The sequence below is a fragment of the Natator depressus genome, chromosome 5 (assembly GCF_965152275.1).
Source record: "Natator depressus isolate rNatDep1 chromosome 5, rNatDep2.hap1, whole genome shotgun sequence".
Lineage (NCBI taxonomy): Eukaryota > Metazoa > Chordata > Testudines > Cheloniidae > Natator > Natator depressus.
Genome location: NC_134238.1, coordinates 31,588,302 through 31,660,390, shown reverse-complemented (window position 1 = coordinate 31,660,390; position 72,089 = coordinate 31,588,302). Strand labels below are relative to the sequence as shown.

Genomic DNA, 72,089 nt, shown 5'->3' with positions numbered 1-72,089 from the left:
AATGATGGCTTGTATTTTTTTTAATCTTTCAAGTTTTTTGGATGATCTTTTGAAGATGAATAGATTGACATTAAATCACCAGATACATTTTGTTTGCATGGGAAATGCCACCAGACGGTTACATAATACACCATTTTCATAACTGAGTTTTCTTTCCTTATGACAAACTTTTGATGCCACTGAATATTTACTACTTAGACTTAAAGTTACTAATATTAAACATGCAACTTTTATGTGGGATATAATAGATTTCTTTTTCCATCTTGGTTGTTGAAAAGAATTGTAGAGGATGTCTCCAGCCAGTCCTTATCAAAAGCAGTTCCAGAATGTTTCAACTTATCTGTGAAGCCTGGATGCCATTTTCCATCACCTTTATGAATACACTCAAAGGAAAAAAGGTGGTGTCCTAGGGACTTGACAGACAAGTGCATTAGTCAATCAAACCTTTTGCACTGGAGTGGGTTGGGATGAAATTTGGCGTCAGAGGTTGGGTATATTTGTATTTATTGATTCTAGAGGCAAGTTTCCAAATATTGGAAGCTAGTAAGAGTCTCTCTCACTTTCTCTCTATGTACATATATACAAGCACACACACTTATGTGTGTATGATAGAATTATAACAACACGGTAGTTTGGGGGTATTCAATGAAATCTAAGCTATGCCAAAATAACAATGTATTTATTTTTCTGTCAAGAGAATTAAATATATGCATCCAACTAGCATTAGTGGGAAGTATCTGTATATATGATCCACATATTACGGGGAGAATGTATGGGCAATAATATGCCCTACATGCAAAACTTTCAATACATTAATGCGGTTATGCAGATAACAAAAAGGAGAATACCAGTCCTGCTCTCATTTACATGGGGGATACATGAATGTAACAGTGGGAAAAATAGGGCTCCCAAGTGCTAAATGCTGACTTCAGTAATGTCCATGCAACTACAGGCTCTAAGTGGGGTTGCATGGATGTAAAACTGAGCCAAATTTGGACTTTAGGATATAAAATAAACTAACAAACATGACTCTGGCAGATTCTCTGCACTGCCAGTGATGTGCTCCATATGGGAAGGGGAGGAAGACACCCTTGAACTAACACGGTGGAGCCTTGATTTTACAAACACCAATCTTACAAACAATCAGTTATATAAACCATTTTTCCTGAGGGGGGGAAAATCACGTAACCAGAAGTAAGGTAGATGAAGAACAATTAAACATCCCTTCAGATTCTGATGCCTTCAGTACATTGGAAATTGCTTTGCAGTGATTTGAAGGACAAGAAGAAAGCAATCCAGTTCAGCATAGTGCTATTTATGCACTGTATGTATTGTAACTGAGATGTTCAATTTTATGAACTTTTGAATTTTATGAACTCCTCAATTAGTTTGTAAAATAGAGGTTCTACTGTATTCCAGGCCACTGTCTTCCACACTTCAAATCCCTCCTCCAGACCTATTTCTGCTGAGAAGCCTGAAAGAAATTAGCTAGGTAGACCACCAGCTGGTGATAGTTTATATAAGACACAATAACAAAAAATGTGGAAGTACCATTGTATGGTACCATATATAGCAATCATCCCCTTGCTTGCTCAGGTGGTACACTTTCTCTTACTCTTCATCCATTTTTATTGTTCCAGTTGTGAGCTCTTTGACACAGGAACTGTGTTTTCTTATGTGCTTGGAAAATCCCTAGCACTTTTAGAGTCTAAATAAATTATTAATAATACCAATATAATATCAGACATGTAATATTTGATGACATGTAAATTAAGCTACTTTTTTCAAGCTTCACTTGACTTTTAGCAATGTTTTAAGAAATCATTCCTTTCTTAAATGATTCCCTTCTGTAACTTTTAACATGTGGTCCATTATTAGTTCTGCAGGAAGAACATTAGTATTGTCCACCCTGGTATACATGTTCATTTAAGAAAATGTTTACAGACTATGCAGAATCACAGAGCACAAGAGATGACATATTTATTGATGAACATGCTGTTTTGTCAATACCATTGAGGTAAAGCTGTGTCATATTGAACCTTTTGTCAGGAAGATATAGTGTGGTGAGAAGGATGAAGACTTATGGAGTGTATGTTTTGGGAGGGGGTGTTATATATTTCTGATGGGGTTTGGGATGCAATCCAGTCCAGTGTGGAGTTGTGTCACCACCTGCCCCATAACCCTGGGGTGCCTGGCAATGCTTTGCTGCTGTAGCTCCCAACCTGAGGTGCTCACAAACAGCCTACCAGCACGCAGGTCACACCCCGAATGTCTGTGTATAGCTGCAGCTGTGGTTCAGCAACTCTGACCCCAGCAGCCTGCCAGCCACACTCCAGTCACACTCTGGCTTCCACTATCCTTGGTTACAATCAGCAAGATGACCCCAAAATTATGTGTCCTAAAGTGTCCAGCCCTCTTCTGGACAGCTCAGAGAAATAATAAGGTTTGTTGCTCCTGTAAAGAGACAAAACTGCATCCCAGCTTATTAACTTTACTGGGGGGTAACTATACCCTCCCCTTTTAACACATCACTGAGTTGATTTATGGTACAAATGAAATACATTTAATAATAAAATATACATAGGTTTGAGAGAGTTCAAATATAAAGAATGAAGATAGAAAGAGTTACAAGTAAAAAAAACAAAATACACTTCCAAAAGTCTAAAACTTAATCTAGCAAGATGCAGGCTTTGCTCAAGATGGTTTCTCTCTCATTCTTCTCCCATGGCTGACTTTCCCTAAGTCAGGACCTTCCACAAAAGTACAAGCTGCTGGCTTCCCTGGCCTTCTTAGTTGAAAAAATCTTTACCTAATCAGAAAAGGAGTACTTGTGGCACCTTAGAGACTAACAAATTTATTTGAGCATAAGCTTTTGTGAGCTAAAGCTCACTTCATCAGATGTAGCTCACAAAAGCTTATGCTCAAATAAATTTGTTAGTCTCTAAGGTGCCACTAGTACTCCTTTTCTTTTTGCGAATACAGACTAACACAGCTGCTACTCTGAAACTTTACCTAATCAGATTTCTCACCTATTTCATCTCCAGATACTTCAGCCTCCCTTCCACCCCAACCTTGGTTGAAGGATCCATCTTTCTCAGCTTGCAAGAGCTCTGACCTCTTGTGTCTGTCTAGTAATGGATGCCAAAGATGGCTTTTGTGTTTGCTTACATCTTCCAAAGTTCAATGGCTTTGTTTCAAGAGGCAGGATGACCTCATGCTGTTCTCCCTTTCCTATGGACTTCCCTTCCCCCTGAATGATTTCAGAGTAAATGAGGCTTCCATTGTTTCTGATTCCACCATGCTTAATTTACATAGGAGTCAGGTAGATAGCTGTGAGGTTCCCTCCTGTCTCGGCAAATTGTACAGCCTAATGTCAATGAGTATCCATAATTTCTTCTATAATGCTAATGCATACATTTCACAATGAAGTAACTCCCAAGTGGGAAAAATACCTTCCTTTGTCTGGGGGCCTGACCTGTTTACCAACCCCCTGGCGTGCCTGGTTTAAACACACTTTAGTAATCATTCCAGCATATGTCATAATTCTTAATATCCATTTCACACATACATCAGGCAGGAATATTAAAGATCAGTGAGTTTTTAGTTTTCAAATGGTACCTCACAACGCATATTTTTACAAAGATTTTTACCATAGTGCTCAGAGTATAAACACAGAAGTGTTTAGTGTCACAATATGTTAAAATTAACTCTCATTGAAGGTGCCTGATCAACAGCAATGCCAATTTCTGGTGACTGCGGTCCTCAAACTTTTTGGCTAATATCAGTTAGCCAGACTGAGAACATGACTCAGTATTTACTGTCTACCATATAATTGTACATACTGTAAACCACAATGGACTTTGTGTTGCTCCTGGTTCATTTTCACATTGCGGGGAAGCAGTGAATGGGAGATGGCAAGGGGTGCTACGCTGCGTTCCAGTAGAGAGGCTTATCGTAAAAAAACAGCCTCTGCCACCCTTATTCATGCTGAGTAATAACTTAATCGATGAGTGGCCTTGGTGTCCTCAGCACTGTGTGGGATCCAGGAGACTACTCATGGTGTAAGGTACTACTCAGCTTGAATATTACCCCCAGAATGCTAAAGAGAGAGTAATGTGTATATCATGAGGCACACCACAGCATAATGATACACATCTGGCAGCAAAATAATGTTTCCAATGTCAGAAGAAACCTTTACTGAATGAGGGGTGAAGTGTTAAACAGGTTTATATGTGACACCAAGAATTGAAAACCTCCTGTGACAAAGTACAATGTCCATATGGGGGGCGGGGGGGGGGAGACACATTTTTCTGTTGGTGAATTGAGTGTAAATTGTCAATATTCACTAAGGTGATAGTCTTATTATTCCTTACTTTGAATTTACAGGTAACAGAAAATGACTACATCACAGAGCTGTGGATCTTTCACTCAGATTACACTCAATCAACTTTCAGGTCATCATAAGTTCAGGCCAGACTTCAAATAATGCTCTCAAAGCAACAAACTCTCTATTCAACCCCTAGACATATCTTTCCCCTAATTATTTATAACTTGAATCACTTGACTTTGCAATGATTTATGGAAATGTGTGGGCCAGAGCCTTAATTTAGCCAAAACGAAGAGAGCACAAGTCAGAATATGATGTGCTCAGGTAGCTTCAAGTTCTCCTTTGCACTGTCCTGACACTGGTGCTTTTCTGTGTATGTCAGGACAGTCAAAACAGCCCAAGATAGATAGGATGTAGAAATGTCCTCCTGACCACTCCCCCTTTTTTCTAGTGTTCCAGCAACAGGTTGGGACTGTGATGTTATGCCAGCTCTGTGCCAGCTCTGTGCCATGATAGGATCATTCTTGCAGTGGATTAAATCTCCTGGGGCTGAGCAGGCAACCAAACTATCCGGGCAGCATAGCAAAAAGCAGCCAAACCACGGCAGAAAATTTGTCATTGCAACGTAAAAAGCTGAACATTTATGATACCAATGTAATACAATGACATCAAAGACTCTTATTTTGGTGCATAGCTTTCTCAAAATCCTCTAAATGATAAATGTCCACCTATTTGAAGTACTATATCATGGTGGAGCCACTAAAATCTCCATGGATCTTCCATTTAGAGAAAAATTTGCAAAGCAATTATAGACAAAATCATAGGGGAAGCAAATAATACTTTTTTCATAATGCAAAAGACAGGATTTCATTGAAACTGGCCATTCATTGCATCTTAGTTGAAGGTTATTATCCGCTTATCCCATTAGAACCTGAAACTCTCTCCACTAAAATCAATTCCAAAACTGCAATTCACTTTACTGGAATCAGGATCAGCCCCTAAATTCGGTGGTAAATGCTAAATGCAAAATAGAAAGAGGCCTTTGTTTTCTTGGATCTTGTTTGTAATTTACTACTGTTCTCTACACTGAGGCCTCATTCAGCTCCCTTTGAAGTCAGTGGGAACACTCCCATTTCTTTCAGTGGGAAAAGAATCACACCCTTAGATTTATAAACTTATGTTTCTGAGACTGTTGTCCTTGTATTGCCCTGTCTCCCCTTTTCCTCCATTGTTTCCTACATGCATCTGTTGTGTCTTGTCCCTGTTTAAAATTCAAGCTTTTTAAGGGAATGTACTGTCTTTTATTTTGTTTGTACAGTTTCCGTGACACTCCAGTCTGGATTGTGGCCTCTGGGCTCTACTGCAATACAAATAATAAGTGATGAAACAATGTACAGTAGAACCAGCCTGTAAGGTCTGATCCTGAAATCCCTACTCTTGACAATAATCCCACTGAAGCCAAAGACTGCTCTCACCAACAACCACATACCACACAACAGAACCACTAACCCAGGAACCTATCCTTGCAACAAAGCCCGTTGCCAACTGTGCCCACATATCTATTCAGGGAACACCATCACAGGGCCTAACAACATCAGCCACACTATCAGAGGCTCGTTCACCTGCACATCCACCAATGTGATATATGCCATCATGTGCCAGCAATGCCCCTCTGCCATGTACATTGGTCAAACTGGACAGTCTCTACGTAAAAGAATAAATGGACACAAATCAGATGTTAAGAATTATAACATTCATAAGCCAGTCGGAGAACACTTCAATCTCTCTGGTCACGCAATCACAGACATGAGGGTCACTATCTTAAAGCAAAAAAACTTCAAATCCAGACTCCAGCGAGAAACTGCTGAATTGGAATTCATTTGCAAATTGGATACTATTAATTTGGGCTTGAATAGAGACTGGGAGTGGCTAAGTCATTATGCAAGGTAGCCTATCTCCCCTTGTTTTTTTCCTACAAACCCCCCCCCAAGACGTTCTGGTTAAACTTGGATTATTGCTGTGCACATTGTAAGATGAGCTATTGCCAGCAGGAGAGTGAGTTTGTGTGTGTGGTTTTTGGAGGGGGGTGTGTGTGTGGGGGGGGGGGGGGTGGTGGTGAGAAAACCTGGATTAGTGCTGGAAATGACCCACCTTGATTATCATGCGCATTATAAAGAGAGGTTTCAAAGAGGGATGGGCTATTACCAGCAGGAGAGTGAGTTTGTATGTGTGTCTGTGGGGGGGGGGGGGGAAGGGTGAGAAAACCTGGATTTGTGCTGGAAATGGCCCTCCTTGATGATCACTTTAGATAAGCTGTTACGAGCAGGACAGTGGGGTGGGAGGAAGTTTTGTTTCATGGTCTCTGTGTGTATATAATGTCTTCTGCAGTTTCCACGATATGCTATGCATCCGATGAAGTGAGCTGTAGCTCACGAAAGCTCATGCTCAAATAAACTGGTTAGTCTCTAAGGTGCCACGAGTACTCCTTTTCTTTTTTCTTTTTTCAGAGAAATTAAGATTGTGGAATTGGGCCCAGGCAGTACTTAACTAAAATATGAATAAAATGTAAGTCCTTAATACTCCAGTAGATTGGAACATATGCATTGCAACTCTGTATACAGTTCAGTTGTACAGTAGACGTGCTGTGAAGTTGTTCTGTGAAAAAAAGACAGCTTCACTTAAGGAGTATTCATAGTACAGGGAAAGTTTTTACCTTTGTGTGAAAGTTACTGTATCAAACAAATATGGCAAAATCACTATTCATACAGAACTTGAGAAAAAACAGCACTTCATGAGGGATCTTTTTGGACGTACACTAAAATGTATAACTTGAACTATACATTCTTGGTAATGATAAAAGTATCGTATCAATGGGATGGCCTAATATTATGACTAATGCAGTAGTGACAGTCATATTTTAACATGAATATTCTCAGAAATCCTGCTTCTCAAAGTTATCCGACAAATTAATAAATCCCGTTTCTTTGGGGCTGCATTTTTTAATGTTCTCCTCCCCTCCCACAGTTTTGAAGTGATGTTCTTGTGAAGAGTGTGGTTGTTCTAAGACCATCACGTGCCATCAGTGATCATTTCTGACAATTAATTACTGTAAATCCCAAGAGAGAAAAATCCTTTTTGGGCAGAAGTGGGGGGAGGAGGGGGCAGGAAATTCTAAGATCCATAGTGGATGATAAAACTTTCAAATGAGAAACTCTTCTTTAGGGAAAAAAAAGCCCACTGTGTTTGCAGATATAATGAGTGCTCAAGGAACTCACAATATATTTTTGTAGTTGGCAGAATATTTAATAAAAAAGATATGAGAGGAAAAAAGGCTTTCAGTTTTGCTCTTCTCTGCTTTTTGCAATTACGTAGTGCACAATGTGCTTTTAAGAGCAGCATCTTGAAAACAAAGTGCATTATGTAGACATTGTGTAGAAATCTACAACCACAATATCCTAAAAGGAAGCACTCATAATCCTTCTGTTTGACTTCTAAAACTGACAATGTATTTTTATGAGCTAGTATATTTTTGCATTTCAATGGACATTTTTGAAGAGGGCCAGGTGGGAAGGAGGGCATTGAGACATCTGAAAATAGATATTAGATCAAAAAAAGGATATCCTCCTTAATAGAAGTTATTTCTATGGAAATGCACAACATAGTTTCTTTTAAATACAAGTGAACTAGTATTTAAGGGGCCATTGAAATAGCTGACAAAATCTGATTGCGCAGTAGAGATGGTCTTCTAATGAAGGTGAGGCAGGAAAAGACTATTAAATACATTTGGGTATACTTTGGGTGATCTGTTGTACAAGTTCCACCGCATTTAAGTGAAGGATGTAACCAAAGAAGGTGCAAATGGTTCCGCTTAACCTATTTAGACACACACAGGGCTTACCTGTATCTTACTGCAAATCCATTAGAAGGCAATCCTAGAAAAGATCTATTAGATTATCTAGTCCATCTCCCTGCCAGTGCAATACATTTTCACATCAGTACATTTTCTAATGCTCCGTGCAGCCTGGGTTTAAAAGTGCCAAATGAAGAGGGAGGAAATTATCATGTGTTTAAACAGGGGAACTAAGTTCTACTCCCGACTTCGGTGCGGATTTCCTTTGTCAATTTAAGCAAATCAATTAGCCTACCCATAACACAGCTTCCCTGTCTGTGAAGCAGGATAATAATCCTGTCCTATGTCACAATGTTTTGTGAGGCTTAATTTATTAATGTCTTGTAAAGTGCATTGAAATGTTCAGAGCTCGTATAGAAAGCATGAGGGGCTGATCCTGCAAGGTACTGAGTACCCACAGCTCCCATTGAGAATAGCAGGCATCACCCATGCAAAATTAGACTATATAAAAATGCAAAGTATTATATCCTGGCTCTTTCTTTTACACCTGGAGACACTTTCTCCTTCTGCCAACCATCTTTCCACATCTTCTCTCATGCATTCTTCATCCTGCATTTGAAACCACGGAGAATAGGATAGTGTCCTACCATGTAATGGAGAGGGGGGGGGACTGCCATTCTATTTCATTCAGGTTACTAGTATTTCTCCAACCACATCCTCCAGAAAACTGATTAGACCCATATAATTGTAGATTAAAAGCATACTGATCTCACATGAATGTAAAGTCCAACACATTTGTGCACACCCTGCTTGTCTGTGCATATACCTATCTGTATATACAAATCAGGGTTTGCATTTGAGAACAAGGGAGGAATGCTTTACATGAACAATTTTTGATAATCTGACCCTAAATACTACCATCCAGGAGTTTGTATAGATTTATGGATGTGCATAGTACAGCAGTAAACAAGATTTTTTAGATAAATGACATCTGTATAGTAATTCAGATCTATTTACGATAACCATCAGGTCATGCCTTCTCTTTAAACCTCTGCTGATCAGATATGATTGCTACTATAGTGCTATACAATTGTGAAGATAAGAGGATATTATTCTCTGGCATTCTATGCTTCTCTAAAAAAGAATCTCTTATTTATTTATTCCTCATACTGTATCTTCCATATGCCAATGTCTACTAACTTGTCAATCATTCCCTAAAATGAAGCAATATTCCAAATTATATTGGGAAGAAATGGCTAAACAGGTTACCCACTTATTCTGTAATCAAATATCTCCCTAGGTCTAATCAGTAAGAAGACAAGCTGACTGAAATGCTTGTGCACATCTTTACATGATATTCTCAGTGTCAGCTGAACCAAGCGAGAGATAGTGTGGAGGTTGACTCCTCTGAGGCCAGCTGCAATATTGATTCTTTATTAAGCTACTCAGTAGCAAAAAGGAATTCTGCATGATTATTCAAACATGCCACTGAAAATGCTATGAAATATCCCTCGCTTAGAAAAAACTTCTCACACAAATTTTAATTCACATGTCTGGAAATAGACCAATAATAATTTTGAATTAGACAATTGATTTAAGAAGGAAAAAAGTCATATTTCTGTTGAAGAGCTGAGCAAATTATTGAAGATTTCTGATCCTGCTTCTACTTGGATATTGATTCATTTCTATCTAACAGGAAAGAAAGAAAATTGTAATTATAGCATTGCTGTTCATGCTACTATACTTAAAGGTCTATCAGATTTTCCATTATTAACCCCTATTGTCACAGGTTTCTAAACTCAGCAGTAGTTTGGCACTCAAGATCTCAGCTGTTTGTCTGTTTCTGAATTCTAAAGAGGGATACATATTTAAAACACTTGGGCCCAAATTCTATTCTCGGGTACCCTGATGTAAATCTGGATTTATACAGGGTAAGTGAGAGCAGAAGTTGATCCATTTTTGTTGCCTTTTAACAATAAATATATTAAAATGTTCTGTGTTAAAATGAAAGTGCTGGTGTTTATGGATTTATAATATGGATTTTAATCATTTTAGCTATTTGGGGAGAAATATTTCACTGTTAGTTATTTGCATAACTCACTAATTATATATTAACCTGATCTGATGAACATTTAACATTTTGAAAACTTCTTACATTTTGTAATAATTATCTGATAGTCTGCAAATACACTAAAGGGAGTTTTAGAAACTCTTTAAAAATTACTAGTTATTTTTATGCTTTATTATCATCTAAAAATAAATAAAATCATCCTTACAAATGTTATCTCTAGATAAGCATTTCTTAATATACCTGCTGGTGGGATGCAAAGGATTAGTTGGGATGGGAGGTGGGCACAGACGATGCATAAAATTTGTTGGGTAGGGCTTAACCAATAAGTTGGGTAGGGCTTTACCAACATATGGTATGGTTGCAGAGGCATGGGAAGGAGTGTGGTTGATTTCATTTTCTTAACTGGGAGCTCATCTTTCAAAAATCTAGGAAACACTAGGTTACTTTTATGTTGCATTTCTAGTTTACCTAGTCCAAAGCAAGGATTTGCAATATTTAGGTTGATAAATGTGGGCTGACAATCTGGCCCCAGTTTCAGTTTTGGTGCATTTTTTCATCAACTTTTTATTTTATTTGATGTTAGCATGACATGAAATAAGGGTCTTTTTGAAAGCCCATTAGAGTCAATGGAAAGACTTCCATTTATTTCATTGGGTTTTGGATCATACCTTAGAATTGCAGGATGGGATTTTCAAAAGCACTTACCATTTTCAAAAGCACTAACTCCGCTTCCAAATCAGTGGTAAAATACAGGCATCCTAGTTAACAGCCAAACTCTGCCCTCAACTACACATACACATAACTGTACTATTTCAATGGGAACATGTGCATCTCCTCTCAGAGCACAATTTAGTCCTTTGATGGGACAAATAGTAGAAAAACTGAAATACTACAATATACAAAGTTTCTATTGATGGTATTTCTGACCCAGCTAAACTAAGAAGTACTGACAGTCTTGAAAGAGAGCCTCATAATAGATTCATTTTTAGAGGTTTGAAAAAATGTGGATCCATTTCTGATTTTTGGATTCTTATCTTGACTCAAAATTGCAAACCTTATGAGGTTCAGCTCTGACCACAGGAAAATTAGAGATGGGCCTGTGGCAAAACACCAGATATGAGAATCCCTGAAATTTGGAAATAGCTTGTTGTGAGCTTTGGAATTCGGGCACCTCTATGGAAAACTAGTTCACATTATATCACAGCATGATGAATTAGAAAAGAAAAGCTAAAATTATTGCCCTGTGCTAATTCAGCATCTATTTAGATAAAATTTTGCTGAAATAAGAAAAGAAAAAGCACATATAATCACAATTGTTAAAAACTATTGCTATAGAAATGATTCTCATATGCAATGTGAATCATCACTGATGTGACTTTGCAAATTGTGTGTGTATTTTACAAAGCTTTTAAAGAGAATTAAGTGATCAATAAAAGGCTATTTTCCCCTCTGTTCTTCACTGTGGCTTCTCACATAGGACTCAGAGATTGGCATGTAGTTGGTTTAACTTAATAAACATGATTAGCTTGTTAACGTTGTCCTTGTTTAGGAAATGATTCAGCTGAGAATGGGTTAACATCAGTCAGTGGGTTAAAGTGAGTGGGTTACCGAGTACTGAACCAAGTTTATAGGGAGAGACATGACAGCGTGGTGTCTTGTGGAGCACTGTGTTGTGAAGGGATGTTACTGTCTGTCTAGGTGATAGAAGAGACTGTGACAAAATGAGGTAGTGACCCACTCAGAGATGTCTAACATATGCTGGCACAGATGCTACCAGACATCCCCTGCTGGGAGGGATACTGGGAGTGATTATTGAATATTAGGGAAATGTGTACCAGTGAGGATTAAGGCTTTTGGAGGAAACCGTGTCATTGCCCTGTCACAGAGAAGAACAAAAGATAAATGAATGCAATTCAACTTTATAAGTTGCCCTCTCTTGATATATGTAAAGTTACGTGTGTGAGCAATAGTGGATTAATGAGGAGATCTTTCATCTCCGGAGACAAGAGTTTAAATCTAGGTCAGATCCCTATGGTAGCATTTTGAGCTGAAGTATAAAAATGATGAACTTCATGCTCTTTTTGTTTTTAGAACATAGCGCTACCACTTTACTGTTTGTTTTTTTATTTTATTCCAGTAATTTTAAAATTCAGTTTATACAGGTAAATTGATTTTAATAAGTTGTAAGAAAGGCAGCTTTAAAATATTATTTCTCTTCTGAACCAGTAATGAAGAGTATGATGCAAATGACCGTAGATGGACAAATCCAGGAATAGAAATATGTACAAAGGGCCCAAACATGCAAATTTCTTACTTGCATAAATAGTCCCAACTCAATGGGATTACTCACATGAGAAAGAGTCTTAGCCATCAGCCTATCAAATATGTACAATTGATTTAAAAGAAACATAATGAATACAAAATAGCATGTGCATTCATTTTGTAATGTTGTATATTGCATACATCACACTGCAGTTTCATCATAGCATGTGATTCGTTGTGGTTTGGTAGGATATAATGCATTTGTCGATATCATAGGTTTAAATTGATTCTAATTATTGAGCTGTAAGAAGAAACTGCTGGTAATAAAAACGCTGTTTGACCTGCCCAAGTATGAGTATTCACATTACAGTAAGAAATTTGGGACAATTTCAAATTATTACAATGATGTAACTATGCATATAAATGAAGACATTAGAAATACAAATGTAAGTAGTCATTTGTAGGCAGGAAAAAGAGATTTGTGAAAACAACCGATTGAGTCTGATATGCTGACAAACTGCAGAGAACTTGTCTGCTGGACTATTAGTCAGGACTGAAACCTTCTATTCCCTTTGCAACTTCTGGCCTTTCAGTGTTATGGTTAAATTGTACTGAGAGGCTAGTGAAGATAAATCTGATTTGCTCCATACAACTGACACATCCAGAAAATACACTTCTCTGACAGCACCAGACATGCTGTGTGCATGATTTGGGGGAAGAAATAGCCTATTAAGCACGTTTCTTGTTAAAATTTTGGAGCTGTCTTTTCCATTGAGAGGAAAAGGTTCACATATAACTTGTACATGAAAATCACATGTCCAAAACCCTGAAAATCCAGTTTAAAGCAGAGAACATTTTGTCTTTAACAGTTCAGTTTTATGGCTGAGAGAGACAGAAAATCAAACAGAGCTTTGATATGAAATATGGACAAAAAAAGGAAAACAAGAAGACAAATTAAAATAAAATATATACATATGAAGTTCTGAAATGTATGAACAATTTTTTCTCTGAACAAATCATTTGAAGAAATTGCAAATTAAGTCTGTTTTTTCTAATTTTTAATCACCATATTGGTTACTACCTTGTAACAAGTTAGCTTGATGTATTGATACCAGCAAAAGTTCAGAGAACTACTTGGCAGTCAAACAATGCTTGCAAAGAAAACAATTTTAAAAAGAATGAGGAGTCCTTGTGGCACCTTAGAGACCAGTAATTTCCTCATTGCTTTTGCTGATACAGACTAACACAGCTACCATTCTGAAATTTTAAAAAGGTAAATTGTTACCAGAGGATACAACTGATTCACAAGATCAACTCCTATTGTGCATAATCTAGTTCTAGACTCCTTTCTCAGGTACTGATAGCCACGAGGAGAAGAGATTGCTGGACTGAGACCAATGGATGTATTTTCTTTATCCAATCCACAATCTATGATTTACGGTTCACATATGTTCCCAGGAGTTAGGCTGGATTTTATACTGTTTATATTTTCTGGAAAATAAATTTGATTCCTAAAATGGAGAAAGTCATGATGCTACTATTTATACTAAATAATCTTTTTCTTTTATGCAGTGTTTAAAATATGGAAGGAAAAAAAGGATAAATATCTCAGAATAAATTCTGGTCTCAGATTCGTGCATACCACACAGATTGAAGTCAATGGGCAAAAGTTTCGGATTCTTATTTTGGTCCTGGTGGTATTCTCCCAGAGGAAACCCTATGATGGGGTGTGCGGGTGTATGTCTGTCTGTCAGAGGGTGAAAAGAGAGATAAGAAATTCCATGTGGTGAGCTTAGTAAAAAAATTCTTTTTACAGGGCAGGGGGTTCAGCCTTCCAGCGCTGTGGCTCCCTCAGCATCCACCTCAGGCATAGGAGTATCCCTGGTAAGGCCCTCTGCCTCTTCACTGTTTTCTCCCCCACCCCCACCCAACAACACAGTCTTAGCTCCCTGAGTTCATGGCTGCAATGGAACTACACTCTGAGACTCCTCAGCAGTGACTGAATCCCCAGAGCAGAGAAAGTTCTGAAATACATAGAGCTTCTGGCCATATTAACTTTCATATGCCTTTTTTTGCAAGATGCTGAGGGAAGTTGCCATGCCTTCTAAACAAAGATATGCAATGTGTTTTTAGGACATATGCATGGAGTTACTATTATTATTATTACTAATTATTTATATCACACCTCAGTTGTTCATGGTACTTTACAGATAAACCCCTGACCTCAGAAGCTTACAACTTAAGGGCTAGATCTTGCACACCATACTTAGAGTGTAATTTCTTTGAGGCAGGGACTGTCTTTTTGTTGTTTGTACAAAACCTTGCACCATGGGGTCCTAGCCTATAACTGGGGCTTCTAGGCACTATGGTAATAATAATAATTAATTAATAATTGATAGTGCTTTCAGGAATGAAGAGGCTGAGATTTTATGGGCCCTGCAAATTGTCACAGACCAAATGGTGCAGGCAAACAGGCTGGGCATGCCTGTTGTAGAAAAGAACACCAATAAGATCATGCTAATTGATATTGCCATACCGGCAGACAGAAACATAAAAAAGAAATGAGAAAAAAAGGTAACAAAGTATGAAGAGCTCTGCCACGAAGTGGAACAATTATGGGAAACCAGAACAAACATGATCCTGCTGATTATTGGAGCACTTGGAGTGATCTCCAAGGGTATGAACGAGCAGCTTAAGAATACATGAGGAATGCAAGACACCATGATCAGCGACCTCCAGAAGACAGCGCTCTTAGGCACTGTGAGAATTTTAAGAAAACTAAAAGAAGACATTAAAATGAAGGAATTTTGTGGAGGATTACAAAACTCCTGACTACTCAAACCTACAGAGTCGATTTGTGGTCAGGATTTATTGGTGACTCATGGGGATAACTTTTAGACAGTAGCTTTCCTCTTTTTATGCTAAAAGATCATGTCTGTATGAAGGCTATTTGTGTGTGCGTGTGTGTGTAAACTATTTCTCCATGAAGTAACACTGAGGGATAACAACTACGTTACACAAGCAGTCTAACTGAATGCAGTGACCACATTGTCGTTAGTAAAGCATGCAGGATTTGGTATTTAAAGTATACTGCAAGGAATGACAATAAACAAAAGTAAGGGGAAGGTGAACAAGAAGACAGAGCAAAGATTGTAAGCGTATTGGTCATGCTCATTATTGGTCATGCTCATCTTGTTACTTCCCTTTTCCCCTGGTTTTCATATTTTAATCTTTGGTAGTTTAATAAAAATTAGGGCGAGAGCTGGCAGAGAAGGAGGGGATGGAGTTTGGGAAGCCGAATAAGAAGGATGTGTTCTGAGGGGAGTTTTGAAGGGGGTAGTGAGATGGCATTCCACACGGGGTCAGGGAAGAGATAGATACAAGAAAGAAAATATCTTGCTGTTAAATCAGTGCCAAAAGATGATACTATCCAAAGAGTGAAAGTAACCTAGTCAGCTCCATAACAGTCTGATTTTGAAATAACCCTAGAGGCAGTAGTAACTCCTTCCCTTCGCCCTGGAACCTGCACACACCCTCAGCAGTCAGTATTGAAAACAACTACATCGCTAGCAGTGAATCCATACAAAGGACCAGCCACAGGCCTTAATGCTACTGCTAGAAGAATATATATTTCAACATTTGACATCTTGCTCTAGCAGCTGCCAAGTTTGGCTATAGCTATTGACCTGATTGCTCAAGGACATAGAGGAGAAAGAAAAAGGGCAATGTAAGCAAGTGACAGTAAGAGATTCATGCATCAAAAGCATCCCTGTAAACATGAGTCTATAACTGGGAGATAGGCTGTTATTTTGGAAAGTAAAAATTGTATAAATATAAAAATGGATATGCTTGAGTTTTAAAGATATTTAATTGAAAATGGCTCTGAGTGAAAAATTATCATTTTGAGTTTTTGCATGCTCACCAAGATTACTCAATATACTTGAGAATTTGCTACATGTTTTCCCATGGTTCACTGTCAAAAACTTTCAGTCTCTCAACATCTGACAAAATATCATAATTTTCAGAGCACAAAATTATGCCAGACTAACTCATGAAAAATTTCATACAATCTTACACCATTGGTTTGCACCAATTTTGCCCAGCTCTATTTGAAAGCAAAGGAACTTTAACCATTTTTAATTGCCAGTGCATTTCATAAACCTTTAAAACAGAATTGTAGAATCAGCATGATGTTTGCAAAGCATCATTCTGTTAACTTTGCATACATGTTATATCTCTTTCCCCTATTCTTTGTCTGTCATATCTACTTAGATAGTCCCTGCCTCAAGGAGCTTACTATCTCTTTTTCTATGCTTCTACATCACCTAGTTCAAAGGGCCCCATTCTTGGTTGGCCTGTAGGTGCAACTATAATAAACAAATACAAATTGTAATAATGTTTATTGCCAGCCTTTTTCCAGTGTTGTGATCCATTTCCATGGCCATTCTGCTAGGAGCCATTGACTACTTCTAAAGCCAATGCAAATCTAATGATCTGTAAAGGCTGTCGGTGTAATGCAAAGTTCCTTCTCTGAGCTGCATGTCTATTGCATCCCTCAAAGAATGTATGGCTGCATCTTGGTAATGCTCCCTTCCTCAACAGATCCAGTAGAATGATTTCTCATCCATAATGGGATTTACGTATATTTCATTCACACTACTATTAATGACACTATCCCACAAAAATGTCTGTCTCTCTCAATGGTAGACAGGAGCTTGAGTACATATGTGAGAGAGAATAACCCCAGTCTATTGCAAAACCTAGGCAATGTGTGTATTAATGCAACACACTGCCATTCTGTCTCTAGATCTGATAACAATGTTCGTATACTTATTATAAATGAGGAGCCTCCCATTAAAAACACTAGGATTTAGGAGATTGATACATGGGCCTGTATCTATAGGATAGGCTGCTTCATGAGTTCAAAATAACATGCTGTGTCCCACCGCCTAGAGCAGGAAGTTGAGGAGTGGGGTAAAGGGACAGGAAAGGAGAGAGAGGTTCCACCTCACCAGCACACAAGTCAGCACAGCTGAGCTGGCGCAGGGGTTGCTGTAATTTACTGCTGGTATAGACCAGAAGAAAACTACTGCCCCTTCTGGAGCAAGTAGGGAGGGAATTGTTACATAGCGTGGCTGTGAGTCAGAGTGCCTCACAGGGCTAGTTCTAGAATCAGGCAGCTTACATGCCACCCTTGGCTCAGGGCAGTGCCTAAAGGCACAACATAGTCTGCTGTAAAGAGGCACTTGTATGTATTTATAGTTTAATTCCTTTCAAGCTGAAACACTGTGTAACCCACTAGTTGGTGTGCTATGTGTCCCCCTCTGTGCCTGATCCACAGAGCATGTGAATTTATGTCCCCGCAGCTGCAGAGCCTGATTCTTTAGCTCAAGTTCAATCCTTAGTGTCAGTCAAAATAGTGGCAAAGAGTTCTGTGGCACCTTATAGACTAACAGATGTATTGGAGTATAAGCTTTTGTGGGTGAATACCCACTTCGTCGAAAGCTCATGCTCCAATACATCTGTTAGTCTATAAGGTGCCACAGGACTTTTTGCCACTTTTACAGATCCAGACTAACACGGCTACCCCCTGATACTAGTCAAAATAGTGGCAATCACAACTATATTACAATGTATGGGAGAATGAATGCTGTAAATTTGTAGTGCCATATAGATGCTGTACATCTGAATATCCTACCAAGCAGAGTTAATAAATGAAGGGAATTAATTACTAGCTTAATATTGCCAAAAAAATAAAACTAAAGGGAAGTGGCTATTTTTAGTATTCTATATTTAAAAGTGCTGTATAAATGCAGGTTTTATCCCAGCGATTGCTGGAAGGTCCTTTCTCTCACCCATTCCTGTCACTAGATTCTACCTTTTGCAATCAAGGGGTGGATTTATCTATTTAGAGGAATTCCTGAAAGTCTGTTTCATGTTGTTTGAACTGGATTTAGTAAAATGGTGGGCAGGCATCTATATTTGTGTGTCCTGGTGCCATCTATAAATCTTACAAATTCTCTGGGTTCTGGCATATTATTTTATGAAATGTAATTACTGACTTGCCAGATGCAGCACACTTTGACAGTTACTTTCAAACTGTGCTCCCTCCAATATGTGTAAAGCAAAGGGACAAACAATGAATAACATGGGAGTTGTACAAATAACTACGGCAATTCAGCATCACAAATCACTTGTGAAATCTATAATGTGTGAAGAGATTAGTAAGAGAATGTAAGTTCAATTCACTACGAAAGGCAGCACAAAGTTTTAAAAGTGACTTTCAAAGAATCCCACCACCACCACCACCCCCAAATTAGGCTTATGCCTTTTTTCCTTCTTTATGATGGTGTATAAAGCACTGAAGGGCTTTTTTCCACTTCTTTCATTTTAATAGTATCAGGATTGTCAAATCTGGTCCTCCCTGATTTTGCTGATGGTCATTTTGGGGGTCACAGGGCATATTTATGTCTAGCAATCAAAATTGTTGAATTTTTAACAAAGACATCCTTTATCCAAAATGTTCACTTGTCATAGTAGTTGAGTTACCATGTAAACAAACTTGTCCAGGACTATCTGTACAATGTTGACAAGCATCATTGAGAAAGTTGAGAGGAAGGTTAAGGGTTTCTCCTTTGCTATTCTTTGAGGGTTTCTCCTTTGCTATTGTTTTCAAAAAGTGCAATGGGACATTTATCACCCACCCTGCTAGCCATCACAGACTGGTAGAAAGGACTGACTGTCTCCTCAAAAAAAGAGTGCAACTCTAACATTATCCTTCCCTCATTAGTGTCAGCGAGGATATATGCTCAAGTCCGATTGTTACATGGGAACCCACAACTGTGATCCAGAAGAAGGCATTCTATCGTCTGGGTCATATTGACTTGTTACAAGCTGTGAGTTAAATCCTTATCCGGTGTAAATTGATGTAGCTATGCTGATTTACACCACCTGAGGAGCTGGCACTGTAAGTACAATGAGCAAAGATACTTTCTCTTGATGTTTGGCTTTTAAATAGTTACTGGATCTTGTTTATGTGTTTAAATGGTTCTCTATGAATAACTTTGAGATCTAGCTTGGTATGCACTATACGAGTGGTCTGAGTGTTTCTGATAAGAATAAAATATATATTGTGCTACAGTGAATAAGCTGAAGAAAGAGTTCTACAAGAAGAGGAGGAATGTAGCTGCCAGAATTAGGCGGAATGGTTTCTCTGTGACACTTCCCCTTATGTAGACACTGTGATGATTAAGCCTTTGAATTGTAAAGTGCTCAGATAATATAGTGCAATAAATGCATGGATAGATGGTTTAAGGGGAAATATAATAGGTTATATTAGGTAATATTAATAGGTTTACCATTTGAAAATGTATTATGGTGTTTGTTATATATCACAATGTCTTCATCCACAATGTGATGTGCAAGGTACTGAATTTCTTGGGCCAAATCCTGGACCTCAGTATGAAACTCTTTAATCAGATGAAACTCCCACTTACATCAATGCAAATTTGGACTGAGTACAGACAGCGGGAAATGTCCCACTGTTGTTTTTTTTTTCTAATAGCTAAAAATTAGTGTTAGTGCAGTAGATGTTAGTCATTGATGTCAAAGCAGCATAAATCAGGATTCAGTGTACTAAAGTCAATGGAGTTACACTGACATAAAACTGGTGTTAAATTAGAATGATACCACATATGAATTTTTAGACCAGTCTATTTGAAGAGTATTCTTAGGTAAAGAAGGTGTAGAGGATGAAATGTTTGATTTCTAACAAAGCTGCAACTCAACTGGGAAATGTAACTTGAGAAGGAAAGATCTAAGATGCAATGAGTTATGGGAGTAGAGGTGTTTTACTAAAATAATAGAACATCAGGAACTTGCTGAGAATAAGCATTAATAAGACACAGGCGATTCTGTAGCTGTCAGAAGAGAGAATGTTTGCCCACAGTAGGTAAAGAGCATTATAAAATGAACAAAAGCTTTTAATGCAGCTTATTCAAAATTGAATGTTTTAATAATTTACATTGGAGTTGATGCCCATGCCTGCAGGCCTTGAAGTTGGTTGATAGGTGCCAATAGGTTGTACTTTTTCTCCCAAGAGCTTTGTCAGAAAATGTGAGAACTGTTCCCACACCACTTGGTTTGCTGGGGAAGCACTCTAATTGACATCCCACTAACTCTGCTTTATCTTAGGCAGAATGAGTTGTGTGGGTCCTGGAATCAGAGGAGTATTCCATGCTCCACCTGTCTGTTGACAGAAGGCTGAAAGCCTGTATCACATGCTGAAGAACAGATATTATGGTTCTACCTGGAGAGGAGAGTTGTTGTTTGGAGTGAGTTGCTTTCCCAAGGGTAAAGTCAAGAGTTTGCTGTACTGTAAGGAAGTGACATTATTCCTGGTGGGGGGCCAGGACTTTGGGGTATTATTCTTATTTATTACTTATATCAGAGTAGCACCCAGAGGCCCAGGAAGCATCAGGACCCCATTGTACTAAGTACTGTGCAAGATCATAGCAGAAAACAAACCACGACATATATGTATGTGAGGAAGATCAGGCCCATAAAAATCTGGGGCAGGAAAAGTCTGTGAGTGTGAACAATAAGGGAACAGGCTTAGGAACCATGACCTGGCAGCAGTAGAAATGATCTTGCATACTATCACTCTCCATCTACGGGAGCAGCAGGGGGGAAAATGGCCATGGATAACGGAGAATGCTGGGACTGTGAGTCTGACAATTGCAAGGGTGACTGTCACCCTTGGGAGAATGCCTCCATGTCATCCCTGTATTCCTCTGAGTTGTGTACAACTGTTGGATTCACTTTGACTCAAAGCACAGAGGTAGCATTAAGCCAAGATTTTCAAAAGTAACTAGGGATTCTGACAGGTTTCAGAGTAGCAGCTGTGTTAGTCTGTATTCACAAAAAGAAAAGGAGTACTTGTGGCACCTTAGAGACTAACAAATTTATTTGAGCATAAACTTTCATGAGCTACAGCTCACTTCACCAGTTACTTTTTAAAATCTTGGTCTTATAGGTATATATTTTTTCTGGAAACACTTTCAGCCCTGTACGCATCAAAATAGAACAGCATCCCACTGGGAGAAAGGGTTACATCACACTGCTGCTCTTGCAATGGAGTCATGATGGATCTATTTGCATGACCTGATTTCTAAAAATTACCACCTATATTTGTTTGTTTCTTTGTTTTTTTCAGGGAAGAATGTACCCCTCTATTAATGTATTTGAAAGCAGGACACAGAGATACCCTATCATAATGACTTGGAATTACATGATATTGTACTGTAATCACGGACTTCAAAGATTGTATGAACATGAATAATATAATAAGAAGATTAAGAATAAGGGTTCTTCTTGCATTATGCAAATTTGCATTATATTTACAATGTGGTTCTTTCTCAGACAGTGCAATATGATTTACTTTAAATTACACAGTATTACCAAACTATGGGTCCTCAACTGGTGTAAATCAGCAAAATTCCATTGGCTTTAATGCAGATATGCTGATTTATACCAGCTGAACATCTGGTCCTGTGTTTTATATTTTTTTGAGATAGATAGTCATAGGCTAAGTAAAACTGCATAAGGGATTGGAACAGCTATTGTAGTTTTGCTCAGTGTTCTCAGGTTGAGTTGTCTGAAGTGATCTGAATCTCTTACACAATGTGCTTTATCCCTTGTGTCTATATAGTTCTATTTGAGAGAACAAGGTTTATGTGTTGGAAGATGATGAAGTGTGGCAGAGGTCAAATGTACATACTGTACAGCAAATAGTAGAAGTAATTCGTGCACCTGTATTTTTGAGGAAAAAATCTGAGTTACAGTAAAGTGCTTTCTAGAGCTGGGAATGTCTCATTTTTTGTTGGTTTAAGATTTCTTTTGGTCTGAACAATCTAAGATTTGTAGCTTAGGCTGAAAAAGTGGCTTTGAGTAATTTTTTTTTAAGTTTGTGAATATTAAAAAGAAAATTTACATGATTTCAGCGCTCATTTCACTTTTAGAGCATGGACTGCATATTTTGTTGGGTGCAGGGAACACAAAAGGCACATAAATTAACTGAGTTAGGCCTTATAATATGCATAATTATACCTTTAACATGATAGTGAAGCAAAGTTCTACGATCTACATATACTTGGATGTACTTATACATAAGCATTTTTAGGTGCTCAACAGTTCTGATGAATTTTTATGGTTTTTTAAAGAGAAACATTTACGTGTCTTATAGTAAAGACACTGGGTCAACATGAAATCAATGAAGTTGCTGACCATGTCAGACTAGTCAGAATGTGGCCCATACTGAATAACTTTAATAATACTTGCTTTGTACATACTTAGTACATACATACATGCTTTGTACGTACATGAAAATACAAAATAATGTAAAAAAAGATACAAGTCAATTAGTTCTGTAGTTCCTAGTATACTATAAGTTTGGATAAGAAAACAATGCTTCTGGGATAAAGTTGGATATGTGATCTGTATATTTATATTATGGGTATAATATAGTTCATAGTACACTATTTACTTAACACAATGTAGCTGACATCAACATAAATCCAGTTTAATTTTATAAATGTAAGCACTTGGTATTAAACAAGTTTTGCTATGGATTAGGGAACCACAATATTATGAACCTATTATAAAGAGTATCACATCAAAGAACCTTCTAATAAAAATAAACATGAAAAATCTCTATTTTTATCTTCGAAGATGATTTGTACATCTTTTGAAAGAAATAATAATATTCAGATGTGACACTACACTCATGACTCTTACTCTAAACTAGAGACTATTTACTTACATATGTTGACATTGAAGCATGAAGGGATTTCTGTAGCATGAATGATAAACAACAAAATCAGACAAGAAAAACCGCTACTCCTCTGGTCCAGCTGTATTTTAATTTTATGTTGGTATTCTTGAATTTCAGCATGTTTAGAATCCCCCCCCCACCCCGCCCCGGTGCAAGGATGACTTTTCCAACATTATGTTTTTAAATCTGACAAGGTCATACAAGCTAAAAAAAAAGGAGAAGGGTCATCAAAAGGGGAAAAATAACAGAACTGCGGTGAAATGGCTCTCTGTTGGCCTTTGTATCGATTCAGAGTGTGTCAAAAGGGTCTTTTGTCGTGCCCCTACCACAGCATACTAATTTGCTAGATCAAGTCTGTCAGAATATCGACTGGAAGTAAAGAACTACAGTGGCAGCTTTTGTGTTTCATACAGCAGGGAGCCTGTGTGTGAAACAGGATTATCAGGGGGTCATGAAGAGAGTCAAGGGATGTCCATCACTTCCCTTCTGGTAATGTAATGGGGCGGGTGCCTGGATGGGATTAAGATGTAGGACACAGGAGGCATAGCGGTGAACAAATCAGAAACACACACATGCAAATAAGGTTGGCTGCTGTTAACCACATATTTTTAATGAAAAATCCAGTGACAGACCAAACAAATATCTAAACAGCTGCACTCAGTTTGAATAGATTGTTTGATATTTAATGTCGCGTGTGTGTGTGTGAAGAAAAGGTAGAACACATACAGAAAAGGTTTAGCCCCTACTTTTTTTGATTTAACATTCCAATCTACAAGTGTTTCTTCTACTTGTTTTTGATGTTGGAAATGACATTGCTGTATGATTACAGCAAACACCTATGGCATATATATAGAGAGAGAGAAAAATGATGCTTTGTACTGTGACTATACGCATAAGACACATTCATATAGGATGCTCGTCACTCAGCTATGGGCTTAGCCTTGACTTAGAAGCCATTGTCATTCTAATGTGCCATGAACAAAATATCTTCCTGGTAACTGGGGGAAAAAAGTATTTGTGTGATTGAACAATGCATAGCTTGATAAGTGCCTCTTTTTAAAATTGTGGCAGAGAGCGTTTGCGTTCTGAGGATGCAGACAGTTTGCCGCTAGCTTGCAGGAGAGGGATGAGGTTCTTTTGTAACACACACTGTGACACGATTTGCAATTCTTGTCATCTTTACAATCCAATTTTTTCAGCATCATTCCTAATCTTTACCTTATATCCTTTGTTTCTGAAAATACAATCCGAAGCAGGAAAACAAAAGAATATGCCAAAACTATGGGTTTTAAAAGCACAGGAGTAGAGGCTATTATAGTCTCTCAAGACCAAGGATCTGATCCAAAGTTCACTAGAATCCTGAAAAGAATCCCAGGGGCTTTGGATCAGACTCCAAGTTCCTAAGCACAAACAATATCGATTTGTGTCCTGCTGACTAACGGAAATAAAGTTGTTTCTCAACAAGAAAAATTGAATCTTGTGATAACTCAAAGCTGTTTCTTGTTCTCTTTCAAATACTTGTTCATGGACAGGCTCAGTCAGAGTTCAGAGACACTAACAGAAGCTGGCTGCACTGTTTTGGCTGTTTATTTTTATAGGAATACTTATTTGTTATTTTTTACTCTGAATATTCTTATTATGTAATAGGTGAAATCCTGTTACCATTGAAGTCAAGAGGAAAATTCTTGCTGACATCATTGGGGATGGGATTTCACCCTATATTATGGGAGTACCTAGAGACCCCATTCTGGGTTGGGACCCCTTGTGCTAGGTGCTGTCCAATCACATACGATTACTGCTCCAAAGAACTCTGTCAAAAACTCACTGCCTAGAGCTGGTAGCGTATTACAAAAATAAAAAGATTTGTGGATATTTGTGTGACTCGACTCACTGCTTTTATTTCACTGTTATTTGTTAGTGGTGAGCATTCAGCAGGCCGCTGAGATTCAGGGAAAGGTTACTGAATTCCAGAAGTGTCATGAGTTTTAGTACAAAGAATTATTTGCCCAAAAATTCATACCGAGTGAGCCTGTATTTGTGCATTCTGTGCTTGTGATACGTGGTCTTTGGTGTATGATACTTGTGACAATGTCTGCTTGTGGGTGGAGGCTTAGAGGGTATGCATTGTCAAATATAAAATAATTCCTTTCTTTTTGTGGGTATGTGATACATATGTCATATGTGTAACCACCCTAACTGCTGCACAAGAAAGATTTGGGGGTATTAATTTCCTAGGGTTTTTAATGCTTAACTGGGGGCAAGAGGGCAGGCCCCCAGAGGAACAAAGTGTGGCTGTTGACTATTTTCTCTGAAAAAGGAACTTCTTCCATTTATTTCTATAATGCTTAGACCATCTGAACAACACCATCGTTCTATAAATAACTGAAGAAACAATCAATAGAAGTCGTAAAACAAGTATTTAAAAGTGACACTCGCAATTTTTTGTAAGATGGCATAAGATGGCATAATTTTTTTTAATAAGATGGAGTTATCTGAAATATAAGAGTTTTTGTGGGCCCTGTTCAAAGTGAGAATGAGGACACTATAAGAGGCTGACATACAGGAGTGCTGATAAGAAACTCACTGTCTTTTATTGCCCAGTCACATGATCTGGGAAAAGAAGAAAATGTCAAGACACCTTGTCACATGACAAGGGTCAGTATCGACTGACTCCAGAGTTATAAAAGGTCTCTGGCAGAATGCCATTGCCCAGCTGGAAATGGAAGGGGTTGGTAAGTGAATTTGAGATGGTTGCCTTTTGAAAAATTTGGGGATGGGACCTGGGAGGGGGCAGCTAGCAGTTGGGGGAAGAGGGTCATTCCTGGAAGTCAGAAGGGTTTCATCATCTAGAACAGATGAGTAGAGCTGGGGCAGCTGGGAGAGGTTGTCAGGTTGGAGATGGGGCCTGGCATGTCACTAAATTGGAAAAGCCATAGGTGTGTTCTGACAAAGTGAGCATCCTGTGCAGTCAAATATGCACTATGTGTTTAGGAGCACCACTAAGAGATCTTAAATCTAACCCACACTGTCTTAGAGAAATTCAAAGTGGATTTGATTCTAGGAAATGAGAAAGCAGCTGTGAGTTTTCTCATTGTGGAAAATGGCATTGTACAATTCACACAATTATTAGTTGCCATATTGAGATACAAAAATTGTACAAAGAAATAGTGCCTACTTACAAACAATGATGCTAAATGTGAATTTATGCAAAAAGTCCTAGAATTAAACCTACTCACTTGCCATGGAATTTTTTGCAGAGAGTTCCCAATCAAACAAGTTTTATGAAACCTAGGAAAAAGATGACAACAAACAATTAACAACACAATTGGAAATATTTATTATGCTCAAAAATGACTCCAGATTTGAATTATACTGATAAACATTCCAAGGCTAATGCTTGGACATCTTAACTGCGATAATTGAAATTTCACTTAACAGTAAAGACTGGACACTATAAATTCTTGCTGTGCTAGTTACAACACTATGAATACTGGTAATAAGAAAAATATAAACCCAAGTGGATTTAAAGAAGATCAAAAAGATATCAGACATATGTCTGACCCCTATTGACTGGAGGTGGTATGATGTAACATTGGAGATGTAGTACATTTCCGTTTTACTGCATAAACACCAGTGCACCTAATTTTAAGTCTGAAAGTGAGGGTGTTAATTCTACTTAGTTGGCTAAACTGACCTAGAGTCCAGTGCACTTGCAACTAAATATAAATTATTCTCTTCCTATTATTGCATGGGGTTGCTGTGTGTTGTTAGACAACTCAAACAACTGCTTCATTCCATTCTTGAGGTTGCTGTATCTGTGTGTGTGTGTTTGCTTAATGATCCTTAGGGTTTTCCCCTATTTATCAAAGGTTTTGTGTGAGCTAATAATCAGTGCTTTTGAGATATTTATTATTTATTTTGTCATCATTATTACAACTATCTGATTCAAAATTCCATTGGAAGTAATGACCCTTCTTACTAATATTTATTTCACTATTTTGACCAAGGCAGGTTCCTTTTTTAATATGTGGAAAAAGTAGTAGAAAAAATAATCCTGATTTTTTTTTTGAAGTTTCGGTAGTGTGCCTGGGGATTTACTAAAGCGAAGGCAATAAAATACAACAGCACATTTTAGTGCAGTTTCTGAGACAGTACAAAGTGGCTTACATACCGGGGTTCTCTTCTGAAAAGAGAACAAAGAAATACAGATTAGTCCATTATTCTGAGTCCTAATTTGGTAGCAACTAGATAGTTTTATATTCTTATAGCAATTTTGTTGCACAGTACATCAAGCTTCAGTTATAAAAAGGTGACAGCTCCCTGGTCCTGAACAAGACTAGAACATTTTTTCTAGTCTTTGGTGCTTAGAAAACACAGTGAAGTGGTTAGATACCATGGTGATGGGCAATGAGTCAGTACTGGAATAAGACAGAATTGGTAGAAGTCTCAAAGAGTTTTAATTTTAAATTTTGGTTTTATTGTATTTTATATGCCACTGACTGTAAAAACATAACATGAGTAATAGTATTTTTTCTTTTTATCTGAAGGTGCGTGCCATCCTTATGTAGGAATCTGACTTTCACATGAATCGTCAGGTCCCTTGAAGGGGGAAAGACTCACCACTAGACACCTCCTCATGACCAGACATAGAGTAGTGGCTCTCTCTCCATCTGGCATCCTCTGCTGACAGCCATTTGTCTTCCAATGGTCTACCTCTTCCCATGACTCAGTCCTCGGGCCAGGTCACAATTGAAGTCTCCTTTCAGGGTAACAGAAGTCCAGTAAACCAAAGACCATGTATCCGGTCTTTGGCCCCAACTCTGGGCCCTGTGGTACTCAGGCCTGATCTACATTACAAAGTTAGGTCAATGTAAGTTGCCTTCTGTTGCCTTTTTGTGCATGTGTTTATATTGACATTTGTTTCTCGCTGATGTAAGTGTAATAAGCACCCGGTTACATGGCAACACAGTAAAACCACCTCCCTGAACGGTGTAGAGCCATGGTCGACCTACTGGATGCAAGTATAGATACTGCGTGACCCATGCAGACACAAACAGTCCTCCAGCAGCTTTCCCACGATGCCCGACAGTGACCACTCTGGGTACAATTGCAAACTCCACAGTCCAGGGATCAATGAGACCAGAAGCCACTCCCCACTCTAAAACCTTTTGTATTTCTGAAATGCCTTTTCCAGATTTCCCACCTTGGCAAGCACACCTAGCAGCTCTCCCTTGTTGTGTGCAACTGCCCAACTGACCAGGCTGACTCATCACACTAGACTTGCTCCTGCCTCGAGTAGGCAGAAGGTATTGGATCTCCTGGGCCTGTCGGGAGCAGAGGCTGTGTAGGCCCAGCTATGGACCAGCCATAGAAACATGGACTTCTGTGAAAAGATTGCACAGGGAATGTAGGCACAGGATTATGATATGAAAGTGAAAAAACTGCAACAAGCATACCATAAGTCCAAGGAGGCCAATAATCAATCTGGTGCTGAGCTGCAGAGCTGACACTTTTACAATGAGCTGCATGCCCTATTTGGCAAAGACCCCACCAGCACCTGGCAGTCCACCACAGACACCTCAGAGGAGCCTGAGACAGAGATCCCTGCCATGAAGAGTGAGGAGGAGGAGGAGGAAGGGGGACACACAATGGAGAGGCCCAGCTATGCCCAGCTGTGCCTTGACCTGTCCAAGATGCCACTGCAGTCTAGGAAGTCCTACCAGCCAAGCATGGACAAGCCCAGTGAAGGGGCAGGAAACTCGGGTCAGTGTGTGCATGCCTTTTTCCTGACAGAGTTTAAATGTAAAAGAGGCCCCTCGCCCAACCCCAAGTTATCAGGACACAGGTACTGACTTTTAATTGTTTTACTTGTAAGAGGAGCAGTAGCAGTACAACATAGGCAGAGTTGTTACCTGATTTCCTTTCCCTTTTAGGGCTAGGTAGTGGGAGGGAAGGGATGTGGAGCAGTTTGATTATGTACATAGGGATGTACCCTTTATCCTCCTGAGAGATCTCAATGAAACTTTCATGAAGGTATTCTGCAATCCTCTCCTGCAATCCGAGAAGGTTTCTAGGGATGGAAGCCTTATTTTTTCTGCCATGGTAGGACACTTTCCCACACCACTTTGGAATGACTTCAGTAGGCTCTATTGCACTAACCAGATGAGCAGCATATGGGCCTGGGCAGCTTTGCGATTGCAATGGCTGCTGTGTTCTCTGGGCCTTTATTATCCTCAGGAGTGGGATATCATCTTAAATCATCACCAGTGCCTGTGGAAAACAGTGTCAATACTCAGCGCCATTGCACTGCATTCATACCCATGGAAACAGGGGGCTGAAATTTTATTGTTTCAACTGAAAAATTCCCTCATCCCCCTCCATTCCATTTTATGCAATCCATTTTCATTATAAATGTACAACAAGCACTGCATAATTCATCGTCTTATTAAAAGGCAGTGTGATGTTCCTAAATGTACACTACACAGTTCCTAACAGCCATTAAAACTTCAGGTAGAGCGCAGTTCACCACACCACATTAATGGTGTTGATGGTTAAAATCCATTTCAAGGCCTCCCTCAGTGACATAGCCCAACTTTGAGCTCTGAAACTGGCTTTTCAGACTCAGCAGAGAGCTGCTCCACCTCTGCCCTCCACCCTGAGGACAACTTTTCCCCGTTTGCCTCACGGATATTGTGCAGAACACAACAGGCAGCTATGCCCACTGGGATATTTTTGTCACTGAGATCCAATCTTGTGAATAAACACAGTCATGATTCCTTCAATCTACCAAAAATACATTCAACTGTCATTCTGCAGCTGCTGAGCTTCATGAGCCAGCGGAGAAAGGGGTAAGCGGGGTCCCCCGGGATCACTACTGGCATTTCAACATTCCCAGTAGTAATCCGCCATTTGGGAAAGAATGTTCCAACTCGCAGCTTTCTTAAAGATGCAAGAATCATGCACATTCTATGACCAGCCCCCATTGATATCGGTGAAGCATCCCAGGTGATCCACCAATACTTGTATAACCATAGAAAAGTACCCCTTTCTGTTAATGTATTTTGGGAAAGGTGGGCTGGTGCAAAATAGGGGTGTGCACGCCGTCTACCACCCATCCGCAGTTCAGGAAGCCCATTGCTGAAAATCCATCCACTGGGTCCTGAACATTGCCAAGAGTCCTGCATTACAGGAGATATGCCCTGCACACTTGCATGACAACAGCCCCCACTGTGGACTTTTCAACTCCAAAATGATTTCTCCCTGGCTGATAGCAATCCAGCATTGTAAGCTTCCACAGTCCAATTGCCACTCGCTTCTCAACTGTCAGTCCAGCTGTCATTCTGAGGCCCATGCTAAAAATTTCAGTGTAGCTGTTCCCATATGGACCGGAGCCCGGGCTCTGAGGCCCGCCCTTCTCCCCAGGTTTCAGAACCCAAGCTCCAGCTTGTGCAGGAACATCTGCACTGCTATGTTAGTGCCGTAGCACAAGGCCCGCAAGCCTGAGTCTGTAGCTCTGAGACTCACTGCTCTTTTTTTTTTTTTTTTTTATGGTGGGAACATACCCTTAGTGACTTGCCCAGGGACCCACAGGAAGACTGTGGTGGAGCAGGGAATTTCCCCTTCAGTTCAACATCTCCCATCTGCTGCGAGTGATGAACTTTACTTTGTTATCCAGATTTTTTGTTTTGCTTTTTATGATTTTTTAGTTGTATGGTAGCTAGTGCTGTTCGCCTTTACAGCTCAGGAGACTCCTTTAACCCAGCTCCCTTCTCTGTCCTACATCAGAGAGATGGGAAGGAACTATCCATTGTAGACATCTCGCCCAGTGACTGTTAACTTTCTGATCCCCTCACCATAATCCTGAGACTTCTTGTTCAGCTGCACAGTATGTGCCGATCCCATTTCTATTTCTGGCTCTGACCATGAGTTTCAAAGTTCTTTAAACAAGTTAAAGATGATTTGGGGGGTTCTCCATTTATGTCTCAACCAGCAGCTCCAACTGATACATACTTGTACTTTTCACTATATTTTCTAACTACTAAACTTAAAAAAATCTGGAGTAAAACATTATCATTAATTATAATTACAACCAATTCCTCAGAAGTATTCCATATCTTCTTTAAGCCTCAAACTGAATTCTTCCTAAGATGATAGTATTTTATCCAGCCTTCTGTTTATATGCTTTTATGTCAGGCCTACAAGTTAATTGAGTCAATTTTTAAATCCATCACCTCGACATTTCCCACTCCCATCTTTTTCACTGAGGCTAGAATAGCTCAAAGGGGCTAGAATGGTTCCCTCATGCCTCCCCACCCATTTGACTTGTTCTTCCTCTGCATCTCATTGAAGTAGATAAGAAAAGAGCTGTCAAATTACATTTCTTTTGCATCACATCTCTTGCTTCACCTGCCTGGATGACCATAATAACTGCATTATAAAAGTACCCTTTGTACATTTGGACTCAGACAACTGATGAAGGCTTATATTAACTTTCTGCTGCAGTGCAGTCATTGTCATGTGCAATAACAATATTGTAGATGAGCTGCATTAAAACAAAACAAATGACAAAGGCATCAGAGAAGAGCATCTTTCTTGGCCAGAAGTCTCCCTTCCACTCTTTTTACTAAAGCTGTGTATATATGGGTAAATCTCTTGTGGTATTGCCCTCACTTATGGAATTAGATTGAATCTTTGACAGAAAGACATAAAACAATTTACTAAAGTTAGTAGCGTCTGCAACCATTTCTATTAACCCAGTGTTAACCCATCTCCAATCCCACATTTAACCATACTGCATGATAGGTAATAAATATGGAACCAAACTAGAACGATAGCTTTGATTTCCCAATAACCAATTCCCAAGATTGAGAAAGTTCTGATTCAGGTTCTAATGTAAAAGTTCTGTACTATCTTTGTAATGAACCTGACCTGAAACTCCACATCCAAATAACTCAAGGATGATGATTTTGGTAGAAGGAATGGAGAGGCAGGGATGGATTTTGGAGATGTAGGGAAGCAACAGCTGGATTTATCAATAGCCCACTATCAACAGTAACAGAGAAGAATTAAAGCCAATGCTGCGGTTACAAGCCTGGAAAATGGGGAAGAGATCATTATTATCTGATGTGATGGAGAAAGAAAGGTGGATGCTATCACTTTTAAGAAAGACAGCATTTACTAGCAATAGAGTCAGAAAGGAATTATTTAGACACACTGCTGTTTTCACATGGCCTGAAATGCTCCATGACATATGCACTTGCTGAACAAAATTAATGCATTTTTTTTTAAGGAAAGCTAAGGGACATAGTATGCTAACTTGAACATACTGTGGGTAATATTACTTCTTCTGATGGTCAACAGCTGGCGTAGGAGTTGGGTCACTTTGTACTCCAAAATAGGTACCAAATTACTGCAAGATTGTGGGATTTAAATTCTGTGTCATTCAACTCAGTCAAAAGGGTCAAATAAATTTTGTAACTTCCCTCAAGTAAAGGCATACCCGGGCATGCTCCAAAATACATCTAGTTAAAGAGGTAGTGTGTGCTACTTGAACAGATGAGTAGTCATAATCAAGCAAGAAGCAATAGCCACAAATATTATAACACAAAACTGCCTCCCTCCCGCCCCCATTAATGTAATTCAACAAGAATAATGTTTTCCTTTGTAAAGAATATTAAAGGACTGGTGAAACCCTTAGTACATCTTTTTCTTTCTACACGAAGAAAACAATAGCATCAAAATGTTCAGTGAATAATGTGGACCTTGGTTAAGAAATGGTTCCTGGGTTATTTTAGGGTTAAAAAACCTGTTTTCCTGAAAATTATGTCACCACTTGATATATTTATCAGACTGAGAAGTTGAGAGAATCTTAGCACACTCATACAGTGGTTTGACCAAAATGAAGCTTTCTTTTAGAATTAGGGATGCTGCCTGCATCCCTCAACACTTCTGGACAGCAATGATATGCATATCCCATTGAAGTAAATGGGATTTTGCTTGTAACGAGGGGCAGAATTTGACCCAGTAGGTGTAGCCTAGGAACTCTTAATAGCAGACAGAATATTAAATATCATGAATCAAAGGAATATGCCTCTGTAAACAGAGAGAGAACGCAAGCACCAAGAAATGGAGAAACAAGGATTTGAAAAAGAATATTAAAGACAAATAATCAATAGCCATGAACAGGTGGAATATGCATCTCTCTGAGAATCTCTCCCACCATAGATGTAATGACAAGTCACAATATTCCTGTGTTCACATTTATTCATACAGTTAAAAACAATACCACAACAACAAAAGCTTCATGGATCCAATTCATTAAAAGCCAAATGGGTTTTGAATGATGAGTAATGTACCTTGAAACACAGGTTTTTTTAAAGAAGTTCATAAATGTTTCGCATTCAATCCAGGTGTTTTTTTTTTCTTTAAAAATGTTCTAAAGCTTTGGTAAAAACTCAACCCATTTCTTGGCTGCACAATTTCCAGTGTATGGTTTCTTAATGAGACCATGGTATATATACTGTATATATGTACATCTGAATTTTTGCAGATAAATGTTAAAAATACACATTTTAATCCATCAAAAAATTCAACCTTCCACAAGTATAACTGAACAGCTGCCATCATCTCAGATATATTTTAAACTTCTTGACAGGAACAAGAATTGTAATCCCTAGAGTCTAACACTTTTCTTTTCAGGATGGATTCATATCATAGATGACTTTACGGTAGGAAACTGCAGTATGCTATGTGCAATTGTAAGTGAAAAAAAGGGCATATATTTTTCCACAAGCTCACTGTAACTTCAGGGTTTGACTCTGTAGAAAAAGGCAGTGGGGAAGAGAGTGAAAATAAAGTTGTTAATATTAATGCAAAATCTCTAGCATGTATGTTGGAAATGTCTTAAAAATCTTGAAGGGTAAAAGCAATTCAGTCTTTCCCGATTTTTACATGTGTTATGAATTATTTCGCTTGTGAGATGTCCATTACAGCCTTCTAAGTCACGTGGTAAATACCGTGTATGGAAATGAGGTGAAGGTGCTAACAAACTCACAAAAACTGAAAAATTTAAATTTAAAGGGATTGATCCATCTACGAACCTGATTCTCCTCTCTCACATTTTAAAAATGGGTAAATTCATTTATTTTAGTACAGTTACTCCTGATTTAAATATATACGAAGAGAATGAGGTTCTGTTTATTGATAGGTTTCAAACCAGGATGAGCTTCACCTGTGAAAATCACAGTTTACTCCAGTGCGGGACATCTACACTAAGGGCAGTGCACACTACAAAATTAAGTCGACCAAAGTTATGTGGATGTACAGCACTGCAATAATTAAATCGCTTTTGCATGTCCACACTATGCTCCTTGTGTCGGCGGTGCATGTCCTCACCAGGAGCACTTATACCAATTTAACTGTCAGTGTGGGGCAATGTGGGATGGCTTCTGAAAGGCAGCAACAGTTGATATAAGCAACACAGTGTCTACACTTATGCTGCATCGACCTAACTACATCAGCCTAAGCACTATGCTTCTCATGGAGGTGGAGTTATTAAGTCGGTGCAGTGGGCAAGTTACATCGGTGGGAGCGACATTTTAGTGTCGCTTACAGAGTTAGGTCAACGTAAGCTGCCTTACTCTGTAGTTTAGACAAGAGCTAGGAGTTTGCATCAGTACACCCACATCCCCATAGCCTTTAGGTTTATGTATAGCAGTTATCACCATGATATCTAATCATTCAGGGCTGGATTCTCCACTGTTTTGCCTCCCATGTAAAATGAGTGCAAGTAAGTGTAAATTACTGCCAATGTAATTCTGGTAGTATTTTATACCACTATGCACAGATTTAAAGGTGCAAGACAGTGAAGAATCAGACTGGGCAATTTCTCTAGGCCTGACGCACCTTCTTAACTTGATCTACTCTGCGTAGGAGTCTAAGCATGGTACGCTCCCCACAGCCATACATGCAATCCAATTGACTTTGATGGGGCTACTCATGAGAAAAGGGAGATGGGTTTGGTTCATTATAAACAGATACAGGCCTGAGTGTAAAGTTTAGATCCACACTTTCCCAAATTGGAGGCACTGAGACCCAGGTTTGGCTCAACCCCCTGTAGAGATAGAGGCCACTCAGTTTGGGATTGTCGGATCAATGGGGGTTTGGTTTGGTCCTGTCCCTAGCTATAAAGCATTCAGAATGGTTTAGCGAGTCAAAGCCTGAATATTCCAGTCCCTCTTTTTTTAAAGAGCTGTTGTCTTGTGCAATATTATAGTGGTTGCCGGCCACTGGTACACATATTAGCACTGATACTTGAGGCTTTTGTAACCAGTTATGTAGGTTCACCCTCTCTGCCTGAAAAAGAAGTGTATAACTTGGACTCCAGTGCACCACTGTTGCCTGCCTCCCATTCAGCCATGTTCACTCTAACCCTGCAATGGGATAAAGTGCAGATGCAAGTACAGCAGGCATCCTGAAAAAGTTTCCTCTTACTTCTTTTTACTACTAAGTACTTTGAGCATTATTCCATCTACTTATTGTCATTTATTATTTGGATTACAGAAGCACTGTGCGACCCCCACAAAGACTGGGAGTGGGACCCATTGTGCTATGCACTGTACAAACTCATAGTAAGAGACAGACTTTGCACTAAAGAGCTTACAATTTAAATAGACAAGACAGGCAAAAAGTGGGAGGGGAAACAGAGGCATTGAGACTTGTCAAAGGTCAAGCAATAGATCAGATCTAGGACTAGGACCCAGGTTTTCTGGTTGCTAGTGTAATACCCTAGCTACTAGACTATACTGCATTTCTGCTGGCAGCAAAAAATGCTGCTCAATGTTACCTAATGATAAAACATTAAAAGGAACCTTTTTAAAGGCATTCTTTTATGATCAGTGCAGTGCAGAAGCTGCAGAACCAGAGGGGTGGTCGCATCTTTTTGCAGGACATCAAGAAACCAGATCGTGATGATTGGGAGAATGGGTTGACAGTAATGGAGTGTGCCTTGCACCTGGAAAAGAATGTGAACCAGTCACTCCTTGATCTGCACAAGCTGGCAACTGACAAGAATGACCCTCATTTGTGTGACTTCATTGAAACTCATTGAGTCAGCCTGAGTGTATTTAGTAATCACAGAGCATTGTGTGTTTGATCTTTGTTCTTTCAGTTCCAAAACTGCCCCTGTTGAAGTCAATCACTTGTTTTTAATGTTGTCTTTATGCTATGACTTTTAACTATGGTATAGGACATGGATTTATAGTTATTTTGTTGCAACGAGGGCTTATGTTAACAATATACAATACAAATACTTATTTTAAGACAGCGAGACAGATCCTCAGCTAGAGTAAAACAGGGTATTTCAACTGACTCCAATGGAGATATTCCAATTTATACTAGCCAAGGATACCATCCCTATTATTTTAATATTAATGTATTTAATAATTTTATTTTTTAATAATTCACATGAGGTCTAGAAGCCTCAGCCTGTGAGTTGCTGAGCACCTCTTTAGAAGTGTTCACTATCCTTGACACCCATTGAATTCAATGAGAGTTGAGGATGCGTAAGGACTCCTCCAGTGGTACTCCGTACCTTCCAGGATCTGTCCATGTATGCTTGTATGAATAGTGCCCATATTTGTAAAAATCAGGGGCTTCAATTGGTTCACTTCCATAATGGATGTAGTAGATTGTCATCATCATTAGCACCTTTATTATTAAATATTATTATTTAGTATTTATTACTGTAGCACATCAGACTCATACTCATGGACCAGAACCCCACTGTGCTAGGCATGGCAGTTATGTCCTGCAGGCAGGTATATAAAAAATTCCTAGGAATGAGTATATTGCAAAAAAGTTATAATGTCTGAAAATAGTTTGTATTTTCTGCCAGTATAAGAACAGTTATATCGTTCTTGAGGTATGTCTCTCTCTAGATATGTGGAGAGGATCACACTTTAACTAAAATCTTGGGGTATTTTGACATGCTGGCAACTGAAGTTAATGATTCATCTCATGTATCATAATGTGGTCTTTTTATTCTTTCATTTTCTTTTATGAAGATGTCTTCAAAAATCTCAGAAAATTAGTCCCATTTAGATGTTAACCATTATGTCATTCCAAACAATCCTCTTCGTGGCTGAGAGATTTATTCTGGTGGGTTTACCATTCTTCCACATGTTCATAACTAGTTGTTTTACATGAGCAACGGGTCTTACAAATCAAGAAAATGTAATCTAGGTCTTGTTTCAAGAGGAATAATAAAACTGGTTTCTGGACTTTTTTTCTCCCCTCTCAAATATCTACTTATTTTGGGTGGACCAAAAAAAAGTGATGATTAAAGCAAAATTGTTTTAGAAATCTCTGACTTGCTATGATTGTGCTCTTGTGAGTGTTTTTCTTCTGGCCCTCTTTCCTTCCATTCTTTCTAATAATTGAAAATCTTTTAGTCTTTATCATAAGGGGTCTCTTAAGCCCCAACTGTATATTGAACCTGGGGTTCAGAACCATCCCACAGTTCTCACTGAGTTAAAACCCCCACTGTTAATGATGGTGTGCCCCAAGTAAAGTCCTCAGGGTTAAAGCCAGGATGAATGTAGGCAAAAATGACAGATTAAGGCAAGCAGACAGTTTTTGCAAACCTTTATTCTTGACTAGTCATAGCTCCAAATCCATGGGGAAAGTGATCCAATTTCATTCCCTACATTAGTGGTCATTCCTTTGCAAGAAGTGGACAATCACACAAGACATCCCACCTCCATTTCACGTCCTGTCTTGTAGATGTAATGAACCACTTCACCTCCCAACTTTATTCAAGTTTTCAGAGGCAAATTATTCCTTCATCTTCTTGCCTATATGCCTTTAGGACTCAACCTGCACCACACAGTGGAATATGCAAAGGGGAGAGGCTGTTGCTGAGCGGCACATACATGCTCAGCTGAGCGAAGGCAGCAAAAATATGGTGAATTAAAATGTGCCCTGTGGTATAAATGATTAGCCACCATCCAAGCCAGCCAAACTTTCCCTGTAGTTGTGGAGTGACCAGATGTGTGTGTCTCTGTGTTAGGGGGCATGTCCTGAAGCAATAGTCCTGGGTTTTGAACTACAGCTTGGTAATAAGGACAGCAGCCATTTCCCAGGACTATTGTTCCTACCAAGTGCTTCAATTACTATCACTTTCATCTTTAACTCAATGCTGTATTTACAATTTCTGCTGCGGTGATTTTCTGAAAATAACCTCTGCTGTTTTTTTAGCTCAATATTCTGTTGTGTTTCTAAACTCTGGAATTAATTTTTGAAAGACAATAGAAGGGCCTATTTTATTCAAGAATGGCTGTGAACTTTATACAGGCCTGCTTCTCTTCTTCACTACTCTGGCTTTATGGCACTGGAGGAGGGAATCAGGCCCATTGGTTTAGCGGGTCTCCTTCCCATTCTAGAAGTTGTTGTAGTTCCCGTTTCCCCAGACCACCATTAAGCAAGGTGATTTTGTAGGTTTCTATAATTTTATGGATTTCATGGCATCAATCTTTCACTTACATGTTCTGCCTAATAGTGTTCATTTTACTTTATTTCTACCTGAACAATAATTCAGGCAGTGAGATACCGATGAGCCCAGCTATGCTTTCATTTTCTGATTTTGAGTGCTTTCAACATTTTATGTGCAGTCTCAACTTGAGATGTCCAAATACTTCCCTTTTTTCTTCATTCAGCCTCTCATCTTTTTCCTTTTACAGATAGCTGAGCAGTGCACAGTGTTGCTGGTTCTAAGATCCAAGCAACTCCACGCTTATTTGTTTCATGCCCTAGTTGGTTGCTGACTTCCAGTGACTGATAATCAGACTGCTGTGTGTTCCTCACCTCTTTATTTCAGTCCAGTGAGGATTTCTCTTTGGGCTTGGATCCAAGGGTGTAAATGGAGATGGGCCTAAAATAGAAAGACAGAAAGACAGAAAGAAATTCAGTATAGTTAAAATAATGTGATTTATCTGGTACTTTCCTTCTGGAAAGATTCTAAAGTTCTGTAGTATTAAATATAATCTCTCTGAAACTTCACCCACCAGGGTAAAGCTAGTGTCACCACTGCCAATGGCAGAGCCATTCATCAGACATCAAAGTTTTATATTACATAGAGATTTGTTTGTTAGTATTCAATATCTTTTGCTCAAAGTTCTAGATGCAGGGTCCTAGATGTGACATGGAGAATCCCAGAATAAACATCTAGGCTCATGAAAATAATAAGAAATAAAGGAAAAGAAAAATGGTTATTTATTAATCAGTAGTAAACTGAACAATATTCCTGTTTTCATGTTACTAATTTCTATTTCAGTACACTATAACAGTGCAAGAAAACTCTGTTCTTAGGTATTCAGCATACTTCTTAAAAATAAATGAGAACTTTTAAAATTGCAGGATACCTTTTAAAATATCTGTGTTAGAATGCTTTCCATCCTGTTGATACCATTGATCTGATCAATTTGAAAAGTAATATTAACACCATCTTTTTTGAACCTGAAAAATCACCTTTGAAAGACTGTCCATTTAATTGATAAACTCCTTAAATAAACACAATATCCTGATATCCTGAAGCTGGAGTATTTATACACAGTTTTGTTTTAGACTTTTTAGTTTATTGGAGGCTAGAAGCACGTCCTAGCACTAAGCACTCAAGGCCAGATCATCAGTTAGTGTAAACTGGCACAACTCAATTGAAATAAATAGGCAGCTGATTTGCATTCTCTGACAATCTAGCCTTCACAGTCTGACAGCTTTTACCATCGTCTTCTAAGATGATCCAAACTGTGTGGACTCCTCCATGCAGGTGAACACGTTATGCCACCCCAATGGCTGAGGTAGTTGGAATGACAATCTTAATGGCATGGTAACCTGGAGGCCACATTCTCTTCTGGAAGTAGATTCCAAAGATAAAGCTAAGGTTTCTTTTTTTGAATGGCATATAAGAAACAGTTAGGGCTGGTCAAAAATTTTCCATCTATTTTCCATTTTTTGACAGAAAATTGGGTTTTGATTAAACTATACTTTTTCAAAAGTGTCTGCTTTCAGCGGAAAAAATTGATTTTTTTGATTGAAAAATGAATGCCTGAAAACCAAAAACTTTTCAGTTTTTGGCTGAAAACAAATATTTCAATTCAGAAATGATACTGCAGTGCCTTATGGTAGTTGTAATATTTTTTGCCTCATGTCCTCATTCTCCTCTATGGGCGTGGCTCCCAAGTAGGACTTCATATCCCATGATGCACTGCTGCCTTGGTGCTCCCATGACACACTTGCCTCCTGGTGCACCATGGAAGATGTAGCCAAACTATGGAGGTCAGCTGACAGAGACGAATGACAGCCTTGGGCACCTGAGCCAGAACTCTCCTGCATCCTTTCTGAATGAACATGTTTTAGTTTTTTTATTTTTTACCTAAAAGTTGAAATTTTCCCAGTCAAACTTAGACAAAACCAATGTATTTAATTTTTATTTAAATTTTCCAGCCTCTCACAAAATCAGACCAGTTACAGTCACTATTACACTTGACAGCCGTTAGCCTTTCTATCTCAAACTTAAAAATCCAAGCAGTTTACCAATTTCTTCTAAACTGACTGTCTACTACAAAGCCCAGTAAACAGCCATTTTCTGTAACTATGTTCATCTTTCAGAGCTGGATTTTAATTAATCAGCAGTAAGAACTAATAATTCATTGTTATAATTCATGGCATTTGCTGTTTTTGCCATGAAGTGACAACTCATAGAGAGTTGAAGATAAAAAGTAAAAGTAAAAATAAAATAAAAGAATGGGAAGAGTTGAAACTGAAAAGAACCTGGCTAAAATAGCCATGGCTTTATACCATTTTTCAGATTGCCCACTGGTAACCTCTTTGTGTCACAGCCTTTTCAAAACATCCTGGTTCTAGTCTGAAAAGGTTCTGTAAGCATGGCTGGAGGAATGTAAGCGAGTTCAAGGCTCTTAATATTGAACCTTATGGAAAAAGCCTTCTGTTCCCAAAATCTGTCGTTTAACAGCATCCATTTTGTATGCGCAAAGCAAGCGCCAAAGTTAAATTTAAAGGGCAGCTGCACACTTTACAAAAGCCCTTGACTTTAGAATTTGTTTTCTCAACTGGTCTGACAAAGCCTGACCCTGCTGACCTTCAGGGCATGTTATCTATTCTCTCATGTTTTTGCTTGTGTGTGTGTGTGTGTGTGTGTGGAGATGAAGAGGGGAAGGAAGGGTTGTCTGGGGTGGTCACTGATGTGTAAGTCCCAGAGTATATTGAGAATGCAGAGGAAATAATGTAGGTAGAATATAATTTCCCAGACATTATGAACAATATTACTTAAAATGGGCCAAATCCTTCTTTCAATGACACAACTGTAAAATAAATACAGAATTTCTATATTGCCAACTGTCAGGGTGCATGCTTACCGCTAGGGCACCCTAGACTTTGCCTTTCACACTCCCTTTTGTGGCTACTTCCTCAGCCACAATGGTTAGTCCCAGCCAGTCCTTACTGGGTTTCTGTGGGTTTGGTCCTACGGTCACATCACTAAAGGTTCAAACCCCTTCCAGGATTCAGCTCGTAACAAGAAAGTCTTTCTCCCCACCTGCGCTTAACTCCAAACAAGAGGTCCTTCGCACCTCCTGGGCTTCTTTCTCATTCCCTGGTCCTCACGGACACTCGCTCGGGGATCATCTCCATTCTAGTGCCCCACCACTGGAGTTAACCCTATATTTTCAGCTTTGCTTCTTGGTCACAGCCAGTCCCAAAGTAATGGCCCTTCCCAGGGAAAGGAAACTCTCCCTACCTCCTGTCTCCCAAGTATCCCCACCTCCCAACTGAGCTCTCTCTGCTCCTTGTACAGCCTATCTCCTCCTCCTCTGGCCAGGATGCAATCAGTTAATCACCTGGAAGTGTGAAGGATAACTAATTAGGTTCACTCTGTTGCCATTACATTGATGGTGATTAAGACCCATCAAACCAGCACCTGGAACGGAGAGCACCTATCAGCTACCATGCAACTTGAAGAACTGGTGATTCAGTAGGTAGAACTCTTCCTTCTGAACTAGTATCATGGTGTGAACAAGCTATTCTGCTGGAGATGACATCTATGAATGAGACATGAAACCAGGGTTCTGACCACTTCGCCATTAAAAAAAACCTATGGCACTTTTTGCCAGAGTAGTGGTATTAATTACTAAATTCTGGCCAAACAATAATCAAGGGCTGAGGTTGATGAATGGAACCTTCAATCCAAGAATAAAGGTTTGTTTATATGGTAAATTACTGCACCTCAAGCCTGGGTCTGAATCTACAGTGCCCCAGCTTATCGTGCAGTAACGTCTGTGTGAACACTGCTATAGTGCACTGAAAGTCCCAGAGTGCAGTGTGGCAGCATCTTTAAGGCACTGTAGCAGTGACCACATGGGACATTACTGCATGGCAAGCCAGCATACTATAGATTCACACCCTGGCTTGCTGTACAGTAATTTACCATGTAGACAAGCAGTAAGTTCAAATGGGTATGAAATACAATACAAATGTATTGCACAGCTGTAATTAGAATGCCTTTTTGTATGCTGGTAGTGACACCACCTATATAATACTATCTTGTATTGTGGGCATCTTATATGTCAAAAAAATTGAGGAAAAGGAATGAGGGAAGAGCAATGGAAGAATTTCTGTGGAACACCGAAAAGAAAGAAAGGGGTATAACTTGGTCAGTGATTGAAATGGGGTAAGATAATATCTTCAAATAGCTTGTAATGAAGAAGAGTTGCCCAAAAGAGTTGTATCTACAATATGAGTAACAAGCTGCGATGAAGCAATTGAACATTTAGGCTGAATATGGGGCTGAAAATTCTCAATGATGAACTTTGCCATATTAAATGGTGAAATATTTTCCCTAGAGAAATGCTGCAAGCTTTAACTCATGAGTCATTTAAAGGTGGACTGGCCAAAGCACTGAAGAATGAAGGTACTGCAAGATCATCAGCATGTTTGACTTTCCTGTAAAAAAGCAAAATCCAGAAACTTAAGCTGAAGGATCTAATACTTCTTTATGAAAAGACAATGGACCTGCCTTTTGTTCTGTATTACCTGAGTGTTCAACAGTGTGGGTTAGAGAAGGAATTTTCAAAGTGCCTCATTGCTTGTTTAACAGGAAAACTCGTGGCAAACGGGGGAAGTCCCAGATGACTGGAAAAAGGCTAATGTAGTGCCAGTCTTTAAAAAAGGGAAGAAGGAGGATCCTGGGAACTACAGGCCAGTCAGCCTCACCTCAGTCCCCAGAAAAATCATGGAGCAGGTCCTCAAAGAATCAATCCTGAAGCACTTACATGAGCGGAAGGTGATCAGGAACAGTCAGCATGGATTCACCAAGGGAAGGTCATGCCTGACTAATCTAATCACCTTCTATGATGAGATTACTGGTTCTGTGGATGAAGGGAAAGCAGTGGATGTATTGTTTCTTGACTTTAGCAAAGCTTTTGACACGGTCTCCCACAGTATTCTTGTCAGCAAGTTAAAGAAGTATGGGCTGGATGAATGCACTATAAGGTGGGTAGAAAGTTGGCTAGATTGTCGGGCTCAACGGGTAGTGATCAATGGCTCCATGTCTAGTTGGCAGCGGGTGTCAAGTGGAGTGCCCCAGGGGTCGGTCCTGGGGCTGGTTTTGTTCAATATCTTCATAAATGATCTGGAGGATGGTGTGGATTGCACTCTCAGCAAATTTGCGGATGATACTAAACTAGGAGTGGTAGATATGCTGGAGGGCAGGGACAGGATACAGAGGGACCTAGACAAATTGGAGGATTGGGCCAAAAGAAATCTGATGAGGTTCAATAAGGATAAGTGCAGGGTCCTGCACTTAGGACGGAAGAACCCAATGCACCACTACAGACTAGGGACCGAATGGCTAGGCAGCAGTTCTGCGGAAAAGGACCTAGGGGTGACAGTGGACGAGAAGCTGGATATGAGTCAGCAGTGTGCCCTTGTAGCCAAGAAGGCCAATGGCATTTTGGGATGTATAAGTAGGGGCATAGCCAGCAGATCGAGGGACATGATCGTTCCCCTCTATTCGACATTGGTGAGGCCTCATCTGGAGTACTGTGTCCAGTTTTGGGCCCCACACTACAAGAAGGATGTGGATAAATTGGAGAGAGTCCAGCGAAGGGCAACAAAAATGATTAGGGGTCTGGAACACATGACTTATGAGGAGAGGCTGAGGGAACTGGGATTGTTTAGTCTGCAGAAGAGAAGAAGGAGAGGGGATTTGATAGCTGCTTTCAACTACCTGAGAGGTGGTTCCAGAGAGGATGGTTCTAGACTATTCTCAGTGGTAGAAGAGGACAGGACAAGGAGTAATGGTCTCAAGTTGCAGTGGGGGAGGTTTAGGTTGGATATTAGGAAAAACTTTTTCACTAGGAGGGTGGTGAAACACTGGAATGCGTTACCTAGGGAGGTGGTAGAATCTCCTTCCTTAGAAGTTTTTAAGGTCAGGCTTGACAAAGCCCTGGCTGGGATGATTTAATTGGGGATTGGTCCTGCTTTGAGCAAGGGGTTGGACTAGATGACCTCCTGAGGTCCCTTCCAACCCTGATATTCTATGATTCTATGATTCTATGAAGTGGCTGACAGGGTAGTGTCCTCTAATTACATCTGTAGCAGCTAGACTCTGTTTCTTGTTGTTTGGCTATAAAGAGGTTAGATGGCACTGCATAGGCATCACAGAGAAACAGGAAAGAATTGGAGAGGGTGGGATCCATACATGGGGGATCTCTTCGGGTTGCTTTCTCAGGAATAGCCCCTCCTGGCATGGGTGGCCCTGAAAGTGAGTGGAATAACAGAGACTTGGTGGGATAACTCACATGACTGGAGTAGTGTCATGGATGGATATAAACTGTTCAGGAAGGACAGGCAGGGCAGAAAAGATGGGGGAGTTGCACTGTATGTAAGGGAGCAGTATGACTGCTCAGAGCTCAAGTATGAAACTGCAGAAAAACCTGAGTGTCTCTGGATTAAGTTTAGAAGTGTGAGCAACAAGGGTGATGTCGCGGTGGGAGTCTGCTATAGACCACCGGACCATGGGGATGAGGTGGACGAGGCTTTCTTCCGGCAACTCACAGAAGTTACTAGATCGCAGGCCCTGGTTCTCATGGGAGACTTCAATCACCCTGATATCTGCTGGGAGAGCAATACAGCGGTGCACAGAAAATCCAGGAAGTTTTTGGAAAGTGTAGGGGACAATTTCCTGGTGCAAGTGCTGGAGGAACCAACTAGGGGCAGAGCTCTTCTTGACCTGCTGCTCACAAACTGGGAAGAATTAGTAGGGGAAGCTAAAGTGGATGGGAACCTGGGAGGCAGTAACCATGAGATCGTCGAGTTCAGGATCCGGACGCAGGAAAGAAAGGAGAGCAGCAGAATACGGACCCTGGACTTCAGAAAAGCAGACTTTGACTCCCTCAGGGAACTGATGGGCAGGATCCCCTGAGAGAATAACATGAGGGGGAAAGGAGTCCAAGAGAGCTGGCTGTATTTTGAAGAATCCTTATTGAGGTTACAGGGACAAACCATCCCGATGCATAGAAAGAATAGTAAATATGGCAGGCGACCAGCTTGGCTTAACAGTGAAGTCCTTGCTGATCTTAAATACAAAAAAAAAGCTTACAAGAAGTGGAAGATCGGACAAATGACCAGGGAAGAGTATAAAAATATTGCTCGGGCATGCAGGAGTGAAATCAGGAAGGCCAAATCACACCTGGAGTTGAAGCTAGCAAGAGATGTTAAGAGTAACAAGAAGGGTTTCTTCAGGTATGTTAGCAACAAGAAGAAAGTCAAGGAAAGTGTGGGCCCCTTACTAAATGAGGGAGGCAACCTAGTGACAGAGGATGTGGAAAAAGCTAATGTCCTCAATGCTTTTTTTGCCTCTGTCTTCACAAACAAAGTCAGCTCCCAGACTGCTGCACTGGGCAGCACAGCATGGGGAGGAGGTGACCAGCCCTCTGTGGAGAAGGAAGTGGTTCAGGACTATTTAGAAAAGCTGGACGAGCACAAGTCCATGGGGCCAGATGTGCTGCATCCGAGAGTGCTAAAGGAGTTGGTGAATGTGATTGCAGAGCCATTGGCCATTATCTTTGAAAACTCATGGCGATCCGGGGAAGTCCCGGATGACTGGAAAAAGGCTAATGTAGTGCCAATCTTTAAAAAAGGGAAGAAGGAGGATCCTGGGAACTACAGGCCAGTCAGCCTCACCTCAGTCCCTGGAGAAATCATGGAGCAGGTCCTCAAGGAATCAATTCTGAAGCACTTAGAGGAGAGGAAAGAGATCAGGAACAGTCAGCATGGATTCACCAAGGGAAAGTCATGCCTGACTAATCTAATTGCCTTCTATGACTAGATAACTGGCTCTGTTGATGAGGGGAAAGCGGTGGACGTGTTGTTCCTTGACTTTAGCAAAGCTTTTGACGTGGTCTCCCACAGTATTCTTGTCAGCAAGTTAAAGAAGTATGGGCTGGATGAATGGACTATAAGGTGGATAGAAAGTTGGCTAGATTGTCGGGCTCAACGGGTAGTGATTAATGGCTTCATGTCTAGTTGGCAGCCGGTATCAAGTGGAGTGCCCCAAGGGTCGGTCCTCGGGCCGGTTTTGTTCAGTATCTTCATAAATGATCTGGAGGATGGTGTGGTTGCACCCTCAGCAAGTTTGCAGATGACACTAAACTGGGAGGAGAGGTAGATACGCTGGAGGGTAGGGATAGGATACAGAGGGCCCTAGACAAATTAGAGGATTGGGCCAAAAGAAATCTGATGAAGTTCAACAAGGACAAGTGCAGAGTCCTGCACTTAGGACGGAAGAATCCCATGCACCGCTACAGACTAGGGACCGAATGGCTAGGCAGCAGTTCTGCAGAAATGGACCTAGGGGTTACAGTGGACGAGAAGCTGGATATGAGTCAACAGTGTGCCCTTGTTGCCAAGAAGGCCAATGGCATTTTGGGATGTATATGTAGGGGCATTGCCAGCAGATCGAGGGACGTGATCGTTCCCCTCTATTCGACATTGGTGAGGCCTCATCTGGAGTACTGTGTCCAGTTTTGGGCCCCACACTACAAGAAGGATGTGGAAAAATTGGAAAGAGTCCAGCGGAGGGCAACAAAAATGATTAGGGGACTGGAACACATGACTTATGAGGAGAGGCTGAGGGAACTGGGATTGTTTAGTCTGCGGAAGAGAAGAATGAGGGGGGATTTGACAGCTGCTTTTAACTACCTGAAAGGGGGTTCCAAAGAGGATGGATCTAGACTGTTCTCAGTGGTAGCTGATGATAGAACAAGGAGTAATGGTCTCAAGTTGCAGTGGGGGAGGTTTAGGTTGGATATTAGGAAAAACTTTTTCACTAGGAGGGTGGTGAAACACTGGAATGAGTTACCTAGGGAGGTGTAGAATCTCTTTCCTTAGATATTTTTAAGATCAGGCTTGACAAAGCCCTGGCTGGGATGATTTAGTTGGGGATTGGTCCTGCTTTGAGCAGGGGGCTGGACTAGATGACCTCCTGAGGTCCCTTCCAACCCTGATATTCTATGATTCTATGACTCTATGAAAGTGCCCTACCTTTGGTTTCCTCTTCTCAAGGCTCCTCCGGAACACTTCTCCAACACAGACTGGAATGTGCAATAGGTTATTTTTGTAATAAGGATGCCTCCAATCACAAAATACAGTTTAATACTGTAACTCAAAAAGATTTCAGCCCCACTGCCTTCTTTGTTTCCAGGCTTTTCATAACTCTCAAACATCCCCTTCAGCTTGGAGGGTTCTCAGGCTGAACCCTGGAATCCCTGCTAGAGTTCAAAAGCTCAGACAAAGCAATAACTTAAACAATATTCACCAGCCCTAGGCTTAATAAAGGCTTCACGTTCCTCCCAGGTCTTTCCTGGCTCTCTGCCCTTTGTACAAGACAGTGGCCACAGGGACTCTCCTTGGGAAGCAGCTGAGAAATCACTGGCCTCTTCCCTCTTAAAGAGGTATGCCACCCTGTGACAGGGGAACAGACAACAAGGCAACAAAGACCTTCTTGCTCCTTTTTTCCCTCTTGCTGCCCAGGTGGGATACACCACATATCCCTGACTCCAGGTTATGGTGGAAGGAATGCAGTCTGGGATTAGAGAAAGGGGAATGAGGAGTTACAAGTCCTTAATTTAGTATTTCAATCCATCTACATGGATTTCTTTCTGGGCTATATTAACCCAGGTTCTCCTATTCCAGTAGGTGAATTTGTGTGTGTTTTTCTTCTCTGCCACAGGATGGAGATGATTTATAGGAATTACTCCAGACCCTCTGTCATGTAAGGCCTTCATTTGAGCATACAGTTCTGCTCTGCTGTCAGATGAGTAAAGAGAGCATCCTTAAAATCTGCCTATTAATTCACTCCATTGCCAACAGCTGTCTTGATTTTCTGACTTGCTGTCCATGTGCTTTGAGGCTTCATTGTATACATTATTAGAAAGGGAGAACAACAAATAGCATAGAGTTGATTCCATGCAGGATTCTGTGTGAGAGAACTACCCCTTTCTTGAGATAAACAGCTAAACCTGACCTTAACAGGATCCAAACACAGTTATTTCTCCTGTTTGCCTATCAACTTGCAGAGATCATAAATTAGGTCTGTTTCATTTGGTCCATGCAACCTGTCCTCACATTTGCTCTCTCCTTGGTTCCCTTTCTGTGGTGTCAATAAACATTAAGGCAGCGGCGTATTAACACCTAGGCCGACAAGGCCTAGGCCTAGGGTGGCAAATTTGCAGGGGCAGCAAATTTATAATAGCAGCCAAAGGCTGCTTCCCCTGGTGCCGGTTCGCACCCTCCGCCCCTGGCCCTGCCCCAACTCCACCCCTTCCCCACCCCCATTCTCCACCCCATCCCTGCCCCTATTAGTCCCCTTCCCCAAATCCCCGCCTCGGCCCTGCCTCCTCTCCTGAGCATGCCGCGTTCCCCCCCTTCACCCCCTCCTTCGCGAAGCTGTTTGGCACACAAGCACTGGCAGGGAGCGGGGAGAAGCAGGACCTGGCAGCACGCTCAGGGGAGGAGGCGGAGCGGAGGTGAGCTGGGGTGGGGAGCTGCTTGGGGGCGGCAATTATTTCTGGGCCTAGGGGCAGCAAAATCATTAATCCGCCACTGCATTAAGGACTAGTCCTTACAGAAGGATAGAATGAGTGGGCATGGTATGCCAAGTTAGCAGCCCCTAACTACAATTTATAGCATGTCCACAACTACCCTAATATATACTCTTCCCACAATGATTGGATCTTTGACAGTACAGTCTCCTTGGGTTCTAGAATAAGTGAAATGGATTTCTGTAGTCACCATTCCAATCCTGAGCATTAAAATATGGCTCCTATGTTTTTTATACACTCACTTTTGTGAGTGGAGTCTTTAATATAACAGTTTCACTCCATAGAACTATGTCAAACTAACTAAAAAAATTGGAGTATTTCAGAACTGTAAATTTTACCAGCTTATGGATATAATACAAGTTTTGTCTGTTTACATGAGTCTGCTTCTTCTATTTCAGGTCACATTTAGTTTGCTATGTGACGTCATCCATTATCTCCATGAAAAAGTATCAGTTATAAACAGAGGTAAATTATGAGATTACAGCCAATTTCTAGGCAATTAACATGTATGATTATGTAATAAGAAATATATAACAAATCTGATTCTGATCTCATGTTCCATGTTTACATATTCCATGTCTTTCATCCTCATTTCCTAGAACCATAAAGTACCTGCTGTCCTTTTTTCACAGCATTCTAAAATTCTTTAAGAAGTGACTTCATGACAAAATTCAATGTTGTAATTGTTCTTTATAGGCAATATTGGGTAAGCAGTTGATGTCACAACTTTTGGATGCTGAATTATACCTAATGATATGCAGATGAAATGGGATGAAACTGCAATATTATTCTGAGATTTTCCTAGGTCTGACATACTCCTTTTCTGGCAATAATTCAGAAAAAAATTATTTATATAGTACATTTCTATTAAGGTCTACCATGACTGTAGGCAGAAGTAGACATTTATGAGCACAAATATAAACCATGCTTCATCAAACTTACTTTAAAAATGATAAATAAAACAAAACTGTGAACTTCTTCCCAAATTAGCAAAATCTTAAAGTTCACAGGGACATCGGAGCTGAAATCTGACTTCAGCTATGCATGCACAACTCCCATTGTTTACTATGGGAGTGTGTGTGCGTATCTAATGGAAGAATTTGTCCCTAAAATATTAAAATGGGCATCAAATATATTATAGTATACTCAGAATATGTGAGGTCTGCCTGAGTTCTCTTAAATCAGAAGAAATATTTAATTTACTCAGTTAAAAGATCAAGAATCTCAAATGCTTTCATAAATATTTTGAAAATGTTCTGATACTGTGACCATTAGTTTTCATTTGTGTCTCACTTAATCAGTCCCCTTCTATTATCGGGTCCTCGAACACTGGTGCACCTCAGTCCCTCCTATTCTCTGTGTGTGGCACACAATAATACAGTCTTCTGTGAGCTATAATACCTTGGTCTAATTTCAGGTGTTGGGTTTAATGTGTTGGGAGCCTGTGATATACAGGAAGTCAGATTAGGTGATCTGGTGATGTCTTCTGGCCTATGAGAGAATGCTTAGATCACAGGATAATGTCTCCCTGATGAATAGCTAGGAGAAAGAAATAAGAAAACAATAACAAAAAAGCAGCTTAAATCTCTCTTTCTTTCTCCTCTCATTTTGACACTCAAAAATAATGACCAGAATGAGGTGTTGCAAAGTAGTTGCTCTTTGCATTGCCCAGTAGTTTCAGTTGTGGAGCTTAAGTGTCTAGTACCATTCTTCATGAATCAGACAGGAAGGATTGATTTTTTTAATTGTTAGCCCAATGGAGTGAGATTGGGTGAACAGAAATATAGGCGTGTATTTTTTTAAACAGGCATTCAGGAGCTTGTTCTTCAGAGTTCAAATCTTAGATGTGCAGTTCAGTGAAGCGTTTGCTATTAAAACAAGGAAATTTAGTGCTAACGTTGATTGTCTAGATGGAATTCCACTCTCAGTTACACACGTGTCAATCAAGAGTTGTTTCAATGCGGAACTATTCCAGACATATTTTTGGAAATGAGGTTTGAATCTGGCACTCACTCTGTAATTTACATCATCATACCTAGATAATGTAGAGATAGCAGGCAGTGCTTAAATTCACTGTGCCAAAGTTTTATTCATGGTGTTAATGGCTGTGCCCATGTGTATCCCTAAAATTCTACATGTACACAGAAAACTGTTAATTCCCATGCACAATTTGCATAACCGCACGTGCAAGTATCTGTTTGAACAGGTGGAATTGTGTGGGTATAATGGGAGAACATTCATTTTTGTGCTAATGTTTGAAAATTTGGCCCAATATATGGCTAATATACCTAGGCAAAACGGAATAAGTTAAGCATTCACTATTAGCCATCAACTGGAATTTCCTTGCTTAAGTCATATCACTGTAAGATGTTCTTTATGTTATCATTTGAGACTTGTTTGTAACCATCATGATGAGTTTTCATTATCTTGAAAGTGAGAGATTAATAGCACTGACCTAAGTCAATTATACTGCAGGCACATAGTATACAAGCATTTCTGCCACTGCACAGTAATCCTTACTTTAAACAAACACTGTTGTTATTCCAGTCTTGGCCATAGCCTTTCATTACATGTTCAATTTTTCCAAATTATAGTAGTTTACCAGTGTAGACGACCTACACAAGAAATTAGCTTGAGATCCAATTTCACTGATACCTTAAGTCAGTGTTTCTCAAACTTTTCAGGCTGGAGACGCCTTATTCAAAGTCAAATATTTTCACAACTCCCTTACATTTGCTATGAAAGTAAAAAATGTAGCAAGGATAACAATGTTAAGCATATATAATTTGTTTGGGTGTGTTTTTCAAGAGGTTGACAGAGAATACTTGACCTCGAAAGCTAAGGGTGTGTGGCGACTGGAAGGGCAAGAATACACAAGTATTTGGTGCACTGGAGTAGTGAGAATATAGTTATATATTTAATGCACTAATGTTATCAGATGTATAAGTATTTTTGGTATAGAATTATTCTACCTTGGTCAGTATAGAGATGTTGTTTATTCAGAAAGCAGTACTTTATATATATATTTATGATGTCAATGAAAGAACTACAGTGTTTCTAATTCACATTGTTTCTTTTTTTCTTAATTACACACACACACACACACACACAATAATGTGTAATTAAGAAAAAAGAAGCAATGTGAATTAGAAATACTGTAGTTCTTTCATTGACATCATAAATGGTTCCTCTGAATGTTTTGATGTTGGTTTGACATAGAAATTTTACTACACATTGACACATTTTTCTATTTGAAATAACTTTGAATAGTATTCTTTGTATGCCAAATCATGGTAAAAGGTTCACATTATAGAAAGCTTCAGACTTGTACCTGCTCATACTCATACCTGTCCATACCAATTTAAGCCCTGATCCTGCAGACACTTACACACATGGGTAACTTTGCAACACTTGAATAGCCTCATTGAAGTCATTGCTCATATATGTTACCTTAAATATTTGCAGGACTAGGCCTTGATTATCCATTACCTAAATAGATTTTTATTAATTTGGGCCTGAACTGAACACTGCATAACTTTAATTAAACATTAATTATTTAGATAATGCATGATCTTTGTTAATAAAATTTTTTACACACAAATGATTCAGGATTTAAAATATGTACTTTAATAATTATATTGTTGAAAACTTGAAGTAATAGAGTTCTAGATCCAAATATTTGTATTCATTTTACCTGGGAATACACCACGTTTTGCTCAAATAAAATAAACACCCTAGGTCTGAGAATGGTAACATCAGGTCTTCCTCCTGACACATGTACAGATCCAGCTCATCTCTGAGGTTTAGGAAAAGAATAATCCATTAATTCCTTGGAGCCAAATCAGGATACAATACAGATTATGTTCACAAGTTTTTAGTTTTCTTCAGAGTCTCAGTTTTTCTGTATCTAGAGTCCTCCAGGTCCATGATCCAAACCCCAGATGTATTATCATTTCTGATTGCAAATAAAAATATACTCATACTGTGATTCTTATATACTGTGGAACAGTCCCTCCCCCTGTTTCTGAACTTCCACAGTAATTCTTTCACCCTCAAATGAAAAACCTATTCTCTAGTTTATGGAGTGTATATTCAAGTTATACAGCTTCTGAAGAGACAGAGATAAATAAATTACTTACAGATCATTTGAGGTTATATAGAAATGTAATATAACAAATATAATCACTTGAATGTGGTCAATCTGGATTCACAATGGTGCAAATGAGAGTGGTATTTGACCTAAAATAATGAGATGCTTAAATGCTAGCAAGAGGAATAGAAAAACAAAGTATTATAACAATATTGTATAAAGCAAACTTCATTTCAAGCCCTGTGACTAATTCTAGTCATGTTGTCATCAGAGAAATAGAGATCTTGAGGACACTAAAAATGTCCAGGGAACGATATCAAAAATGGTTAAAAGTAAAGTGAGTTTTTATATTGTAAATCATATGACAGGATTATGTAGCTTGAAGAGGAGAAGATTTATAAGGGTCTTGAAGAAAATATTACAAATTATGAAGGGAAGAGTGAAAAATTATCATTCCCTCTGTTTTGATGTGTACATTACTAAAGGGACACTGTGGGCTAAATTGTGGCATTTGGCCACAACTCTGTGTTGAAGAGGTGAGGATACAGCTTCGCAGTGCCCCAAGAGGAGCACCAGAAGGTATTGTGACTCTGAGAGCTCCCCAGTTACCTGAGGAGAGACAGTCTACAACAGCCCCATGTTACAGGAGTGGAATTATGGGCAGCCTTCTGCAAGGGAAGGGAATTTTATTTAACCCCTTCCTTCCCATGCACCTCACTTGGCAACATAGAGTCTAGCCCTTATGATTTAGAACGAATGTAGTAAAATATGTCATTATACCTCAGGCTTCATTTCAGTGCAAAGGATTGGGTCTAGGCATATAATCTGACCCGTACTTTCACTGCCGGGGCTACTGCCATGATGTCCAGTGGGAAGTGCTTTCATTCAAATTGTTTACTTTTGTGCAGCACCAGTAATATTCTAGGCTTTTTACAGACTGGTATGAAGAGGCACAGTCTTGCCCTGAGATGTTTACAGTTGAGATATCGGCTGTACTAGCTGCTGCCAATAAGGTGCTGGACTTCAGAGTGAACAATGTAGCAAGGCCATGAGAAGAGGGCATAGAGAGCATAGCTTTGTTGCTCCACTAGATGGAAGGGAGAAAAGAATCCTCAGTGACCCTTCCTGGGCACAGAAACTCCTGTCCCCATTCTCCTCCCCTGGCTGGCCTGTGGATAGAGGACAGAAGAATCAACTAGCGGTTTACACTGAGTTTATACCTTGGAAATGATAAGTGAATTAGCTGGACAAAGCCCTCTTCATGGTCTTTAGGCGGCCAGATCGGGATAAATGGGGAAGCAATTGACTCATCTTTATTCATAATTTGTGTTAAATATATAGATTCATGGAGTTTAAGGCCAGAAGGGACCATTAGATCATTTAATGTGACCTCCTGTATGTCACACAGGCAATAAATTTCACACAGTTACCTCTGTATTGAGCCCAATAACTTTTGTATGACTAAAGCATAAATATTAATTATTGTTAATGATTGTTTATACCAAAAGGTCAGGGAAGGGGAGAAGTATGCTGTCTCTTTCAAGTGGTAGCTGGAAGTCAAGAAAGAGGGGTTCAAGGAGAAGCTCTGCAGTGAAGAAGAGAGAGAGACAGAATATCTTTAGGGAAAATACTCCTTTCTTTGGTCTCATTAAATTCCTTGTTCAGTATTAGAAGAAAGTGATTCTTTCATCATTGTTATGTGAAAAGTCCATTTCCAGCACCCGGAAATGATTATGAATTGATAGAGAGGAGCCATATAAACTGGATTTGGGTAAAACAATAGTCACATTATGGTCTTTATTTTTAAAATTTGACCTTAACTACCTCTAAACTGAAACTTCATTTAATATTAGCAACAGGGTGGTATACAAGATAGACCAATATACTTAAGATAATTTTTTAATTTTCTTTTTAATGATCCCACTTTGGGAAATAACCTTTCATCATATCATTGAATTATAAGATTTAATACTACTCCTTAATGTTTTTTTCATTTCAGCTATTTAATTTATAATGTCCCTATTTATTTGAAAACTAATCTAGTACTGGTTGGGAGTTGCATTGAGTACTGATATTAACTTGGTTATCTGTTCCTTTGACAAAAAATAAACTGCACGGCATGGTCAAATTTCTGTTCTTTAAATAGCTTTTCTGATTATTATAACAGCAGTCATATATAGAAAAAAAAATTCTTGAAAGCAACTACATATTGAGCTAAATATAAAGATGTGTGTATCTATGTATTTATACAAAGATGCACACATGTGTAGGTGTGAATGCATGAATAGATTATATACACTTATTGGTGCACAATAATTAATAAATTATTATTTTAATGCAGAATCTAAATAATTTCACAACAGACAAATCCGCTTGGTTGTTTTCAGAGACTGTCAGTGCTTACAACCAGTCACTGTACTGTTTATTACTAGTGTACAGTGGCTCTTAAGAAAATGATATAGATGCACTATGACAGGTTTGAATGTGTGAAGAAAAATGGTTCCAGTAGTGATCTCCTGAAAATGTAAAACTTAAAAAAAGAAGTGCATATTGTGATTTAATATTGATAAGACCTTGCTATAATGTTCTGTAACCAGAAAGCCTCTGTTTATGCTTCTGTAGCACTTAAAAGCCAGTTTTGGTAGGATGGTAGCTAGCGGGCATAGTCATTACTACTTTGAAATGCCCACTGAACTGTTGACCATGCTCTCTCACCACACTCCTATTGTGTCTCTGCTAATAAAATATTATAGTAAAATAATGTAAAATCAATTTGTATCAGAAAGTGGGAGTTAGAAACATTAAGAGACCTGATTGGCCTTTAACAGCTGTGCATTTAATGGAAGCTTCTTGCAAAATCCCCTGGGATTCCTAGATATCAGTAGTTGAAGAACTGAAAATATATGTGATCACACAAAGAACATGGTTAAAGGCAACATTTCTGTGTCTTAAATTTAAATGTACCATAGCTCTCTTGTCTAGAATTTGGCTTTGTCTGTAAAAGGACTGATTTGTAGGTTTTGAAAACTTGATAAAATTATTCATGGTAAATGGCAAAATTATACACTAAATCTGAGATTAATGAATTTGCAATCAAATGTACTAGCTTCGTAGGTCCAAGATCATTTATCCCAGACACCTAGAGAAATACTGTTTTCCATATATTTCTCTTTCCTTGGACTATATAAATATAAAATATATTATCCATATGATAAATTGCATTTACTGAGCACCTTTCACCTTCTCACCTGCACTGGGACTACTAGTCCATCTCCTTTAGAATGTCTTCCAAATGGCCCCCTATTACTTTGAATCAACTTCAAAATAAATTTCCCCCTCTTTCTCTCAAAATATGGAATTCCTGCATCTCACACACACACACACCCCCACGCGCACGCATGAAAATAAATAAATAAATAAATAAACTATCCTGAGTCATTCAGTATTTGACCATGGAAAGGTCTAAGGTCCAAGATCTTACAACCCTTTGGAGGCTTGAAATGTAAATTTTATACTTTTGAAAAAGGTGAGATTCTCAGCTTTTAAATGGGATTCTAAAACATTCGCTTCTAGACCTAGAAGGTCCTGAGAGATCAGGCCTTTAAACTATAACATCTGTATGTACAGGAAAGCTATGTTCAGTCAGTGTTTTAAACATGTGCCTTTTGTTATTTTTTTCCTCTTTCTCAAGGCACAGAACAGTTGCACCTATGGCAACAAAAACATTTTATTTTACAGGTGGAGGGGGACAAAAATAGTTCCATTTATGCTATAAAATATCTCTGAAACATTTCTGAGAGAGGGTCACAATAGCATATGCCAGTATGTATACAGGATGCATGGATCTGTGGTGTGGCATAAAGATTTCACTAGTGTGGATTGGAAATGATCTACATAATTCATGAACAGTGAAGAATCCATTATGCGCAGCAAAATGGTAATAATAGTGAATACTCCCAAACTTTGTAATATGTCTGCATTGGGCTAAAATTTACACAGGTTCAAAAAGCTTTTCTTCAAAGCTCATGAAGTACAATATCAACAAGGTCATACAGATAGGGCCATATCATACCATTCATATTTATGCAAAATACCAGTGACTTAAGTGGTAGCTCCAACTGTGTGAAAAATGGCTGGATATGTTCCCATGGCACGAGTGGTCTTAGTGACACTCATTTTATTCAAGTTTCAGAGTGGTAGCCGTGTTAGTCTGTATCAGCAAAAACAATGAGTAGTACTTGTGGCACCTTAGAGACTAACAACTTTATTTGGACATAAGCTTTCATGGGCTATAAACCACTTCATCAGATGCATGGAGTGGAAAATACAGTAGGCAAGTATAAATACACAGCACATGAAAAGATGGGAGTTGCCTTACCAAGTGGGGAGTCAGTGCTAATGAGCCAATTCAATTAAGGTGGAAGTGGGCTATTCTCAACAGTTGACAAGAAGGAGTGAATACCAAGGGAGGAAAAATACCACTTTTGTAATGCTAATGAGGCCAATGTAATCAAGGTGGTCCATTTCAAACAGTTGACAAGAAGGTGTAAGTATCAGCAGGGGGAAATTAGTTTTTGTAGTGATCCATCCACTCCCAGTCTTTATTCAGGCCTAATTTGATAGTGTCCAGTTTGCAAATTAATTCTAGGTCAGCAGTTTCTCATTGGAGTCTGTTTAAGTTTTTTAGTTGAAGAATTGCCACTTTTAAGTCTATTATTGAGTGTCCAGGGAGATTGAAGTGCTCTCCTACTGGTTTTTGAATGTTATAATTCTTGATTTCTGATTTGTGTCCATTTATTCTTTTGCATAGAGACTGTCTGGTTTGGCCAATGTTCATGGCAGAGGGGCATTGCTGGCACATGATGGCATAGATCACATTGGTAGATGTGCAGGTGAACGAGCCCCTGATGGTGTGGCTGATGTGGTTAGGTCCTATGATGGTGTCCCTTGAACAGATATGCGGACAGAGTTGGCAATGGGGTTTGTTGCAGGGATTGGTTCCTGGGATATTGTGTTTGTCATGTGGTGAGTAGTTGCTGGTGAGTATTTACTTCAGGTTGGGGGGCAGTCTGTAGGTGAGGACTGGCCTGTCTCCCAAGGGCTGTGAGAGTGAGGGATCATCCTTCAGGCTAGATTGTAGATCCTTGATGATGCTCTGGAGAGGTTTTAGTTGGGGGCTGTAGGTGATGGCTAGTGGCGTTCTGTTACTTTCTTTGTTGGGCCTGTCCCGTAATAGGTGACTTCTGGGTACCCTTCTGGCTCTCTCAGTCTGCTTCTTCACTTCAGCAGGTGGGTACTGTAGTTTTAAGAATGCTTGATAGGTGTTTGTCTCTGTCTGAGGGATTGGAGCAAATGTGGTTGTATCTTAGAGCTTGGCTGTAGACAATGGATCGTGTGATGTGGTCTGGATGCATTTTATTCACTGAATGCTATCCAGGAAGCCCACTATACTGTACTGTGTGAGCTACATTTGCCACTAGAATGATTTAATATTATGGGCCACATTTTGATTCTCTGACCCACACTGAGTACTACAATGCATGGATGAGACGATGACACTGGGAAGAGGGATTTAGGTTTATTAGGAACTGGGGAGCCTTTAGGGAAAGGAAGAGCCTATAAAGTAAGGATGGGCTCCATTTAGAGCAAAATAGAACCAGACAGCTGACATGTAAAATTAAAAAGATTATAGAGGAGTTTTTAAACTAAGGGCTGGGAGAAAGCTGATAGGTGCAGAGGAGCACACATCGCTGAGAGGAGGATTTATTAAAGGGGATACTCTATATTCTAGAAAAGAGGAGAGGATAGAAGCTGATACAGTACTAGTAGGAACTGAAGAGAAACGGTCAAATGAAAAAGAGTCCCATTTGATTACATCACATGGCAGACAGTTAAAAGTGACACATTTTGTAAGTGCTTGTATACAAATGCTATAAGTCTACATACTAAGATGAGTAAACTTAAGTGCCTAATATTTAATGAGGAAATTGATATAATAGGCATCACAGAAATTTGGTGGAATAATGAGAAGCAATGGGACACTGTAATAAGATGGTACAAAATATGTAGGAATGACAGAGTAGATCAAACTGGTGATGGAAATGCCATGCTTGAATAATGAGTACAGCAGTAGGAATACACTATCAACTATGTGACCAGGATGGTGGCAGTGATTGTGAAATGTGAAGCAAGCTTAGAAAGGCTATAAAACAGAAAACCCAGTAATAATGGAGGATTTCAACTATCCCCATATTGACTGAGTACATTCACCTCAGGACAAGATGCAGAGATAAGATTTCTAGACACCATTAATGACTGCTTCATGGAGCAGCTAGTCCTGGAACCCACAAGGGAAGAGGCAATTCCTGATTTAGTCCTAAGTAGCGCGGAGAATCAGGTCCAAGAGGTGAATATAGCTGAACTGCTTGGTAATAGTGACCATAATGTAATGTTTCATAACCATAACCAATCCTGGTAATTACAGGCTGGTAAACCTAATTCAAAGCATCTATGTATTTTTCTCTGCATCAACTCATCGATGGCAAATTTTGAAGCAATATCTGAGAACTTCCTCTCTGACACTGAAACCACTGAGTGCCACATGATGGGAAAGTCGAGTGGAGATGATAAAGTCTATCAAACACCAAATTGAGAAGATAGATGATGCCATAGTTGCCATTATGGAAGATAATGCTATGAATCATAGAATATCAGGGTTGGAAGGGACCTCAGGAGGTCATCTAGTCCTACCCCCTGCTCAAGGCAGGACCAATCCCCAATTTTTGCCCCAGATCCCTAAATGGCCCCCTCAGGGATTGAACTCACAATCCTGGGTTTAGCAGGCCAACGCTCAAACCACTGAGCTATCCTATGAAAGGAACTGTTCGTGGGAGAACAGTGGCAAAGGGAAATGGAATCACCAGAAACATACATAACTCCAAATTTCTGTGTGGCTTAGTGTTGTGGCATGACATACTGTCTGAAATAAATGTTGTAAGCAAGAGACTCCAAGGTGCTGACCTTGATATATCTGGAGCAATGGAACAACTGGACAAAGCAAAGTCATACCTACAGTCTTACTGGTCAGATGAGGGAGAGGAACTTCACACTGAAGCTATTTTCCCATCCATTCAAGAATACAAGAGTCACCGAAGAAGAAGATATTTTGATCATGAGGCGCGGGATAATCCCATAAGAGACCTCAAACAACAATTCAAATTTGAATTCTTTAACCAGGTGCCAGATTGTGCAATATAGTCAGTTAAAGAACGTTTCATGCAGCTCAAGGAACACAGCAGTATATTTGGGATGTTGTATAATATTCCAAAACTCCTCACTATACCTGAAGAAGACCTACACCAGCAATTCAGGGCACTAGAGACCATGTTGACACATGATGACATGCACGATATTGATGCAAGTGCTTTAGGTGATGAACTGAAAGCCCTTTCAAGACACATTTCAGCAGGATCAACTCCAAAAGCTGTTCTGGAATATATGTGCACAAATAAGATGACCACCTTCTTTCCAAATGCTTTTCTTGCTCTGCGCATACTTCTAACACTTCCTGGAACAGTTGCCAGTGGAGAACGCAGCTTCTCCAAGCTGAAGTTAATAAAAACACATCTACACTCCACAATGGCACAGGAGAGGCTGGTCGGCCTTGCAACCATCTCAATAGAGCATGAGCTGACCCAGACTGTGGACCTTCAGGAAGCAGTTTAAACCTTTGCAACCATTATTCAAACAAATAAAAATGCCAGTGTTTACTATGCAGTCAAGAAAAGTTACATTTGTTGTTCAGGCGTTTGAAAGTGTTACTTAAAATTTTTGAACAAGGCATTTTAAGTTGTTAGTTCTCCTTTATTGGGCTAGGTAGCAGAGCAGTACTATGAGAGGAGTTGTCATAAATATAAAGGGAAGGGTAACCACCTTTCTGTATACAGTGCTATAAAATCCCTCCTGGCCAGAGGCAAAACCCTTTCACCTGTAAAGGGTTAAGAAGCTAAGGTAACCTCGCTGGCACCTGACCCAAAATGACCAATGAGGGGACACGATACTTTCAAATCTGGAAGGGAGGGGAGAACAAAGGGTTCTGTCTGTCTGTGTGATGCTTTTGCCGGGAACAGATCAGGAATGTAAGCCTTACAACTCCTGTAAAGTTAGTAAGTAATCTGGCTACAAAATGCATTAGATTTTCTTTTGTTTAATGGCTTGTAAAATAAGCTGTGCTAGAGGGAATGTATATTCCTGTTTTTGTGTCTTTTTGTAACTTAAGGTTTTGCCTAGAAGGATTCTCTATGTTTTGAATCTGATTACCCTGTAAAGTATTTACCATCCTGATTTTACAGAGGTGATTCTTTTACCTTTTCTTTAAATAAAATTCTTCTTTTAAGAACCTGATTGATTTTTCATTGTTCTTAAGATCCAAGGGTTTGGGTCTGTGTTCACCTGTACCAATTGGTGAGGATATTATTATCAAGCCTTCCCCAGGAAAGGGGGTGTAGGGCTTGGGGGGATATTTTGCGGGAAGATGTCTCCAAGTAATCTCTTTCCCTGTTCTTTGTTTAAAACACTTGGTAGTGGCAGCATACTGTTCAAGGACAAGGCAAAGTTTGTACCTTGGGGAAGTTTTTAACCTAAGCTGGTAAGAATAAGCTTAGGGGGTCTTTCATGAAGGTCCCTACATCTGTACCCTAGAGTTCAGAGTGGGGGAGAAACCTTGACAGGAGTAGAACAGGAAGAAGGCAGAACTGAGACCTTTCAAAGTTTTGGCCCAAGTGAGGGGGAATGGGGGCATCATTTGAGCTCCCCGCCTCCAGTGCCAAAATGTTGTGGGCCAGCCCTGATCTGAAGACATCAAGATATGGAGAATCCTCGATGTCCCCTTCGTAGTTATTCCAATGATGAATCACCCTCCCTGTTAAAAATGTGTGTCTCATTTCTCTTTTGATTTTGTCTGGCTTTAACATCTAGATACATAAACTGGAGAACTCACAAAGTCTCCTGAAAAGATCAACATGATTTCTTTGATCTGTCATTTCCAAAAATGAGCTTTTAGAAATAAGTATTTACTATTAGGAATGTGGACTTAGCTTGTTTGTATGTATATACCCTTCACACCATTTGGAAATAAGAGTTCCCAGCTTTGTAAATTTGCTGCATTTATTTCACATTTGCAAAGTGACAGTTAGGTATGGTTTATATGTGCCAATAAAATTCTCCTTATACATAAACAGTAAAAAACAAAAACCTGTAAATGGTATCTTGTATTCTTTAATAAAATGGTCATTGTCACATGGTTGCATAGAGATCATTTTTTACTAATATGAGGTCAAAAGATCCTACATTCCAAAAGCGATGCATCTGTTGATGCCCTTCAAGCTTTCATATAAAGCATGTTCAACAAGCCTTCTAACATGATCACAAGAGTATTTTTCTTTCTATCTCCAATATGTTTAGTTTATTTTCAGAGCAGGTGTTTCATAACCATTAAAGGTTTTGATGCAACCTTATCTCAGAGTAGTAAGCAAATAGAGCAAGTGCACTAACAATTCATGGAAGAGAGGTTTTTTTCCTCTTAAAAGGACCATCTGGTAACTAAAAAGAAAATCTAGCTGAATGCTTCATACTTTTCTCTGAACAATTATCCTGCTTGAAAGGCTGGCAGAGATAGTGCCATCTCCACCTCTCTGGAAGTAGTAGCATTATATTAAGTGGTTTCTCTATATCCTTGTCTCTTTCATGGGTCTGGAAGAGCACTTTGACATTTCACCATATGCATAGTGTATTATGTATCACGGAGCCAACTAATATTACTGGAGGTGGGGGGTTTTCTGGGTGTGAGTGTGGGAGGTCTTAAACATAGTTTTGCTGATGTTTGTTACCCTTTGCATAGGTTTACTAGTGTGTTCTTTTATACAGATGAGATACTGAAGATTTTGCCTTGGAACAAAGCCTTAAGTTAATATTTAATTGAGAATTAGTTCTTTGCCTGCTTCGGTCTAGAGCTCTCTCTATGGCCAAGTACTTACAGTATTGCTCTATTATAAGAAATACAATTGTAGATATATGACTAAATAGCAAGCCAATAGGTGATGGTAGCTGTGGGCAAACTAAACATTTTCTGACTCTGATAATTGGATTTTTTATATATAGATATAAAAAGATATATTGGACTGCACTCTCCTGCAGGGAACTCCAACCTGTGAAGAATTCTTCCCAATTGCTTCTGTTTAGGAAAGGAGGCAGAGTTTTGACCCCCAAGGCAGAGGTAATAGGTGTGGTCCTCAAACCCCGGTGATCACTTGAGATCTGTGTGATTCTTGGGGTTTCACTGTCAACACAGAGTATGTCTACACAGGAATAAAAGCCCTGTGGCATGGCCACCTGACTCAGGCTCACAGTGCTTGGACTCTGGAGCTAAAAATTGCTGTGTAGCCATTCGGGCTTAGGCTGGAGCCCAAGCTCTGGGACCTTCCACCCTTACAGGGTCCCAAAGTGTATTCTCCAGCCCAAGCCTGAATGTCTACCCAGCGATTTTTCAGCCCCAGAGTCTGAGCCCTGCAAGCCTGAGTCAGATGATTGAGGCCAGCTGTGAGGTTTTTATGCCTGTCTATACAGATTATCCAACCAGTCACCATGTGCTTCCATGCTGTCTTGTGGAACCCCTTTTCTCCATCAGCTCTATTGGTCACACTGCCAGGGTATCTCACACCCTCAGAAGAGGATCCTACAGAGGTGAGGGGCTCCACACAGCTTAGAGCTTTAGTAACTTTTTGCACAGCTTCCCCATTAGGATGTTGGAGAAGGAAATGTTCTTCCACCCATCTTCGCTCTCTCCTCTTCCACACCTGCCCCTTTCATGTGCACAGATCCCGAGATCTTCAGAGTATCCTTGAGTTCAGCCATTCCTGGATTGTTATTTATACAGTACCAAAGGTTCAAAGATTCAAAGATGCTTTGCAGACATACAATGACCTGTAGATTTTACAGTCTAAGGGCCAAATTCTGAAGTCCTACTCAGGGCTTGATTGCTCCATTCTGTGCATGTAGGGATAAAGATATAGCACTCCCTCACTTCTGTGCAAAACATCTGAGCATTGAGGGCCCTCTCTGTGCCTGAATCTCCAAAAGACAGTCCAGGCCTTAGTTTTTATTCACTTCTGACACAGGCAAAACTCACCTACTGGGTCAGGTTTTCAGACAAAACTTGATTATTCATAGAATCATAGAATATCAGGGTTGGAAGGGATCTCAGGAGGTCATCTAGTCCAACCCCCTGCTCAAAGCAGGACCAATCCCCAACTAAATCATCCCAGCCAGGGTTTTGTCAAGCCTGACCTTAAAAACCTCTAAGGAAAGAGATTCCACCACCTCCCTAGGTAACCCATTCCAGTGCTTCACCACCCTCCTAGTGAAAAAGTTTTTCCTAATGTCCAAACTAGACCTCCCCCACTGCAACTTGATGCCATTACTCCTTTTTCTGTCATCTGGTACCACTGAGAACAGTCTAGATCCATCCTCTTTGGAACCCTCTTTCAAGTAGTTAAAAGCAGCTATCCAATCCCCCCTCATTCTTCTCTTCCGCAGACTAAATAGCACCATGTATGCTAAAAAAAATCCACCCTCCTACCCCCCGAAAAAACAACAACTCCCCCACCCCACCCTGAAATAAAACCTTACCAAAATAAAACATTATGGTGTACACGCTATTCTCCTGCTGGGGAATGGATACTATGCTAATGAGGGTGATATAAGAAACTGACTAGACTAGGTTAGATTACTTGTTTTTGCCAATGAACATTATGATCAATCTTAGAAATTTGTTTAGAAAAGATACAGCAGAACTGTTAAAGGAAAAATTGCCGCATCAGCCTCAACATTCGGGCCCAGATCCTCAGCTGGTATAAATCGAGTAAACTCCCTGGAAATCAATGGAACCATGACAATTCACACCAGCTGAGAATCTGGTCCTCTATCAGATCAGACTCGTAATGAGACAAAGGATACAAATGAATTGTTTATTCTTTTCTACATGCAACAAAATGTTAAGTCTAGCCATTCTTATCTTCAGACAAATATGCATTGTCTCACATGAAAAAAATGTTTTAAAAAGAGGAATGTTCAGAATTTAACTAAAATAAAAAACAAATAACCCCATAACATATTGCAAAAGAGAGGGGGGTCCTTAATAACAGAAGCCCCAGACAAGTAAAATGTCTTTCTTTAGCTATGATGCATTGCGGCCTCTCTGTATTGTGAGTCGCCTGAAAATAGAAACTTTATGTTTAATTGATTTATTTGTAATGATTCTGGCTCAGGGTAGAGATTCTTTGAAGCTGATTGATTACTGCAACAAGCTTAAGATTTCATACCACAACAAACCTTTTTGTACTAATAAACAGTGGGACAATAAAGCTCTGGGGCACGGTGTTTCCCTTCACATTAAAGTGAGGATTTGCAACTTAAGTATGTGAGGGACATAGTTTATGTGCTCCCAAGAAGCAGACATAATGAACTATTTCTTTTAATGGCAGATTATCCCTGTTTCTATTTCCTGAAGTGAAGACCTTGCAAATTGATGTATCTGTCCTCTGAGGTTTTCAGAGAGGCATTATGGCATTTTAAAATATTAATATGAGAGTACATTTAGCTGAAAGTAGCTAGTCTGGTAGTCTCTTGTGGCTGCCATGCAGGGCACCAGAGACCTCCTGTCTCTCAAGGCAAATGATTTACTCTAAGTGTATCATTAAGATATACTTTTTTGGAATTTATGATAGAGCTTTCTCACAAAGTTATACCTTTTCTATAAAAATGTAAAGTATTTTTATGCTGTTTCCCCCCCACACTCTCTGTTCCTTAAACCCTGGTCAGTGTCATGGGCAAATTGAAAGTGCCACCCCTGCACTGCAGCTGTGGGTTTACGCTGAACACTGATTAACTAGGACTGGATGTCACATCTTGTTATAACTTTACATAGCTGAAGAATTTCCTGGGAGATTTGAAAAGAACGGCAATTATTCTTCCAGTGGGGGGGGGAGGATAAAATCAAATAGAATAAAGCAGTAGATGTAAGAAATGGAAAAATATTAATCAAATGCATGGATGCCAATCAATCAATTCAAGAGGCTTCCTGTTGTCGAAAACGTAATAATTAAGACATGCTCATGTTTGTTTTAAGTTTTCTTTTGGGTGACAGATGGTATCATGGGTTAGCCTCTGCCCTTCAGACTTCCAAACCTGGGTGTCACTATCTCAATTAAATCTTATTCAGAAATGCAGTAGGTAGTCAGAGTTTATTGCTACCGAGTGGAGTGTCAATGGGAGTCCACAACACTATTTGCAGGATCTCTCTCTTTCTCTCTCTCACTCTCACTCTCATACACACACACATTTATATCCTTCTGAGAGCCAGCAAAGAATGAGGTTTCCACAAATCTATTCTCTAAGCAGAACTGAGAGAGTAAGGTAAGTAGGGATAGTAAAAGCTCATATGCAATCTTCTCTCCGGAGGCCAAATCCTACTCCAGTTAAAATCAATGGCAAAACACACATTTACTTCAACAGTGCAGGATCAGGACCTGGATGAATAAAGTAGCTAACTTAAAATATCACTCTTTGTTTTCTGGCTTGAAAAACCTATTTAAACCTAAACAGATCTAAAGAGAAGCAGTACTGTAATATATTAACTGAAGTGCAGCCCTTTCATATTTACAACCCAATACTTGAAGTCTCTCTGGCAGATTTCATCTCCATTTCATTAGCCTGTTTAGCTCTAGTTATATAGAGACATTTTAGGACAGAGTTAGTGAAACAAACTAAAACATCAGAGAGGATGTTTACAGTAATGCAGTAATAGAGAATCATGTCTGAAGACTTCCAAGTGAATCGGCAAAACATGCATGAGAGTTATAAGTATAGAGATTTTTCAAGTAATCCAAGTCACCCTTCTGACACTAACATTGACTGATAACATTTTCATAGGATGGGCCAGCTCCTCAGCTGATTTGAATAAATGGAGCTTTTCTGACTTCACTGGAACTAGGCCAATTTATATCAGCTGAGGCTCTGCCCCCACATGTGTTTCACACTTTTATTATCCATTCCTTTGAATACTAGGGTCCCCTCCATTATGTACTGCGGAGATAGGCATATGTGCCTTAGTCAAAACCATAAGACCCTGGGGCATCTGTATGTAGAATAAACCTGCCCAGGTAGTTTCATACTAATGCATCACATACCTCCTACCTGCTCTTTTGTACCAACAACATGGTGATGTGGAGAATAGTTAGAGGTCAGCCACTCTGCATGACATTCTCCCCTTTCCAAAGTGGTGGGATTTTAGATAGCTGCACAGTCAATGCCAAGTCAACACTAACTTACCCTGTCTGTCCGTTGAACCCAACTGGGGGCAGCCCATGAGCACAGCAGTAGCCACATGACCAACAGCAGTCTGGCTCTAGAACCAGTAACGGTGAGGATGTACTGGGCAGCCCAAAACTGCACAGAGGCAGTGAGGGTGTTCACATATTGATTTCCCATCAGTTTTCTCAAATAGGCTTGATGCCTCTTCCCCTGTTCTCAAAGGGGAAGGATGTGTGTAAACAGCAGGCCCTTTAAAAGATGTAGATGAATATGATCAAAACAAAACTTGGAAAATCTGAATTCTCTCCTTCTGAATGTGGAAGGAACACTATTGTCCTCTAATTTAAAACAATTATCTTGGGAATCCCATTTCCTTAATATACTTATCCATGTATTCTGGAAATCCATTTAGTTGATGTGACAGTCTGGTGGGGTTCTCAGAACTGTGAGCCACTGTGTTACCCCTCTCAGCCTCAGTAAGAGCTTTGGTGCTGCTAAGCGGTGTCAGGTCCCTGATCCACTAGCTTACCTGCCTTGCCAGCAAACTTTAGGGCTCTGCCAGTCCAAACCTTGCCTAGCAGGTAACAATCAGTAAATCCCAGTTCCTGAGTTCCTCAGAGATGTCTTTCTTTGCTGTGATCAGCCCCTCTGACTGTAGCACCCAAAAAACCTTAACAAGTTTGCTGTTCCTTTAAAGGGACAGTACACATCAGCTTATGAACTTAACTGGGGTTGACAAACCCTCCACTTCAAACAATGGCCTGAGTTGGTTTATGGGAAGAGTAAAACAAGTTTATGAACAAAAGGACTCATTATACCAAGCATAAGGAGTAAGGATAGAAGTGTTTACAAACAGAAGTAAAAATATGCACCTAAGACTAAAACTCAACAAACTAAAATCTTTTGTTCAAGGAAGTTTTTCTCACCATAGTCTTTATTCCAGCATGGCTGGCTACATTTAGCCAGAACCCATCACCTGGAGCTCAAAGTGTTTGGTTTCTTTGACTCCTTAGGAGAAGAATAACTATAGGGTTCTCTCCCCTTCTTTTTATAGTCCAATATGCCTTTAAAATGGATCCTTGGAAAAGTAAGCCAACACAAAGTTTCTCTCTCCTGCTGGGTTGTAGATGCTACGCTGTCTTTCCCCCATTTGTTAGCTTGATAGCTTTGTCTACCTTATATGTAAATGTGCCTTCATTGCTCTGCCTGACAACTAGACTGGTCAGACAAGCAAATACACATTCCTTTGTCTAGGGAAGACTGATTTTATGCAAGCTTTCCAAACACATTTTAAGAACTTAATTCCTGTGCATATTTTTAACTCTTTGTACACACCCTGTACATACACCAAACAATGATTTTCAGGACCAGAATGTTACTAGTTTGTATATGATACCTTACATGACACTTTTTAGATCCAGATTATGACAACTGTATGTTAGGTGTAGTGAATATGTCAGATCTCTCAAGAGTTGCTGACACAGAGTAGTTAACCACCAATGGGCCTCTGTGTCACAGTTAGTTTTTAGATTTGAGTCAAAAATGTTTTTTAGAGTTGGAATAGAAGATAAACCCATTCTGCCCCACCCTCACAAAGTACAAATGTAATGGGATATATAGAGCTCATCATAATAATGTTTTACGCAAAATATGTTGTGTTTTGGAAATTTACTTTTTTAATGAAACCTGAAAACTGTTTTTTATATATATATATATATATATATATATATATATATATATTTAATTCCCACTCTCTTTCTCTCCTCCCCCTTCAGTGGCAAAATGAATTAAAGAAAAAAGGAAGGGGGGGGGTGGAGGAAAATAAAACAGCAAAAAACAGCAAAAAATTGTCACTAAATATATAAAGCAACAATCATGCTTTTTTAAAACCTGAATGAAAATTATTTATTTTTATTTTTTGTGGGAAAATATTATTTTTCTACCATCTTTAGTGATATAAAACACAGTATTTCAGGTATCTAGACTGCTAAATAATTTGAAGATAAAGAACATTTTAAACAAGAAACTTTCAAAGGGGATTTGTGTATTACGTTAGTATTCTGAGACTGATCTCTGCAAACTGTTTCATGCTGCCTAGAAGTTTACAAGTATTTTTGAGTTAACTAGTGTGGGTAGGGTAGGCTGGATCAATAGGGTTATCACTGAGTCTTTAGTTAGATGCATAAAGTCCTAAAAATACAGGCAGCCTAACCATTCCCACACATACCTTTCTTCACCCTCTGTTCTGTGCTAAGCTGGTGAACTGCAGTATTTTTGACAATAGCATTATCAGATGCCTCTGAATTATCTAAGTATGATTCCACCCGTAAGTTTAAATGGACTGCCAGCTGTTCTGTCTTTTCTTAGCTTCCTATTTTGGTGTATATGTGTTTACTCTACCCTATTCAGAGGATGGGAAGAATTATTCTCTACAAAGTTTGGGTAATGGCATATACAATGGGTATATGAGGCTGCACAGGAAATCTGATGGTGCTGTTACTGCACTGAACGTTAAGAAGATGCTCTTGTAGCAAATATTATCCATCACTTTATCCTCCTCTATTTCCACTAGGTCAATTGTGATAACAAATAACTATATTTAATTCAACATCTAAATTTAAAGGGAAAAATATCAAGTGTCTCCTTAAATATGATATGGGGGGGAAAGTAACAGTGACAGCTCCTGCAAATATAAGTGTGAGTGCTCCACTTACAGGATAGATAATACCAGGGATCTTGTCATCGGCAGAACGTGGGGCAGCAATATCGAATACAGCCAGTCTTTTCCAACTACAGTGCAAGAGTGCTTGTATCACCCCCCTACCTGTCAAATGTTTAGTTTGAGTGCATACTAAGTGATGTTGAAGGTATTTTTATCGGCAGCAAAATAATCAGTTCTAACAAGTTGAGCACTTTACTTTCCTAAAAATGAACCTTGAATTCTTCTTCAAATTTAGCGTTAGCCAGAAGCTGTAACGCTATCTGTAAGAAAAGATAAGACTAACAATAGCAATGAGAATCAAAGGACTCTAAAAGATTTCATTTTTCTCGTGTTCCTTAGATATAAGCAGCAAAAATAGTGGAACAATATCTGAGCATGAAGATGCTTTGTTATGGGGAAAATTTGGCCATCAGATAGATACAAGAGACTCCCATTGACTTCAGTGGGAGTTGTATGTGTGTACGAGGATAGCACATGTTCCGAAGTCAGTATCTACTGTCTGCAGACCTAAGCACCAGTCATGCACCTGGATCTGCACATGTAGGTCCCCTTCTGCGTACAAGTGTCTTTGGCTTCAGTGGGAGCTATACATGTGAATCTAAAAGCTGGATTTTTGTCCAACCTTTATTCCTAGTTTTTCCCATATGGAAGTGTTAAGTTCATCATCACTTGGAGTCATTTAATCAAGATAGGATGTCTGTCTGAAAGTTATGCTCTAGTTCAACCACAAGTTATTGGTTAGTATTCAACACTTAGTAGTAAGAAAAGGAGTTCTTGTGGCACCTTAGAGACTAACAAATTTATTTGAGCATAAGCTTTCGTGAGCTACAGCTCACTTCACGAAAGCTCATGCTCAAATAAATTGGTTAGTCTCTAAGGTGCCACAAGTACTCCTTTTCTTTTTGCGAATACAGACTAACACGGCTGCTACTCTGAAACACTTAGTAGTGTTCACTCACCTAGTAGGGAGATTAATTCCTTCCATTGCAAGAATTACCCCTAGTGTAGACCAGGCCTAGGTGAAGTCCTGTGGCTTTTATTATGTAGGATGTCAGATAGTGAACACTTCTGGCACTAAATCTCTATTTACAGCTTTTGCCAACCTGTTTAGGGCCCCAAATTTATATTTCTTAAGGTAAACCCCTAGAGAAAATGGGCCAAATGTTGCAGTCCTCCTTTAGCAAAACTCTCATTAACATCAGTAAAGACTAGGATTTGGTTCTATATAAATGTTGAATAACCAAGAATAGTTTTTGTTTTTTTTAAATAGACTATTTAAGTCTTTAAAGTTATTGTAAGGATAAATATTAAACATATGGTTTATGAGAAAAAATAGCTATTTCCATTGTTACCTTCTGGTCCTAACAAATATTTTGCAAACCCTTGGCCTGTCAC

The 72,089-nt window shown here is 39.5% G+C and overlaps 1 long non-coding RNA gene across 1 annotated transcript; it reads left to right on the top strand.

Annotated features, from left to right (window-relative positions):
• Positions 1-37,455: 37,455 nt before the first annotated feature.
• LOC141987123 (uncharacterized) lies at positions 37,456-60,130 on the top strand. The gene is made up of 3 exons (XR_012639448.1): positions 37,456-37,498; positions 49,914-49,980; positions 60,090-60,130. It is a non-coding gene; the product is annotated as an uncharacterized LOC141987123 (long non-coding RNA).
• Positions 60,131-72,089: the final 11,959 nt, after the last annotated feature.